The sequence below is a fragment of the Ursus arctos genome, unplaced genomic scaffold (assembly GCF_023065955.2).
Source record: "Ursus arctos isolate Adak ecotype North America unplaced genomic scaffold, UrsArc2.0 scaffold_1, whole genome shotgun sequence".
In the NCBI taxonomy this organism is placed as follows: domain Eukaryota; kingdom Metazoa; phylum Chordata; class Mammalia; order Carnivora; family Ursidae; genus Ursus; species Ursus arctos.
In genome coordinates this window covers 36,977,703-37,049,791 of record NW_026622763.1, presented here as the reverse complement: position 1 = coordinate 37,049,791, position 72,089 = coordinate 36,977,703, and the positions used below count along the sequence as shown (strand labels likewise).

Below are 72,089 nucleotides of genomic sequence, written 5' to 3'. Positions count from 1 at the left end.
CGAAGGCAGATGCTTAACGACTGAGCCACCCAGGCGCCCCTAGTATTTTGAGCTCTTTACCTCTCAAGCCCACTCAAGCACAAACAATTCCCCTTTTATCTGTCTTCTTTATTGATCTTTGTTTTAAGATTTTGTTGCTAGAAAAGTTTCTCAAGGTCAAAAATATTTGAAAACCTTTTACTGCTGTAGAACGTTATTTTCTTTCCATTAATGTGTTCCGTGGGAAGGTATGCAGTGCACATGATTATTGAGCATGATTTTTTATTAAATCACCTTCTTAGTTAGAGGAGACCAATAATTTAAAGAAGCCTTACTATGGTTCATATATGACATTAAAGCACTTATTAGGTATATTTACTGTATGTGCTGTGATCACATATTTCTTCAAACTCTTAAAAGGAACATATAATTGATATATTACCAAAGTGAAACAACTTATGTTTCTGTTTAAAAAAGAGTGTCATATAAGTGAATCATCTTAATATTTTCAAAATTACAAGTATTTTCAGTAAACAGTATCCTTTTAAATTTGTGTCAAAGTTTTAAAATTACAAATTAAAACCAATTAATCTAAAAGTAAGTAATGTTGTTAATGAGGTTTTAAAAAATAAATGTCCTTCTTTCACTCTCCATAAGAGAAACCTGACCTCAGCTTTATCTTTTGTATATGACTCACTCATAACTCATAATATTTTTATAACATAATATTTTTAATGTTCAATCCATATGGAAGTTTTTTTACATGTGGCCTGAGATAAAAATCTATGGTTATGTTAATAGTTTGCTAATTGTCCTATACACCGAACAATCCATTTTCCACACATTTAAATTACCATTTTTATTGTATACAAACTCTAATGATTTAAAAAGTGCTACCAAGTATGAAGAATTGTGTTCCGTAAACTTAGATGTTGACTTTAATGGTGAATTTCCACCCTGTAATAAGTGCCAGATGGAGTCATAAGCATTGAACTAATCAGAAAACCTGGTCTAGATGAAGCCAACCATGGTGAGCATGTAAAGAGAGAGAAGTGCTATCATGAAATACCGATGAACAAGGATAAGAGACTAGATAGCAAGTTAAAAAAAAAAAAAGTAGGAGAAAATCTAGGGTATCTGTTCCCCATAAGCTAAAACTCATACACTCAGGAAAGCAGACCTACCACAATGTCTGAAAAAGTTCAAGTATGGGAAAAATATAATGTGTCCTTTGTCCTTAGGAACAAAGAGGTTCTATGTAACTTTGGTTAGAGTAGTTCCAGAGAAACTATGGACCAAAACTGAGATTTGGAAAGCCGTTTCAGAAATATTGAAAAACTTTGGGATCTAGAAAGTGGGCATGTGATATGTTTTTTCCACAAAATTCATATGCAAAATAAGTATTAGAACGGCGCTGAAGTTAACTGCCCACAAGTAAATGAGATAGAAGGAAGTAAACCCACAGAAACAAGGAAATAGCTGTTTGTTTTCATTTTAGAGAATTTTAAGTGGTTGACAAGGAGAAATTGTGCATATTTCATGTTCAACACATTTCTGGTGTTGTAGCTACTCATGTGAAAAATATTCAAAGTGTACTTACTTCAAATGGTAACATTTAATTGTTTCTCTGGGGGTAAAATGAGTTTATTCTCCAATTTCGGAGCAAAAATTCTGCTTTAAAATCTGTTTGAACAGGGGAATCTAATTCTGTTTAAGAAAAAGGAGCCTACAGTCTCAGGTAAATTGAGCTCTATTGATGAAGATACATTACTATGATTGCGCTAATAAAACTCCATTGTTGTAGCATGTTTCCAATTAGAATTACATGTAATTATGCCAGATGACTGGTATGCAGGACATTCGATAAGTGCTATTTATTATTATTTAAGCTTGACCTCAAAAATGAGTAGAATTTTCGTATTGAAGACAGTGGTGGAGGAAGATGTGATGGTAGCAGTAGTAAAGTCATCCCAGATCAGAACAAAAACTCAAGGAAACAAATGAAGCCTGCATTGCAAGGTATTTGTGGAAAATACTTAGGGCTGTCTAACTAGCTCTATGTCTATATCGGATCTAGCATCTATTCAGTAATTTGTATTACATTATTTAACATGTAACTGGATTAGTTAGACCCCATGGATTCAAAGCCAAGCTGTATCTCATGCTCTCTGGGCGTTTGCAGTGTAGTGGGGTTTAGGAAAATAATGAAACTGAAAGGGTTGAGAGGTTGTTTTAGGCGATGAGGAGAGTTTGGGAGGAGGAGAGTGACCGGCTGCCAGTGTGATTAGCTCAGCACATCCCTCGATTAGATCGGAGCACATGAGCCCAGGTGTCTGGAGAGGAGTCAGGAGGGCTGCCACGTTGACATTTCCCCCTCCTTGTCCACACTCTGCAGTCCCACAACAGCATTTCAAATCTTGGTAAAACATCACTGATGAGCCCTTAAATGTAATTGTGTTCATTTGTTGTTATTATTAGTTTCTACAAAAATAAATAAGTAAGTAGCTCTGAACGGGAAAAGTAAGAAACGTCTATTAATCTTTGCTCTATTTAAGGGCTCCTGATTCCCTCCCTTTCTTGATTCTTACATTTCTTTCCGAGCGCTTTGGTTTTGCCGAAACACTGCAATGACACTCACCTCTAAGGGAAGTGTAGAACTTCTGAATCGCATTCTAAAATCACGTCCCCTGTATGATGAGGACTCAGAACTACTTGAGCACAGTGGTGGGGGTTCTCACCCAATTTCCAGGAGTGAGTTACAGTTATCGCTGTGTCTATGTATGTTTCTCACTTCTCTGTGCTGTAGCAACTCTTTGAAGAGTCGAAGCACAAACTTTTTCAGCGTTCCTCGTCTCCCTGAGGAATCTATCGCAGACAAGATTTCTTCTTACTGTTGTGTGTGCAGGGTTGAGAAGGAAAGTCCCAGTGGTATAGAACTTGCAGTCACCAGGACTGCTGGGCTTTAATGTGCCCTCTTTTCCTCGTTTCTCCAGGCTGAGTCAGGAAATACACTGGTGTGCCTATTTTGGTAATGCAAATTCCCTTTGTGGTTTTTTGTTTTGTTTTGTTTTGTTTTTAGTATTTTATCTTTCATCTTAGGTATAAGCTATTCCTTACAACATACCATGCCTATACTCTAATGCTTCAATACCATTGGGATTTCTCCTTTTGTTTCAAATTTCAGATTGAGGCTAACTCGTTCATCACGTAAGACTGCATCATTTCATTCAGCTGGCTCTCCTAAATTTGACACAAGGCAATTTTTTCATTATCAGTGTCGCCATCATTTATAAGGACGTTCTTTCTATTGAAAATAGGGGCAAATGATTTGCAGTGAGTCTCATTTAATTATTCAGTGATTGCTCTTAATCATATGCGTATTCCATGTTATTTCCAATTTTCAACAACAGAAAACTGTATTGGTTTACTTAAATATTGTACTTGCTTTATTTTTCCTACCAGTATTTGGGCAAAATAAATTTGCCCTTATTGAAAAGCAAATGCAAATACGTTAATTTTGAAGAAAATGAGAGCATTTTCAAATTTTATATTAAAGTGTTCCTTTTACAAACCATTGCTTTAAAATTATATACATTTATCTATTTTCTAGTTATATCCTGAGCTGGGTATTAATTTCTCAGCCACACTCAAAGGTATGTTTTTATTTTTCTGTGAATATTTTATAAGTGAATAAACACTGACTCATGAAAGCTTTCTTGTATTTAATTCTGTAAATCATACTTTTTTTGGTTTTATACTAGCTGATCAAATTATGCCAAAACACATTGGAGTGAAGTTTTAGCTATGTAAGAGTCTACTGCTTTCCTGGGTAAGATAGTGAGTTTAAAAATATTGACTCCATTTGATATTATTTCTTCTCTAGTACTTGTAAAACATTCTAGTTTTATTTGCAACCTTATATGTAGAATTCATTTTCTTAAAATGTAGATTTTCAGATATTACACTAAGATTCACATTTGATGGTCCATTAAAATAAACAAAAAAGCCAGGGCATTTAATCTGGTTCCTAAAGGAACAAATATTATGGAAGTATCACCAAGTTCTGTCTTGTGTTATCAGAAAAAGGAAGACCATCAAGGGTCACAAATTCTTTGATATGTACATTTGTGAGAGTTTAACACCACTATAAAGAATCTAATCTCTCCCTTTATCTCTTGCCTTTACAGAGTTGGTAAGTAATGTTTCTCAGTCACAGATCAGATCATAGCATCCCCTTTCTAGGCAGTATTAAATAAATAGCTCGGAGCTTAGTAACATGTTGAATCATACTAATACCAGAGAGTTCTTCAGATTGAACCAATGTTAGTGTTATATAAATTTGAACTGCTAGCTCTGAAGACAGCCCCAATTAAAAATATATAGATGTATGTTTCTATGTCCATAGCCTGTGCAGCCTTGGTGGTATGATTCTATTTATTCCACAAAGAATTACTGATTATCTGTTGTGTGTCAAGAATATGTGAAGTATGGCAGATTAATATGCAAATAAGATCCAGCTTTTCATCAAAGGTTCTTTCAGCCTGATGAAGAGGACGGCCCAATGAACAGTTACCAGATGATGTGACAAGTTCTATGGTAGACTATTGCCTAGGAAGTTATAAAAGGAAAAAAAAAAATGGAGCCAAGGAGCACGCTGACTCCGCCTTCTATAAAGGGAACTTCAGAAAAAAAGATCTTAAGACTGAGAGTAGGTGGGGTAGTTGGGACTGAAAGATCATTGCATCTGTCAAATCTGTGGAGGCGCACGAGGGACCAGGTAGCTACCTGCTGTGTACTGTCTGCTTCCCCAGTGACGGTGGAGATGAAGCAGAACAGGGAAATTAGACTGGAATGTTGGAGACGCTCCCACACCACGCTAAGGTTAATGAGGCCTTTTTTTCCCTCAAATTTTCAAAAGTACATTAACATTCATAATTTTATTTCTAGTGTTGAATCATTTATTGTAAGTAAGATGCCCAGCCTTCCTCATTCTTGTCAAGGTGGTAATCCTTGAGGCATACCTGAAGTAATCCAATATGTTTGGCAGTTTTTGTTTGTTTGTTTATCATCTTACAAACATCACAGCTGCTTTCCATAGGATAAAATCCTAGGAGTATCACATATTCCTCACATCTTCCTCTTCTCCGAGGATCTGACTGTATCTCTGACATTGATACTGAATGTTGCTCTCAGTTTCCAGATGCCCAAGAAGAAGCCCTTCGTATGACCCACATGCAGCATCTGGAACTGTTAAGATTTTTTTCCCTTCAGTTTCAACATATTAGAGACTTCAGAGTCCCTCATAAAACCAAAATTAGGACAATAAGGAACAAATATCTAAGAAATATAATGACTGAATCAAATAGGATTGACAGGGCATCTACTCTCTGTCATAAGCAGGATATAAAATAAAATCTTCCTAACTTAGAAAGTCAAGTAGTCAATAATTTGTATTAAATATAAGAGATTTAATGATGCCTTGTAAGGAGTTAGAGAAGATCATGGCATAATAATTTCTTTTCTATTACCGTGTGAAGGATTGATAGTCAAGGAACTTATATAGCATGAAATGAAAAAGAACGTGCATGGATAAAGTTTTGAGCATATTTCAAATATGACACCGAGGGAGCTTGCAGACAGTTGCACCTGGTAAGCAGTAGTTGGAAAGAAGGTGCTTTGTTTTGAGTAAAGATTTCTGGCTGGTTCTCAAACCAAGAAAGTCAAAAATACCTGCACTTATGTATTGTTACAGCAGCCACATATTAGAGGATCATTTTTAGTTATTCATGGCTTTGTGATGAGAGTGGGAGGTAAGCCTGCATGGCCAGTGATAACCTATACTCTATGGAGGGTTTTAGAAGGATGCTCTTTGTTATAGTTTTGTGATTTCAAGTGTACCAATTATAATTACAGGGAGATACTACCATTTTAAGGCATGGAGATCTTCGTATGACAGGGAAGAGCCAAAATTAAAATTAAATTATACCTGTTAAAAAAAAAAAGGATGGAACCATGTTCTTTTACATTCTACATCTATAATTTAGTATGCCAGTTCAGATACGCCCGGCAATGGGTTTCCTATTCTCAGTTACCTTGTGGGTGTAATAGCATGGTTAAGACCTACTCAAAAGTTATTACTGTAATGTCTGTCTTGCAACACTTGGATTTTAATTCTGCTAAGATAATTAGTGATCATGATAGTTGGAATTTTTAATTGAGAAATGTGGGAAGATTCCCTGGGACAAGGAAAAATGGGAAAAAGTTCTGGACTTCTCCAGAAAAAAACATTAACTCCAGTGACCAAAAGACTATCTTAATATTTTTATTAGTGTAATGTAGTACCTGGAGAAATGGAAATAATGTTTGAAACTAGTGGGTACAGATTCATATAATTTTCTAAGCCTGCATGGTAGAAATATTCCAACAGAGTTTTACCACTAATTTTCTAAGAGTTTCCAAAGCTGAATGGACTTAGTAGAGTTAATCACTAAAAATATGTCCTGGGTTGATTACTTATAGGTTAATGTCTGTAAGGTTGAGTATTATAAGTCCTAAACATGTGACTTGTTTACATTAACAAAAGCAAACCCCATTTCCACTGCTGCCCTGAATCACTGACAACAAAATTAGAACATATATAATTTTTATATCCACATTATTCAATTATAAGCCTGCAAAGCCTACCAGCCAGATATTAATCTCCTGCAAAAAGAGTCATCTTTTGAGTTGTATTTCTGGGGTGTTCTTAAGGTGCAGTGCTCTGAATAGATTCCTTTACTCTGGCTCTCTCTGCTGTTTGTACCAACGCGGACCCTCACAGCAGGACCCCTCTCTTGGACAGATGCGTCCTCAGCTGCTCAACACAACCTGTGCTCCCACTTTTGCCTCAGGACTCCCGGTTGATCCCTGAGCTGCTGCAGTCCTTTGCCACTGCTGCTCTGTGAAAAGTGGGAGTTGCTGTTGAGGCTCTCTGTACTGTGTCTATCTCCACATCAATACAATAATAATAGCTTACTATTTCTTCTATCACACCCCACGGCAGATGTGTTCCAGGTGTTCATGTCTCAGAGCCCAGGGTAGTACGTCAAGAGTCCAGAGACAGAACTGCCTTCCTCTATCGTATCAGTCAGCTATTAGTTGCTCTACCCAGAATTCACTAGTTCACAGAATGTTCAATGATGGAATCATCAATCCCCTTAACAAGGGAAAGAGAATATCTGCTTCATAATAGCCAGTCTCATCCTCCAGCCCAGAGGAGATCCTCAAAATATAAAGAGATTAACAAACAAACAAAGTAGCTGCTATGAACATTAGCATGGAGATCTTTATTTTGGTGTGTGTGGACATATGTTTTCATTTCTCATGGGTAAATACCAGGTGGGTGACCCAGTAATTTTATTCCTAGGTATTTACCCAAGACAGATGAAAACATATGTTTGCAGAGAAACTTTCATATAAATGTTCACGGGAGTTTTATTCATCATAACTAAAAAATAACTAGAAATGACACAAATATCCCTCAACCAAATGAATTAAAGTTGATTTTAAATTTAAATGAAATGGATTTTATAATGTGGTACATTTGTACAGTGGAAATCAGCTAAGAAATAAAAATGGACAAACTTTTGATATTGCAAAACATGGGTGAATCTCTCCAGCATTATGTTGAATAAAAGAAGCTAGACACAAAAGAATGTGCACTGTATGATTCTATTTATGTGAAATTCTTGAACAGGCAAAATGAACTTATGGTGACATAAACCTGAACAATGATAGCTTGAGGTTGAAGAGTGGAGGAAAGGGCATAACTGCAAAGATAGAAATGTTCTGTATTTTATTGGGCTGGGGTCACTTAAACCTGTAAATTTTATCATTGATCAATTACTCCTCAATAAATGTGTTTCTTTTTTAGGACCTAGGGAGCATTGCTTCCCAAGGTCTGAGTCATTCAGTTCCTATCCTGCTACTCCTATCTTTTATAGTACTTTACTGAAAGTATTTTCATCTGATATTCTCAATTGATTTTATAACTACTCTTCTACATCCAGCTTCTATAAATTAAATAAGGCAGATATTAGTACCTGATTTTGCAAGCTTTTGCATATTTTGAAACATGATTGACTTTCCTGGAATTGGCTTCCCTTCTCAGCTCAAAGCCATTGTATCTACCAATGCAATGTACAATTCACCTATATTTACTAATAGAGAACAAAGCTCAAAAAAGTTTCTTTGTGGGGCGCCTGGGTGGCTCATTGGGCGCCCGACTCTTGATTTTGGCTCAGGTCATGAACTCAGGGTCATGGGATCCAGCCCCAGGTCGGGATCCGAGCTCAACATGGAGTCTGCTTGAGATTCTCTCTCTCCTTCTCCTTCTCCCCCAACTTGTGCGTGCACTCTCTTTCTCTCTCTCTCAAATAAATAAATAAATCTCTTTTAAAAAAGACTTCTTCGGGGCGCCTGGGTGACGCAGTCGTTAAGCATCTGCCTTCGGCTCAGGGTGTGATCCCGGCGTTATGGGATCGAGCCCCACATCGGGCTCCTCCGCTGGGAGCCTGCTTCTTCCTCTCCCACTCCCCCTGCTTATGTTCCCTCTCTCACTGGCTGTCTCTATCTCTTCAAAAAAAAAAAAAAAAAAAAAGACTTCTTTATGACAGCTAATAGAAAAAGAAAAAAACACTTTGTTTTCTTTACTCTTTTCAATGCATTTGTAATGATCAAGTTTTAACTTGTGATAAGTTATAATTTTGAAGTTTGGCTTGAGTTAGAAGGTGATATATCCTTGATTTATGCAAAGAGCATCCAACCTCTGTATGACATAGTAATTCATGACATTCGTTAATCATATCCCTTCATCTTCTTACCATATGGTCATTTCCCCACAGAGTAAACTTTTATAAAGCTATTTCCAAAAATACATTTTTCATGTTTTTAAATGCTTCACAAAGTCATCTTTATTCTTTTCACTTGATATTTTTAGCCTTATCTCAAGGTTGCCACAGTTGCATTGCAAAAAGTTTTTCCATTAGAAATGGTACTGACTGTAAAATAATGTTCTTAAAATAACACTCCAGAAGTATTATTTATTTTCTCTTTGGCACAGAAAATACACTGCAACAACTTTATAAACTTGTTCAGCAAAGTCAGCCAAGAGCCATTTACAACATATGCTGTGTACACAAGGGCAGTGTGTTGGCTTGAATTCTTAACTAATTGTCTATAACAGCAAAGAAACCCTTAAGAGTATTTTGAAAAGTAAGTACTCGATAAAACTTGCATCTACCTCATAAAATCTGTGATAAGCGAATATCCCAATATCACTGAGGTGGTTGTTTCCATTACCACTACGTGTAGTCTCTTCAACAAATACATAGAGTTACAACCATCAAACAAAATGAGATTGATTAGTATTTCAGGTAATATCTTAGTACATATAAATCTATGTGCACCATTTCACACACAATTTCTTCTATTTAGTTTAGGTAACTTTTTTTTTTTTTTTTTTGGTTTGTGTAGCCTTATATAAATCTAAACTATTGCACCAAATTAGCATTTAATGTGTGTAAGCACGGGGTGTATCTTCCAGTCTTTGGAAGAATTATCCTAATAAAGGGGCACCTGGGGGGCTCAGTTAAGTGTCTGCCTTCAGCTCAGGTCATGATCCCAGGATCCCAGCATCCTAAGATCACACCCCACATCGGGCTCCCTGCTCAGTGGGGAGCTTGCTTCTCCCTCTCCCCCTACTTGTGCTCTCTCTCTCTGTCAAGTAAATAAATTAAAAAAAAAAAAAAGAATTATTCCAATAACTTGCATTTATGTTTTTACGCTACTTCCTACTTGTTAATGAACCTATGGTCAAATTTCACTTATTTCTGATTTCTTCTTGGTTCTGGAAATTGTGTACCATCTTTACTTCTTTACTGAATAAATGCATAGTCCAACATTTGTATGGCCTTGAGTAATCCAGAATACTTAAATTTGTTTCTATGTTGCTGAAATTACAAAGAACCTGAGCCTGAAGAACATAATACATAATATAATCTAATATTAATCGTTCTTTATTTTGATGAACTATATAGTTAAGGGAAAAGGTATCTAGGTATTATGATAAAAGCATGTAACTATTGGATGCCTTGATGCAACAGTTGGTTAAACACCCAGCTCTTAATTTGGACTCAGGTTGTGATTTCGGGGGTCCTGGGATCAAACCCTGTGTCAGGCTCTGCACTAAGTGTGGAGTCTGATAATGTTTCTCTCTGGGGACACCTGAGTGGCTCAGTCGGTTAAGTGTCTGCCTTTGGCTTAGGCCATGATCCCAGGGTCCTGGGATGGAACCCCACATCGGGCTTTCTGCTCAGCAGGGAGTCTGCTTCTCCCTCTGCCCTTCACCCCACTTGTGCTCTCTCTCAAATAAATAAAATCTTTTAAAAAAATAAAGTTTCTCTCTCTTTCTCCTTCTGCCCCTCCCCTGAGTGCTCTCTCTCTCTCTCTAAAATAAAAATAAAATAAATAAAAAAGGCATGTAACTATGAGTGAGAAGACGGACTCTTTCTACATAGTATAAAATGAAACTGGGTTCAAGTTTTACTTTTATCATTTACTAACAAATTAAATTTGAATAAGTCAGTCCTACCTCATTTTCCTCATCTCAGAAAGGTGCAGAGGAGGGGCAAGAAACTCAACTTAAAAAGGAAGAAGTAGAAACTTAAAAGTATTTCTTTCCTTTCCAGATCTACCTTGATAACTTAATTTGGGCTGAAATTGCTTTTTTAATCAGGCAAAGATGTTAGCAAATTTTGAAATGGTATTGATGCAGAAGTTTTAACTTAAAAAATCATGAGAGTCTGGCCCCTTGCTACATGATTTAGAGAAGATATATGTAATTTGATTTTTACTAAATTAATGAAAGATAAATAAAAAGCCAAGCTAAACTCTAAAACTTTATAGTTAATTCTAAATTGCTTGTATTTTGCAAAATAAAAGAAAATTGGCATAGATTGTATTCTTTCTGAGACCAAACTTACAGAGAACAAATTAAGAAATATGTAACAGATGATGTCTTTGATTTTTAGTCTTTTTTGAGGTTTGAATAGATACACAAAAGTGTGGCTATACTAACTGTACAGTTTGGTGAATTTTCATAAACAGAATACACCTGTATAACTAACACCCTGATTAAGAAACACCTTACTAGAAGCCCAGCTTCCCCCTTCATGAACTTCTTGTAGTCACTAACCACCACACACAATACAAGTGTGACCACTCTCTTGACTTCTAAAAACATACTTCAGTTTCCCATATTTTCTACTTTACGGAAATGAAATTATACACTAGTTTTATTGTGTGATTCTGCCCACATTTACTTTTCATTCACCTAGTGATTGACATTTGTATTGGTTCCAGTGTTTGGTGGATCCAAATAATGCTAAAGTGGCCATTTTGAAATCTGTCTTTTGGGGACTATAAATACATGTCCTCTTGGGTATATACTTAGAAGTAGAATTGTTGGCACAGAGAGGATGTGTGTACTCAACTCTCCTAGATACCGCTACGTGATCTTTTTTCAAACTAATTTTATCACACTTGGCTCCCATCAGAAGCACATGAGAATTCTTGTTCCTTCACATCCTTGCCAACACTTAGTATTACCAGATTTTTAAAAATTTTAGCATTTCTAATGTGTGTAGTAGTACTACTACCTCATGTTCTTAATTTGAATTTTTCTGACAACTAATGTTGTCAGGTATCTTCCTTTATGTCTTACTTATTCCTTTCTCTGATGACTTTATTCAAATCTTTTTCCCATTTTCCCTTCAGTTGTGTCACATTCAATTATGCAATTCCCAAGATCTTTGTGAAATACAGGGTTTTTTTTTTTTTTTTTTTTTTTTTTTTTTTTTTTTTTTGGTGCAGAAATACATATATAAAGAATAGGAGAATCAGAATTTGGAGGATGCTGGAGGGTCTCCAGTCAGTGCTGCTTCTCTAGTCTTCCCTGGAACAAAAGAAATGTCACTAAGTATCCAAGCACAGTTTCATGAGGATATCACAAAAGCCACACCTGGAATTTTTCACTAGCAAGCATGCCATTGATTATAATTTTTGTCATGTTGCTATGAACATTATCCAACAATAAATCAGATTTGAGGATATGTTCTGTGTTTTTACATAATATTTTTATCTCTGTGCAGCCGCTTACCTTTTTGTATCATGGCTCTGTGTTGGCTTTTCTACCACAGGTAGACTTTCCTAAGTTTCACCATTGCAGACGGGGTGTGTGTGTGTGTGTGTGTGTGTGTGTGTTTTATAATGAATTGTAGTAGTTCCTGGTATATTTTGGATATGAGGTTTTTTTGGATATCTGAATGTAAATATCTTCTCCAATTCTCTGAGAGGCTTTTTCATTTTCTTAAATTTTTTTTAACAAAAATTTAAAATTCTTAGCATAATTTAATTATCAACTCTCCCCTGGATGATTAGCTCTCTTCTCCTTAGTCTATTCCAAATTAACATAGTTGGTTTTCTTTATTGTCTTCTATAAGGTCTATTGTTTTATAAGGTAATTGCCATTGAGCTCAGCAATCTCTCAGAAATTAAATTTTGTGTATAGTGTGAAGTAAGAGTCAAGATACGTTTTGTTTCTGGTATGCTTATACAAATGCCCCAATACATTTTAGTAAAAAGGTTGTCTTTGCCCTAACACACTGTACTGTCACTTTCTCATAAGTCAAGTGACCATTTATGTGAGGCTTTTTCTAGACTCATTCTTTTGTTGTTTTGGTCATTTTATCTACAGTAGAGCAAATGCCATATTGTTTTAATTATCTGGTAGACTTTGTTTTGTTTTTCCCTTTTTCAAGATTGCCTTGTCTATTCTTGGTTCTGTCCATTTCTATATAAATTTTAAAATCATCTAGTCAATTTCAGCAAAAAAAAAGAAAACACAGACTTTTATTTGGGTGGCATTATACATACACAAATATAAATACATTGTGTCCTGTTTATAATGAAAAACGAAAGCCATGTATGGAATCCCATTGTTATTTTAAATTCAATTCTCCTAAAAGTAAATAACTCCCGCAGAGTAGGCATAAAAGAGAACAAAGCAATGAGCTGAACATTTAACAAAATCAGATTTGGTAAAGATGGCTGAGAGTTGTCACTTAAAAAGCACAAAAATATAGGTAGAATTTAAGTGTGGAGGGTTAGTGGAAAAAGATTGTTGCTTATAATTCAAATTTTACCTCTGATTTTCCATTCAAATAAAATTGGAAGTTTTTCAACATCAGAAAATACACAATATAAACAAGGATCAAAGCACTTAAGGTGAATTCCAAATGTTGGAGAGACTTATGAAGTAATGTTAATAAATATTTTCAATTGAGATCAAAAATGTGTATGACTCTTACCTGAGTCCTCAACTGACTAAGAAATAAACCCAAAATGTCTGGAAGTTGACAAATTGGAATGAAATAATAAGAATCTAGTTTAAAAAAGATATTATGACCTGTTCACATTTTTTAAACCTACAAATTGTGTGTTCATTTAAATAGTACATTTCAGCAATTGAAATGATTGGTGTCACATATTATCTATAAAATTTTCTGGAAATGCCAACTTAATACAAAGAAGCCTGGAAATCTAAGAGAAATTTTAGTAAGATCCTAAAAAAATGATAAAGTATCACTCTTAGGTATTTCAATATTATATTAGCTTAAAATTGTCTCACATTATATTGTATTATTGACTAACATTTGAAGAGGTATTGTAATTTACCAATTGTCTATGACGGATCTACTTCAATATATAGATTAAATGTATTTTTTTCCTTTACAAATGCTCAAAAAAATCGCTCAATAATGACACATTAGGCTAAAAGCTGGCAATCAGATGTAGAATTAACTGGAGTAGCTTTGTTCCCCAGGAATATTTAATAAATTATATTTTCTTTAATTTCTGTTCATACCCAGTGATCATATTGCACTGATCTTGGGTGAAAAGTCATTAGAAAAATGGGGAAATATCTAATATATTAACTTTCCCAGGTTATGATTATATATCATTGAGAAGAGCTAGTACAAGCTTCCAGCGAAATTATCCTTCATGTAACTTTGACAGTGGTTCCTTCAGAAATGGGAAAATGTGAAATAAATTGGGAGCAGGTTTCAGGAATTCACAGAAAAGGATAAAGGAATTTGACTTTGGGAAGGAAGCAACAGTAACTATATTGTTTTGAATCATGTGAGCTCCCCTCTTCTTCTTGGTCCTTAATCTTAGACGTCTTTTCCCCCCATACAATATCCTATTGTATTCAAAGTACAAAGAGAACTGTTGTAAGCATTCACTTTTATTCCTCCATCTCACTCCTCAGCCACGTGTGCTTAATATTCTCCAGTTGGTAGGCAGATCAGAAGTGATTCTGGACAGAAAGAGAAGAGGAAAACCTCCACTTTCAGAAAGTCTTTGAATCGTATTCGGTTGTTCCTAGTGCCCTATGCCTGGGTCCTGATCTCAAATAGCCTGCACTGAGCCTGGGGTCCTCTCTCCCCCCACCCATCTTTACACTGCCCATTTGATTGCTTCCTTTATCTCAAAGAATTCTGCCCACCTTTATGTTGCTGAATTCATATTTTGCTCCCTCCCTTCCTCTGCACCTCAAATCTCCATCGGCCCTGTCCTGATGTCTGCCAAAACCCAGAACGACAAAACCTGTACATTGTTTCAGTAAGGCGTATGATTTGAAATTTTGGGCTGGCTTGCGATGAAAAAGTAATTTAGGGAGTTTGGATCTGTCTAAACAGAGTGATTCAGTTAAGACTGGATTGACTAGAGACCCCTGGGTGGCTCAGTAGGTTGAGCAGCTGATTCTTGGTTTTGAATTGGTTTTGGCTCAGGTCTTGATCTCAGGAGTAGTGGAATCAAGACACACAATGGCCCCTGCGCTCAGCAGGGGGTCTTCTTGAGGATTCTCTCCCTCTGCCCCTCCCCTGCTCATGTTCTCTCACTCTCAAATAAATAAATAAATCTTTAAAAAAAAAATAAGACTGAATTGACTGTATATTAAGTGTTTTTTTCCTAAATTAAACCCAGACAAACTTCCTAATTCTGTTGTACAGTTTTTGTTTTATATTGTTCTTTCAGTTTATATAGTGCTAAATAATGACAATACAGTCATCTTATAACTATAGTTTTAGTGTACCTGTTCTTCTAGAGTCCCTATTTGTATGTAACATTATATCACAGAATCATCTAAGAGGTATCTTAAAAAAAATGAATATTGAGAGATGGCCAATTCAAACAAAAAGAGATTATTTGGCCAAAACTATTTGGAGTTATAAATCATACCAGAGACTCTTTTGGCGGTGTTTACAATGCACATTATTACATTAAGTTCCTGCAGTTTAAAAAATATATATTAACTTATTATTACATATTAATAAGCCACTATCTCTTATTCTTATTTGAAAGACTTTGGAAAGGAATTACACTATTGTCCTCTTTTTGTAGGGATGCATAATAGTTAATATATAGTTAATATACCAGTCTACATAATACACTTCAGAACAATCATCACTATATCTATATTTATTTTTATCACTCATTCCAAAAGTAGGTAGAAATGGGCTCTGAGAACTAGGTTTCAAGAACTTCGCCTGCTTCTATTATTTATATTGCCTCATCCTCAAATTCCAACTGAGTGACTAATGGATTTTGTTGAAATCCATTGTTCGATAATCGTAGAAAGAGCCTGTGTTTTGGGCCTAAATAAAGACAGATCTATTTCTTGATTTGTCTACCTACTATCTTTGTAGCCTTGGGCAACTTCATTAAACTTTCTGGGTCTCAGATTTCTCATCTGGAAAACAACATTAATAAAGTTACCTTTTTGTCCTGCAGAGAATTAAATGAGATAAGATACATTAAGCAGACAGCACAGTTCCTGGATATAGTATCCCATAAATGTTAGCAGTTGCTGAGAACTGTTTCTGAATATTTTCTGAAAGTCATTGCTCTGTATTCATTTCAAATTATTTCTTAGCACATCCTAGAGTTTAAAGTCATGGATCCAGTCTTGCTTTATATGAGAGAAAATGAACATTTTTAAAATTACTTTGTGTGAAGCAGATTTTACCTAAATGCCTAGTAAAAATTCAGTTGTTTAATGATTAAAAAAACCCTCCTATTTTAGATAATGTTAGTGAATATAATTTTTGTAGATAAAAGCATATCAACATACCTTTTTATCTAGATATGAGTCAAAAGACCAAGAAACACTTGGGAGAAACATCACTTAAACTTGCAGTTTAGTTACTTATACGATGTAGTTATTTTGGGTTATATGTGAAAAATTATTGTTTTAAATTGCGATTTTTCTTTTATTAATTTTGAATATATTTGATTTTGCATTTGGTACAGTACTCTGTTTTCCTTCACATTCATCTAGCCCTATTTGATTAAAACTATGTAACATATTAAAAACAAGAGAAGCTGTCCCTCTCAGTTTTCTCTGCACTGGGAGCAGCTCTCCTGCTACAGTCCCTCATCCCCTAAAAATGTACGGCTGTGCACAGTTCATCTCCTCCCCCTTCTTGGGCAGGAGCACCCCTCAGGTGAGCTGATCGTTGTCTGCCGTGGTGCTAAAAACACTGGAGACACCGACAGATGAGAGCCTCAGCAGCTTGGCAGCCCCATGTACCCTGACCTCGCTTATTTTAGCCACAACTTCCAAACCAGCGCCATTTCAAGGGACATCCACACAGCGGCCAAGTTCACTGTGGCTGGGGCTGTCACAGTAGGGGTGGCTGGCTCTGGGGCTAGAACTGGGGAGTTTGGGAGCCTCATCATTGGCTATGTCAGGAACCAGTCTCTGAGGCAACAGCTCTTCTACCCCATTCTGGGCTTTGCTCTCTGGGAGGCCATGAGGCTCTTTTACCTCTTGGTGGCCTCCACATCCTCTTCTCCCTGCGAAGGAGCCTTCTCTGCCTCCCACAGGTCTTTCTCCAGTGTCTCATGTACCCTGTATGTTCCTTTTCTTATACCTCCCCAGGCAGCCTGGGGAAAGCAGTTGGCTCAGGGTTTGTCAGAGGAAAGACAAATAAAAACTGTATTAGTAAGGAAAAAGAAAAGAAAAGAAACAAAACAAGAGAATCCTTTTCAGGTATTTTGAGATAAACAGTGAATACCAAAACTTAGAGAAAACCGAGAGAAGTTTGAGTTTCAAAAAATGGAAATCCCTATTCAGAACATAAAATATACAAATAGACAGATGTGGGTATATTGATTCCGAACAGGCCCTTTCAAGACTGTCGGATACTGGAGTGCGTTGCTCAGGTCCTCCCTCCGAACCCAGGCATCATCTGACAGCTCACAGCCCAGTCCCTCAGCAGAATTTCCTTGCATCCGAAGGAAGATACTTCATCCACAGTGACATGCGCTCTCCAGGGCAGCCAGCATCTCAGGACTGTTCATAGGGGTGTTTCAAAAGGCCTGTTCCCCCCGGTGTCAAAAAAACAACTCTGAGAGGCACCGCAGCTCTGGGGTCTCTGAATGAGTGATTGAAGCTTTGTTACTGCTGTCTATGCCTACTCCCCGGCCTCACATGGGCATTTTCTCCTCCAAAGATCCCCCGTTAAACCTCCTGGTTGCACAGTTGATTGTCAGTCTGTTTCCCTCGGGAAATCAAGAGAAATCCTGAAGAAGTTGTGACAAATGAGTTAGTTACAACTCAAAAAAAATGTACTATCTTCCTCCAAGCCCCTTGTATTCCAAAATCTCTGTTAAAAAAAAAAGAAAAAACACGTGAATTATGAGGTAGAAAAAGCTATACCAATCAGGATTGAGGATCTAGGGTGGAAATAATAGAGAATAACCATATAATCAATTTCTTATGGGAAAATGTATCTGAAAGCTCTAATATCCCTCACAAATTTTAAATGTCAGTAAGAGCAGTCAATTAAATCCTTTGATATTTATTCAGGTGAAAATGATATACCAAGGTATCCCATTCCGTGGTATCTGTCCAATCCCAGGAAATCACTCCCGAAATCATTCTTTGCAATATGCTCTTCAGCACAGCGAACAATGTAGTCCAAATGTTTTCATTAGTTTATTGGCAGGAGGTGGTATGGATTAACAATCTATCTAAAAATCAATACCAATGATTCCTAAGTACTGATTAAATTGAAAGCCCTTGTTAAGTATCGATTAGATTGAAAGCAATACTCTTGATAATGAAAAGTACGGGTAGGCTTCAATAGGGGAGAGAGAATTGCATTTGGTTCCTAGGCAGCCAACTAGAAGAAGAAAACACAGAGAATGACAAGGGTAATAAAGGGATGTTCCACTGCCTATCAGTCAGATAGATTCTATTCCTCGAAGAGGTTTAAGCCTGCATGTTTACCTGAAGAAAAAATAAATAAATAAACCCCGTAATTTAAACAAAGAGAAAAGCAGGTCCAGTGGAGTATGGACTTAGCGCCAAGCCTTTAACATGGAAACAAGATCTTGGAGATCAACATTCGGATTCAGCTCTTAACTCATGGCTAAACTCAGAAAAACTAGCACAAAATTTTCCTCTGAGGATGTGATCTAATAATTGCAGCCTTTTAGGCTCAGCCTCTTCTATGATCTGAAAACAACTTCAGATTCTATATTTGGAAACATATTACTATTGTCTACAAACTGATAAGAATTCTAAAAAAAGCAAGGTGAAAATTATAGGAAACTTCATGCTTGTATTCTAAGAAGAATAAAGAGTATTCTTATTCTTATAAAAAAACTTACTTGAGTTGTTAGATCCTGTAGTCCCAGGAAAGCTAAAACTGTGTTAAATTCCCAACTGTTCCATCTATTTACTCTATGATCTTGTGAGAATCTCTAAGCAGATCAGAAAATCAACCTTCTTCAACGAGATTCATAAAGTATCCATCTCATATGAACTTACAGGAATGAAGTAAAATTTCATATGAAAGTACGGAGTACAGAGTTTGCATGGTAGAGTAACAGCTCACCAACTGTTGTTTATTTATTTGAGCCACTTTCAGTAATTGAAATTTATTATTAATCTTATGTTAATAGTTAAGTCTAACACTTTTCCAATAATTCTAACTTATTTTAACCAAAATCAATCATTGGAAGTTAAGACTATGTTTTAAATATATTCATATAAAGCATAAATGAAATTTTCAATAAATAATTATACATACGGAAAAATTACACATAAGTAGTATTTTTAAAATCATATTTTTTTTCTTTTCAAGCCTCTGTAAATCTTATTGAGATAATGAATTTTATAAGTTTGCAATATAATATAAGTTTCTCATATAATCTGAGTGTTGTGTAACACCAGGTAGATTTAACTACTCTGATAGTCTACTGATTTTCAAGTGCCATATTATTATTTTGGCCTTTCAAATCTTTTTAGAACCTCTTATATAAAAGACAAATGGGTTTTGATTTAAGAGCAAATATTCAAGGTCTCATCTTAAAAAAAAAAAAAGCCTGTTTGTTTTCTATTCTAAAGCATAAGAAATAGATATCACTATCTCAATTTGAAAGAAAAATAAGATAGAACTAAATTAATATTTTTAAAAAGCTAAGAAAACTAATTGATATACTAAAGTATTTCAAGAAACCAGAAACAAAAGGAAGAAAATCAAAGATCATGAACGTGGAAGTTAGAAACTATTAAAAAGGAGGAGTAAAAAATCAAAGTAGAAAACAAATATAAAATTGGGAAATCCAGAAATTATAAAGTTGAGTCTTTGTAAAGCTTAATAAAATTATATTTTATAAGACTGATCAAAAAGGAAACAAAAACTGAAGAGATCAGAAATACCAGCAGCAAATTGAAAATAAAATTTAAAATAATAATTAAACTAAAATTAAAATACTACCAATAAAAAGATATGAAAACATCACATAAATAAAATTAAACCTATGTAAGATCTTTAAAAACAGAACAAAAAACTCTACAAAACATGTTTGGGAGAAATTAAAGACTAATCAATTAAGATTATGCTATATTCATGGATTTAGACAGAACATTGTAAAGAAATCAATTTTTGGCACACTGGTCTATAGATTTAATGTAATTCAAAACAAATTCCCAGTAGATTGTTTTGTGAAAATTAACACACTATTTATAAAATATACACAAAAATGCAAATGATCATTAATAACCAAGACAACTGGAGGTACTGGAGGGCTTCTAATACCAGATATTTAACTTTCATAAAATTCTAGTGTGAGGGAACAGTGGGTTATCGGCACATGTATAAATTGACCTGTGGAACAGAATACAAAGTACAGAGGCACACCCACACATTTACAGACAGCTGATTATGTCTCGAATAAAATTAACTAAGGCAAAGGAAAACTAACAAATCGGACTTTAATAAAATTAATAAATTCTGTTTCTCAAAACACACTAGAAGGAGTTTGAAAAGGCAAGCCATAGGGAGAAGATTATATGTAAACATGTGTGTAGTGTACATGTATGAATGAATGACAAATATTGAGAATACAAAAAGAAATATTTCACATCAACAATATCAAGATAGGCAACCCAATAAAAAAATAGGCTAATGATTCAGTTAGGTATTTCAGGTAAAGGCCATCCAGTGATCCACAAACACGAAAAGATACCCCACCTTAGTCATCATTGGGAAAATGAAAATCAAAACAACAATGAATTACTACTCTACATTTGCTAGAATGGCTTAAATATAACAAGATACTTCCCTTTCCAAGCATTGGTCCAAGGATATAGAACTCTCATATATTGATGGTGGGAGTGTTACTTTGGACACTCACTGTAGAAAATTGTTTGACAATATTGCTGAAGCTAAGCGTACATATATATTTTGTAAAGCAACAATTTTATATCTATGTATATGCCTAACAAGATGAATACATATGCTCATCAAAATACATGAAAAAACAATCTTTATATCAACATTACTTATAATAGATAAAATGTCCATCACTATTAGCTATATATAGACAGACATATTCATACTATAGAGAGCTTTATGTCAATGAAAATAAATGAACTAGCATTATGTATAACAAGATTGATAAATTTCACTAACATAATGTTAAGCAAAAAAGCTAGATCAAAATGTACATATGGTATAATTTCATTTATATGCATTTCAGATGTAGTCAGTGGTGATAGACATTCAAAGAGGGTAATCTTTCATGGTGGAAGCAGTAACTGTGAAACACAGTTAATCATGTTAAGTTATTCATGAGTAATGGAATGTACAACTGTCAGGAATGGAACATATTACATTTCTTCTCTTAGTTCCTAATATACTTTTTAAATAGAGTTTCTAAACTACAAGATTGCCTTTGCCTTTAGTAGCAAATGATGAAGAACACTTAACAAGTAGATTCTAAAAGAAATATGAACCAATATGCTAGCCCCATTGATCCAAAGCTAACCCGTTTTAAAGATCTATTGCATCTCTTGAATCAGAATCGAAACGTAGGTGTTCAGAATAATGCGAGTCAGACTCACTGAAATTCTCTTTGCTTTATTCCCCTATAAATCAAATATCAATACCTTGAAAAGGCGATGGTAGCATCCAAATTAAATGATGACCTCTGGATTGTCAGACTGTGGACCCGCTTATAGTCTTCCCAGTCTCAATTAGCAGAATAAGGAGGAAAGATATTTTTAATCATTTTATTGATCTATTCGTTACCTGAACAATGTTGAAACATACAGTGATTTGTTTTTCTAAATCTGACCTCAGGACAAAATTGTCAAGCTTCCAGCTTTGCTCATTCTCTGCCACAATCTAAATCGTGCACTCATGCAAGTTACCCCCCCCTTATTGTGTGTTTCACAGTGTGTAATTTTGCTAAAACAAGCCCTTTAATTATCCATTGCCAAAAGTGTCACCTACTGTTAAATGATTCCTGTGCTGCAGACAGAGAAACTGTAGGTTCCTATAAGGTTCTGAAGTTTCCATTAAGTGCACAGACCCCAGGAGCAGCTGTTAACAAATCTGTTGGTGGTTTTGTAAGAAAAAGAGCCAGGCTGTGCTCCTGCTGTACTTTTGGTCAGAGAGCGCAATTTGCATTTTGACAGGTTTAGTGGGCAAGAGAAAAGACAGCACATGTAAATAACAGCTCAACGTGAAACATTTGGACCAACAGATGACTAATATTGAAAGTTTCGTTAAATAATAAGCAGTGATCAGAGAGAAATTTTTCTTGGGTGAAAGGTAATATGAAAGCTATTTATTTTGATTTTGCATTATTTTTAAGTATTTTTAAAAGAAATGTATAGTTTAATATTATATTAAATTTTTTATTTTATTTTATTATTTATTTGAGAGAGAAAGATAGTGAGAACACAAGCAGGGGGAGAGGGAAAAGCAGGCTCCCCGCTGAGCAGGGACTCCATCCCAGGATCCTGGGATCATGACCTGAGCCGAAGGCATATGCTCAACCAACTGCCCCTCTATTAGGCTGTTCAACATCATTCGAAATTGATCAAAATCAAGTAGAATAGGACAAATTTGGGTAGTGATGTTAATCAATTTTGTCTTTAAGACTTTTTAAAAAAATATTTGAATTTGCTGTTCTTTTATTATACTTTAAAATCTTTATCTAGGGGTGCTTGGGTGGCGCAGTCAGTTAAGCGTCTGACTCTTGGTTTCCCCTCAGGTCATGATCTCGGGGTCGTGAGATCGAGCCCTGCATTAGGCTCCACACTTGCTGGAGTCCGCTTGAGATTCTCTCTCCCTCTGCCCTTCCTGCTGGTACTCTCTATCTCTCCCTCTCTAAAATAAATAAATAAATCTTAAAAACAAACAAACAAAAAAAAAACCCTTTATCTATGTTGGACCTATTTATGCCAAATTATGATAAATTATATATCATTACAGATTATATAACTTCTCCTGGTGACCAAAATATCTATACTTGCATTGTAGTCTCCACTCCATTTTTTTTTAAAACAGGCCTTTAACGTAGTTATTTAGAGTAGAGCATGAGCATTGCAGGATTTAAATGTTAAATCTAAATTAACTATTATGTTGCCAAATTATTTTCCTATAAGGCATTCCTGAGTGGTAGAGATAACTTCAAAATTTTTACATCAACCATAGATCTCAACATAAAATAATTCATGTTTATAAAATGTTAATAAAAAAGAAAGATTTATTAACTGTGGTAGAGTTTGATTGTATTTATCAATGTTTATTTCTTCTCTGGTGGCTGATATTTAATCACGGTATGCATGCTTCCCTAAAAAAAAAAGACCTATATTAACTTCCTTAACTTAACAAAGTTTTCTTTTGTTGCTGTTGTTGTTTGTTGTTTTTTACAATTAAGCTAGACAATTTAAAGGCTATTATAGTAGAGACTCTAGAGAAGACACTTAAAATACAAGGACTGAAATATAGGACATTAGCAACCAACAAAAAGTGCATAATTAAGACTCTGAACTGTTGTCTTTTCTATTTATTATGTAACATAAAATACGCAGATGATTTTAATAAATAATTCTATTCTTTTCACAAGTTTGTAGAGCACCTATGCCATGCTTTAATTGTTAGCTACATAGAAACACAGAAATCTTTCCTTTAAAAAATGGCTTATAAATAGCTATACTAAAACATGCATGTAGCTATCAATTAATAGTATAACTCTGTTATTCTTAGGTATATAGTATTTTTCAGACTAAAACTCAATCCTAATTCCTCAGTTATATTATATTATAATCAATTTTATGGACTCCAATATTAATACAGCTTAACATTTATTTAACAAAAAGGATTAAAAATAAAGTAACATTGTATATATATATAATGCTTTATATCTATATCTATATATCTATATATAATGCTTTATATATCTATATCTATATCTATATCTATATCTATATCTATATCTCATCGTATGATATAATGATTCCTTGGAAAACAAACTACCAATCATTTGCAAAACTAGAAAAAAAGTAGTTTTCTGAGATAAAACTTTTAAAAAACAATACTTCTTAGACAAGCATACTATAATGTTTTCTCAAACATAGATCTACAATGAATAGAGAATACATCCTGAAAACAAATGGACCATGATTTATTTTAGTCACTCACTCTATGACTGACACATTTCTCATTTTTACATTTTCCCTTGAAGGAGCAGCATGCCATAGGCCCTGAAATGTCCAATACACCTGCCTTGTCACATAGTCCATTTCCCCATGCTCTCCACCTAACTTCTTTGTTGTCTTTCCCCACTCTGTCCCACTAACTTTCTAATATCCCAATGCTCAACACATTTTTTGTGCCTCCAGTTTGGTCCTTTTGCCTACCAATCACTATTCCATTCAAGGCAGTAGAACGACTGAGTACTAGAGTGAGTGGAGTTTTTTGGAAATGATATTTCCAGATTTATTGGTGAACTTGAAGCTTAGAATGCCTTATCGACAAGGCAGCTTTGAGCAGTATAAAGACAGTCCCCAAATTATGATGGTTCAATTGACTATTTTTCAACATTATGATTGTGCTAAAGTGATATGCATTCAGTAGACACTGTACTTTGAGTTTTGTTGCATCTTCTCCCGTACTGGAGGCATGCAGGCGATCCTCTCTGGTGACACTGGGCAGTTGGGGGGGAGGTGCAGTTCCCAGTCAGCTATGTGATCACAGGGGTGAACGACCGATACGCTTGCAACCACTCTGTGTCTCACTTTCAGTACAGTATTCATACATCACATGAGATATTCAACACTTTATTATAAAATTGTCTTTGTGTTAGATGATTTTCCTAACTGTAGGCTAATGTAAGTGTTCTGAGTACGTTTAAGTTAGGTGGTCTAAGCTATGATGTTTGGTAGGCTGTTAAATATATTTTTTACCTACAATATTTTCGGTTTACAATGCATTTACACTGACATAACTCCATCATAGGTTAGAAGGATTTGTACAAAAGATCTTAATAAACTTTGCCTCTGGATAAGGTTGAGTTATAATGTTGTTTGGGAAGTGCCCAATCAATTCAGAGATTTCTGAACAACTGTTGAAAATACAACTAGTTAGTTAGGCCACTGGTATCAAGCAGTCCAAGTATCAGGACAGAGAACAAATGCATTTAGATAGGGTTTAGTCCAGAGAGTTGAAGATCAACATGGAATAAACCCATGTGAAGGGGATGTATTTCTGATGGGAAGTTCATTTTTATTCACCAAGCAAATTTTTGATCAACCAGGTAGATTGAACAAAGAGGAAAAATACCAAACAGCCAAGCCTTTGAAATTATCCTTATATATACCAATACAGAAATATCTCTTAAAAACTTTACTCGATATGAAGAATCACGTTTTACCTTTCTTTCCTTTTATTGCCAGACTTCTTGAAAGTTCTATAGAATGTCCTGCTTCCATATCTTCAACTGTAATTCACTACTTTCTCAACTCTTTACATCTGGTTCCTTTCTTCACCACTTTAGTAAGATTCCAGTCCTAAGGATCATGGAGAGACTGCAAGTTTGCTACATCCATGAATTGTTCTGAGCCCTCACCTCTGGCATGATTTATTCACATTTGTATTAATGAAATTCTCTCCTTTCTTAGATTCAGTGATATCATATTTTTTTCTGGTTTTGCTTTTTCGTGATACATTTGTGCCTCCCTTAGTTTTTAAAGCATATTTTCATTTGCTGAACCAGATTATATTTCAATTTACTTCTAAGACTCTTCATGTTCTTACTGCTATGGACTTATCTCCAGAATACTTGTTCTCATGTGATGATGCTTCAGACTTACTGAGCTTCTTTTACTTGCTTGCCTGTGACATCTGTGTGAGCCATCCTCTCTATGGAGACTTTTGTACTTTCCTTTTAAAATATGCTCAGCAAGATGGCCTTAAAATTTCCCTCAGCTTGACCACACTTTAAACAGACTAATTCCTGCCTCTAAGCCCTGACCTCTCTATCACAGAGATCTTTACAAAACCTTATAAACCTAACCACAGAGGTCTATTGCTTCCTTTTTCTTAGAGCACTTACTTAAAAAAAAAAAAAAAATTGTAACTGCGAATTCTTTCTTTGTCCCTTTGAGGTGTACAGCTTTTATAAAACTTCTTACCTGTTTTACATCCCAGGACTCTTTCTCAAGGACCTGAGAGCCATCCCTTCAAAATGTAATCATTAAGGAAGATAGCATCTCTATCTCCAATCTCTGTGTGCGGGTAAGAGCCTAACTTCAGTGAGTGCCTTGCTCCAAGTTGTAATATTACCTGCTTTTATAAAGATATAAGAAAGTTTACGTTTCCTTCGGGTAAGGCCAATTAGCAATACAAATGGACTACAATCTCCCACCCAGCTATATGGAAATGACCACCTGACTGATGGTCACCTTCAAATCATAGCAACCCTGACAGAAGAAAACTACAGTGGGAGGAGGTTAGTAGAATAAACACCCTGATCATATTTGCCTCTCTCCCGCTATAGGCCTACCAACCTATCTGAAAGTCAAAATGTTGACATATGGGCCACAGAGCAAAGTAAGATAGTTGATTCATCAATCTGTCCACTAACCCTTCAATAATTTTTATGTGACAGACATTATATTATGTCTAGAGATAAAAAGATGGAATACAGCATTACATTTTTTTTAAATTTATTTGTCAGAGAGAGAAAGAGAGAACACAAGCTGGGGGAGCAGCAGACAGAGGGAGAAGTAGGCTCCCCGCTGAGCAAAGAGCCTGATGTGGGACTCGATCCCAAGACCCTGGAATCATGGCCTGAGTCAAAGGCAGGTGCTTAGCTGACTGAGCCACGCAGGCGGCCCCCCACCTTTTTTTTTTTTTTATAGCATTACATTAACAATTGCATTGTAATTGCTATTATAGCAATGCATTTCCAAACCCTGTGGAATTCTGGGAAATAAAGCTAGGAAAGCAGTGAAGTCTTGACTACCACTTAAGCTAGGGCTTATAGATAAATACATTGTCAGAAAAGAAGTGGAAGCTAAGCTTGCTAGACATGAGGGCCTCCATAGATCTGGACTACATTAATTCATGAATGAGATAAAAAAAATGTTCAAAGATGTTGGTAAAATGATAGATGAATGATACATAGATGATAGATAGACGAGAGATAGAGAGATAGGTGATGAACCTCACCATAGAGACCAAGAAAGAACAGTTTCCAGTAGCACACATCAGCAGTGTCCTCAGTGTGGAACACTCAAAGGAATCAAAACTAAAAATTGACCTTCGAGTTTTGATTTTGAAAGAATTGTTGATCTTCACTAGATTTGCATAACAAATTACAAAAGATTGATCTTTATTCAAAGTTGAAGAAATCTAAAAAAATCTTAATAATTATTACATGAAAATTTTTCCAATTGATTATGATAAAAGGAAGGGTTAGTTTGATTTGAAGTACAACTGTTATCTCATTTTTTTCCTTTTCTTTTTTTTCTAAAGGAGGAGATTTTAATGGTGGATTTTATCCTTATTGCCTTCCAAACCCTGCCTTTGTCATCAGAGAAAAAATAAGAAAAGAAGAAACTATTGTTCTACAACCAGCACACTGAACTTTCTAAATTGCTATCACCATGTATACATAAATGTTGAGCCATGTAACGTAAACCCTAAATATGTGAGAAGTAAATTCTGCATTTTTAATCTATCAGATCATTCAAGAGAATATTTTTCTTTTGTTTTCTATTTTTAACTTATACATCACCAATGAAATTGTCAACTGCAATCTATTAAAAATGGACTGCTGCTATTTTTTATCGAAAATCATTTTACTGGTACTTCTAGATAGTGTATGCAAGTTATTAATTATAGGTTTGGTTATAAGTAGTAGGAGAAAATATTTATACCTTAGTATTTTAAAATTTTATTTTGAAAATGATACCTGATTCTATTTATCCTAGAGAAAATAAATCAGAAGTAAATACAAGGATGGGGCAACTGGTGGGCTTGGTTGGTGGAGTGTGTGACTCTTGATCTCAGGGTTGTAGGTTTGAGCCCCACGTTGGGTGTCGAGATTACTCAAAAAAAAAAATCTTAAAAAAAAAAAGAGTGAATATGAGGGAAGTACATATCAGTCTATGAGAGGAGGATGAGACAATGCCATAAATCCAGGCAGAAAGACAGTTTCAATATAAGGAGCAACAAAACAACTCAAAGTCTAGATAGATCATACTGAGAATACAACCTGTAGTGACAAAGATAATAAAATGATATATCAATCTAACTAATTATGCTGATACACCCTTATTTTCCCATAACTTGGAATGCCATTGTTCATTAGGATTTTCGGCAACTTTGGTAGCCAGAGATATTGATTGAATTCTTATCATGTGTCAGTAAATTTGTGTGGAGTTTAATATGTTTAAAGTTCTTCAGCTAGTAACCTGCAATAGAGCATTTTTTCCTAGGTAGACCATAAGTGCTACAGTGCAACATTTCACGTTGTAATATTATTGCATGTATCTTTTGTTCACTCTAGACTCTAAGCTCCTTAAAGCATAAATTAAATTTTTTCACTTCTGCAATTTTTTTCTTTACTACCCTAGTGACAATGTATGAATAAATTGAAATAAAGGTATACATATCATAGTACAATAAACAAAGCACCATAATATACATGGTTACAGCTGACATTAAATCATATCAGCAGGGGCGCCTGGGTGGCATAGCGGTTAAGCGTCTGCCTTCGGCTCAGGGCGTGATCCCAGCGTTGTGGGATCGAGCCCCATATCAGGCTCCTCCGCTGTGAGCCTGCTTCTTCCTCTCCCACTCCCCCTGCTTGTGTTCCCTCTCTTGCTGGCTGTCTCTATCTCTGTCGAATAAATAAATAAAATCTTTAAAAAAAAAAAATAAAATAAATCATATCAGCAATGTCTAGAAATCAACCAGCAGCTTCAGGAAAATTCTGACATGCTGAGCAAATACTAAAGGAATGGCCAAATGTATGCATGAGCCAGAGAATATTCTACCTTGAGACTGGCAGATTTTGTTTCAAGCTGCTCTAAGTAATTAATAAGAAACTGAAAACCAAGATTTAGGAAAAAATTCCTAGAGATAGATAGATGATAGATAGATGACAGATAGATAGATGATATATAGATGATGGTGGTAGACAGATACATACATAGATAGATAGATACATAGATAGATGACAGATGATAGATAGAAGATGATAGATAGATGATAGATAGATAGATAGATAGATAGATAGATAAATGAAGAGTAAATGAAGAGATATATAGAGAGACAGAGAGCTATCAGTGGTAAAAAAACAAATTCCAAGAACCCAGAGTCTGCTGACATAAGACAAAGACAGGCAAACTGGTGATGAATCCAGAAGGTTATGTAAGTCATTATGCAATGCCGTTAAGCACAGGGTCTCAGAGAGCCTTGACAGAAATCCTTGTTTCTGTAATCTGTTTTACAGTTAAAGCCACATGTGGCCTGTCCTGCCTGTGACTAGAAAGTAAATTTAACAAGAGGCAGAATCAAGAGTAAGAGCTTTCACTGTCTCCTTCAGGGGAATAGACAGATCCAAGATCATAGGAAAACATCTCCCATATGGAAAATAAGAGCAAAATGTTTTATTCCAAATTACATAACAAGCAGTTCATACTCTTAGGAAATTAGATTTGTGAAACTTGTCTGCCATCAAGAGTAAGAACCAAGGGTGAAATAACTATGTTTTCTTAAATGAATACCCATCCATTTGTGGTCTTGTTCAACCAGACCTTGAGTAGTTATAAATATACACTATCTCATGACCAAGTGAAACTTACCTTCCTTATTTCCCCCACATTACAAGAATTTTGGCATGCTTAGGGGATAATATAAGGGTTAATAACAAGTTTTTCAATATTCGGTTTTGGTCTAAAGGTCTAAGGTTATGAACCTTGAAAAATACTTGAAATCATTAAGATTTTGTGGATTGACCTTTCATTGATTAGTAAATAAAGCATCTGGAGTTTGAGTTTTTTGGTAATTTTTTTTCTTTCCTTCAAAGTTGAAGTAATAAACATTTTGATAACAGGTTTTGGAGTGAAACGTGCTACCACATGAAGAAATTAGCAACCACACTGAAATTCCCAAGCAATTACATTATATTTCCCTCCTGAATTTATCCCACATGTAGGCCTATGGAAAAGTTTTGTGTTAGATGACAATGTTTTACAAGCATAATCATGTACAGATGTAGATGTCCAGTTGTATCCGAAATGCCCTGTGGACAGTGTGATATTTGGTTTTGGGAGAATGTCTTTGAAGGAAGGTAACTACATCCTCAGGGGGGAAAATGAGCATAATGAGTAATCAGAAAAGGAAGTGAAAAAACAAATGGAGGGATGGTGTGTGGCTTTTTCTGAGTAAATAAGCATGTAGAGACTTGTTCGATAAACAAAACAGCTTATGAATCAACTGCATAATTTAATTTTATATTTTATATTTTTTGTTCTTCCTACAAATTGCAACTAATCATTATTTGAAACTACTGAATAAAAATGCTTGAAGGAATGTCAGAACAACTATTTAAATAGTAGATATAAAATTTAAAAAGTCATGTGTGGAAACCCAATTAGATATCACATGCAATTAAGCAGAAAACATGTCACAATGCTCTTTCTAAAAAAACACATCTGACCATATTTCCAAACCGAAAAATGATTAATTAACCAAGATACTTCTAGGCATAATCCCAGAGTATACTCTGTGTTATGAATTTCTTTAGAAATTTATAAACTCTTCTATTGGCTCTTTGAAGAAAATATAGACTATATATTAATAATTTGTTAAAATAAGTATTTATTTTCTGAAATTCTTTAGGATTCAGAACACTAAGAACTTATTTCACTTTTACTGCCTTCATCATTATTCTGTTAGAACCAAAATATTTTTAATTCTGGAAGCTCATCCTGAGAAAAGAATGGGTGTAGGAGATTTTTAGACATATATAAGCATGTTAAAGAACTCTCTGTTGGGCTAGTTAGAGAAGCAGACAAGAGTCTAGCTGCTTGTAGGAGGAGGTGTTGAGGGCTCTTCTGAAAGAAAATGAATTCTAAGGTGAGAAAGACCTGAACTCTACAGATGTAACCCTATAATAATAACACCAATAAAATTATAGACAGGAACAATAATTCTGAACAAACTTTAATGCTTACTAATTCGATTTTTCTTCTTACCCAGCCTATCTATGTGAGGAACCATAAGTAAAAACAAATTTATAAAACATCGGACTACAAACAATATTGTTTTAAGACATTAAATGCATCACTAACATAGAGTAGTGTAAGGTTCACAAATATATCCTCCTAATTCCCACAGATATCACCCTGCTTTCCTAACAAGCATCAGTGTTAGTATCAAGTAGAACAGCCAAAATAAAATGTTGCAGTCTGGGGCGCCTGGGTGTCTCAGTTGGTTAACTCTCTGACTCTTGGTATCAGCTCAGGTCATGATTTCAGGGTCAAGGAATCCACACCCTGTAATGGACTTCACACTCAATGAGGAGTCTGCTTTCCCTCTCCCTCTCCCTCTGCTCCTGTTCACATGCACTCTCTCTCTCTCACTCTCTGTCTCTCAAATAAATACAGTTTTTTAAAATTTAAAAAAAATATATTTTATTCAAATTCAATTAATTAGCATAGAGTGTATTATTAGTTTCAGAGGTAGAATTCAGTAATTCATCAGTTGCATATAACAGCCAGTGCTCATGATGTCATATGCTCTTCTTAATGCCCATCACCCAGCTACCCCATCCCCTTCTCCCCCTTTCCAGCAACCCTCAGTTTGTTTCCTACAGTTAAGGGTTTCTGATGGTTTGTTTCCCTCAAATAAATAAACAGAGCTTTAAAATGCTGCAGGGTATTAAGGGTCCTGCAAGAGCAACGATTGGGTTCTGGAAGGAACCCATGAGTAAGTCATGAAGCACCATCAACATTGGCGTTGGCAGCGCTGCTTGTCCTTCTTTGGAGCAGAAAACATACCTCTCCCAGTGTTTCTGCATATATCCTTTCATCTGACTCGAGTTGCGGTCTGTATCTCTAGAATGCACATTCCACTTATATATTCAAGTGTCTCATGTCATTTATGTTTTATTTCCTAACTTATGTCCTTTCACACCCATTTTGTTCCTAGCCCTGAAGTACTTTATTCAGGAAGCTTTCTAAATAACTAACGTGCTTCCCCCTAAGTACTCACTATGGTATCTGTTGCCTTCCTATTGCTGGCAACCCCGTTTTCTATTTCTCTTGTATTATCAGCATGTTTTAATAATTTATTTTGTATCACAAAAGCCTGCTTTTATATAATTTAGGAAAAAAAAATCCTTAATCTGTTTTCATAGAGATTTTTTTCCAGTTAAGTCCATTTGCTCTAAGTGTTCCCATGATACCCCGTATTTTAAGCCACACCAGCCCCCATTCCCTGTACTTATTGGTGATTAAGTTTTAGTCAGTATTGGTAGTTAACTTGGGTCCTCAAAGTAATTGTGTAAGTCACTGTTAACTTTTTTCAAACACAGAAACATGGAAAATTCAGATTTTGTTTCCCTTTGGAATGCATCAACCCACTAGATCACTACATTGGTCCTGAAAGTCCTAGATGATGGATAGATGGATATACGTGTGTATATATATATATATGTATATGTATATGTGTATTTATTGCGATATAATTCACATGACATAGCATTTTGGAATATTTACGGTGTTGTGCCTCCATCACTGTAATCAATTTTAGATCATATTTGTTACCTTGAAATGAGAGCCCATAACCTTTAGTTATCATTTGCATGACCTCAAATACTAGAAAACGTTTAATATAATTTCTGTCTTTATAGATTTGCCTATCAGGACTTTTGTATAGATGGAATTATGTGTGATCTTTTGTGACAGTTCTTTCTCTTGACACCGTATTTTCAAAGTTCATCATGTTATATCATGTGTTAGTACTTCACTTGTTTTTGTGATTGAGCAAGGTTTCACTGGAAGGTTATGTGATCTTATTTGCATGAAGTCGTGCATAGCATTCATATGCATATATATATAGCATATGTATATATATGTGTGTGTGTATTTTAATTTTTGCAATACAATGCCTCTATTTCCTTTCTAATGCTAGCAACTTTCATTTTTCCCCCTCTCTTTTTTTCCTCAATATAACTAAACATTTATATATTCTATTGATTTTTTCAAAGCACTAACTTTTGGCTTCATTGATTTTTCTCTATTGTTTTCTATTCTCTATTTTATTAGTTTTTCAATCTAATATTTTTTTTCCTTTTTCTTGTTTTAGGTTTAATTCATTCTTATGCTTTCACTCTCTTAAAATAGAAGTTTAGGCTACTGATTAGAGATCCTTCTTCTTTTTTATTATAGATATTTACTGCTTTAAATTTTCCTCCAAACATTGTTTTACTTGTATTTCATAAGTTTTGCTATATTGTGTCTTCATTTTTATTAATGTCAAAGTGTTTTCTAATTTTTCCTGATTCTGACTGTGAGAAAGTTTAAACCTAAGGACATTCTCGAGATCCCTGGAGGCTTTGGTGGAAAGCAATAAAGAGGAGATTGAGATATTTGAGATACGCTAAACATATCTCAGCATTGGAAATATGTTAAATCATAGGCCAATTTGTTTGTCAGAGAGAATGAACAAAATAGAAAAGTAAAAAGAGCCTCCTTGAGGTCAGAGTAAACCTAAAATATGGAACCCAAATAACCTTGGCTATTAGAGAACAGAAGGAAAGTCAGGTGGCAGTACTATGGTGGATGAGGAGCAAAATGACTATAATTTTTAGTCTTTTGGTCATCATATCTCCTAATCAAATTAGCATATGTAATCAGCTAAGATCTAGAGCTAAGTATTATACAAAAATGTAATTCTCACTCTATACCCCAAATTTTACAAATCCTATGAAACATGGTTATTATTACTGAAATGATCTCCTGTGCCTCTCATATCTGATCATTGTTAAAATATAGATATTTTATGAAGAGAACTATTCTAAAGTTAGATTTGATTCTCTTGTTATCCGTCTATATCCAATATTGCTCTAAAATGCTTGACATGTAATCCCTAATATAGTAATTCATTTACTTCTGCTCATTGGACCTCTGGTTTATTTACTCTTCCTCTCTAAGTGTCTTATAACTTTATTCAGGCAGATTGTTAATTAACTTGTAATTGCTCCAATCTAGAGCAAGTTCAGCATTGTCAATCATACAAAGTATTATAGACCCATCGTGTAGGAACTCTGGAAAATATGTTGTCCGTGTAAAGAGCAGAGCAAAGTGTATGATTCATAATAGGAAGAAACAGCAATAAGTTTTGTTGTTGTCCTTGATTCTTTCCTTCCTCTCTTCATCATTTTTCCTTGCATGAGAAGAACATGAAGCAGGTGTTGGGATTTTTTGTACATCCTGATGGCAGGCACTGCAGTGGTTCAGAAGGAAATTGCAGCAAAGAGGGAAACCACAGATTTTGTTACCAAAATCCTTGAACTTGTGTTTTAGTACTAATTTTTCTTAGTCATGCGGCCTTCAAAAATTTACTTAAATTTCTGAGTATTAGTTAATTCCTTAGATTACTACTGGTGATAAGATCCCACAGAAAAGTGTTACAAGCACTTGAATAAAGTGAATAGATAAAATATAGAGAAGCACTACTTGTGAACTGTTACTGTCATATTAGCTACCATTATTTTGCCTAGTTTAACCAAAGAAGTTAAAATAATTTGTAGCTATAGGAATTTTCGAATTACACAATTAAAGGTTCATTTACACATTTGATGATCACATTTCTGGCACCTTATTCTAGTTTATGAAGATACAGTGTTCTATTACATAGCATATATTCCAATGGAGACTTTGTAACTTTTAGTGTCATTTGAAAAAAAAATTAGTAAGTACCATAAAAAGGCATGAATGAAGATTATACCTTTTTTGAAGGTTTTTTTTTAAAGAACTTCTTCATCCCAAACCAATGCAAGTTAATTTCAGATATTACTTTAGGGTCTTTTCCATCGTTCTTTAAATCATTCTCAAGACAGAGAGCATGAAGGCACTTGAACTAAAGTCTCATCTGGCATTGTCAAGGGCGGGTAATTGTGCAGAGAGTCAGGAGGACTGGGCTGTGAGAAAGACAGGCATCAGGTGCTGTTTTCTGTTTAACAGTTAATAATTACATAGAGGAATTTTGCTCACACTTCTGTTGTATTCTAATTATTTATAGTTCAGGTCCCCAGCTCTCTCATCCTACTTTCTACACAAGTCTCTTGAGATACCTGAAAGCAGCTGCAAGAAGGCAATGACTTCAGGTCATGGACAAAGTTGGATTTAAACTCTTCATGTTGCAGCGTATGTGATGTTGCTCTTTCCTTCCTATAGTGACAACAAAACTTCTTTTGCTTTATTGATCATTTATAAGCTATATCAAAGAGTGACAATCAATAGATAAATTGGAAGAAAAAAAACGGCAGAGAGGAGGTGTTACATTCATCCAAGCCTGCTGCTTATGTAGCTTAACGTGATATATTCAAATGCAGTTGTAAGTGTTGGGTAAGGAAAAATATTCCAGAGAAAGTTGAGTTCTTGAAAGATGGAAATCTGATTAAAACACAGAATCATACTCAGAGAGTCTACTGTACCTTTCCTGTTTTAAAAATTGACATATTACATTAAGCAAGACATACACAAATTTAAACATGCAGAAGATTAAAAGATTGAGAAAAATATTTAAAATACTAAAATGAAGTAGGAGGAGTTGAAGAAAAAAATAAAATAATGACAGGCATTGAAGAAAATAGCTCGTTTGGCTAAAAGCTTCCGTATGGAATAGCAGATTGAGTTGCTTCTCAAAGAGTGGCAAAACTATATTTTGTACCAGATTGATTGAATGTATCTGCCCGTGGCTGGACACATGTGTGGAGAATGCAGAAAAATGAAGGTCACATTAAGTGTTATGTGTAGTTTCTAGCTTCATTTCTTAAAAACCAGGCAATAATTACCCTTTAAGTGGGATTTAAATTTTTATTTTAAAAACTATGAAATAACATCATATTTAAATATTTTTTCAAGCTATAGATTTTGTTAGACTCCATTTTTCTAGTCTGAAGTACTTGTCAGTATAAATCCCTTGAATGAATACAAGATATTAGTCACAAAAATGGCTCCAAGTTCTCCCCATCTTATAAATTCTTTAAATATAAAGATCAATAGCTTGGGTCACAGTGAATTAAGAAAAATTCAAATTCTAACGTGATTATGTTTACAAATATGTAAATATACTGATTTATATTTGTATATGTAAGCTAAATTAACAAATTAACCTCACTTTTAGCCTCTTTTATATATCATTTTATACATCCTTATATTTCAAAGAAAAGTAACAGGCTTCTTGATACTATAGCAGGGTAATCCTGATAATGAGAATATGCTAAAGGTCAACTGAAAAAAAAAAGGATAACCAAAAAAGCACCCTATAGAGATGGCATCAAAAATTTTCAAGTCTGTATGCATTTCTGTAAAGTTGCTTTCAATGGAAACGTTTCTATCAAAAATTAATTTTTAGTTAATTGTAGAACGAATTCAATTGAAATTATTCAAGAGTATTTCACATAAACAATCATATGTAGAAATAAGTGGGGAAAATCAACTATACTTTGAAAAAGACTCTTCAATCAGACAGCAAATTGCTCACAGAGCTTTTCTAAATTCAGGGTAAATGAGGAGAGATATAAAAGCATAAGTAATGAAATTATCAGGTATTTTCCAAAACTAAATTTTTACAATTGCATGGCAACATGTAACTACACTAATTTACAATAAAAATAGTTGAGGACAATTGAATCAAACAATGATACAAAGTTCTAAATGTAATGACTCCTTAATCTGTTTATTTTGGATATAAAACAGAGGTTTCAGAGTAATTTTTCTTTTGCTTTTATATTTGTCTTTCATTGCTACTAAATTGCTAAACCCACACTTTTCACACCATTGCCTGGCATGCTGAAGAGAAAAAAAAATACTATAAACTTAATCAGATATCAACAAATTATTGAAAATGTGGCACCATTTGAAAATCTTACAATCACAAATATGGTGCTACTGTTGGCTGAGTATAGTCTTAGAGCTGAAATAGAAACTAGGATTTGTCTGATTCAATGGCTCTCAATGAAAGGTCGGAGGGATGAAGACTCAAAGCTCATAAGATCATTCAGAGAATTAATGGCAAGAACCTGAAATAGAAAACTTTCTGAATTAATGTGCATTTTTCTTTTGACTGGATATTTAGTCTCTCAATTTTATTTTGGCCTATATTCAGTTTTATCCATTATTCTAGATTCCATTCATAGATGATGTTTGGTGGAGTAAAGAACCAGAAGGAATTTTAATACCTAATAAAATGTTTTAAAATTTTGAACATCTAATATTATTATTTTAAAGTGTGTGTGATTTTCAAGCATTGAATTAACAGTGCTCATTTAAAGCAATTGTCTTCAATATATGTGGCTTCAGCCAATTCTGTGAATTGATCATTCATACGCACATTAAATGCATCCTATATTTTTAGCTGAAAAAGTTACTCAAGCATCATTTCTTGTCAAAATGATTATAATGCCATAATAATGTGTTTAAAGGGCTATAATTAGGAATGTTAGCAATGCCGTTTGAAACTCAAAGCTGAAAGAGGATTATAGTTTAACCCAATTACTCCATTGCACATGATCTCAGCCTTTTAAGAACTTCTAACTAAAGTTTCATTGTATCTTTAGAGAATACGTGCCACCTAAAAGAATTCTGATGATCAAGCTCCTGATAAAAATCATGTGTTTATTTGAGAGAAATCGATCTGATGATCTCATTTATTAATATACATATTTAAAATTTCAAGTTTGATAGTGTTCAAAAATGAGAGAAGCAAAGCTGAACATATTGAAATAATATCCAATTTTCTATGAATTGGCAACCCTTTCCATTTGTTTTGTGAATTCACAGGAATGGAGACTGGAAAAATATATCTATATTTTGTCAGGCAAAATTATCTTCTGTTTGCAAAATATTTGTGAACCATACTGGAAGAATTTGAACCTTCTCATACTTGGGGTAAAATGCCAAGCAGAAAAAAGGGAGAAGATAATTTTGTCTGCTTATGCTCCATAACTGCTTTTTTCCAAGTTGGTTCTAATGACCACATATTATAGGCAGGCATCCTGGTTCTCAGAAGGAATCAAACAGAGAGTCAATAAGCCACTTGGTCTGAATGGCAGAGGATTTTAGAATGTATTCATTCTGTTGTTCTGCACCTGATGCAGATGTTACCAGGCTCTTCCCATCCTTCTGATAATCTCCCACGTTACATTTGAACAGAGAAAATATGCCTTACCCTCTTGACTTTTGCGTCCCTGGGTGCCTAGGATTGTTTGATTCCTTTTAGATGGGCACTCCTCAAGCTGTCTGTGGTGGGGAAAAAAAATTCTTTTTATTAGTAATTTCTAATGTATTGGTTTTGTGCATTGAGACTTTTATAAAATAAAATAACTAGAAAATTTAAAAATGCACACAAACACAAGCAAGTTTCTTCCATTCTTGGACTCCAGAGATAATATTATTATTATGCTGTAAAATTTCCAAACACCCACGATGATATTAATCTCTTTACTGCTCCTGGTTTCCCGGCAGGCACTGCAGTCTTTGCTTTGAGCAGCACTCCTCGTTGAATGGGGTCACAGGAGGGAGAATTCATTTCTCCCTGGCTTATTCTTGCCAGTTCTATTTCCCAAAAATGGAATCTTTCTCATTGCCTATTGTCTTTTGTCAAGTAGAATTCTTAGATTGGCTTCGGTTCTGCCTGATTTATTTCTCTTAAGTTCTGTAACTCTTTTCCTGAATCTTACTACTTTTCAGACCTCTGTGTCTTGCTCAAAAATGAAGAGAATCTGTAATCCTTACTTCCATCAGCATTAAATGACCCCAGGGCATTGCCTTGCCAACCAAACAGCTTCTGACCTACCTGTACCCCAGCTTTCTTTTCAGTCTGAAGTATACTAAGACGTTATGTTGCTTACCCTAACTCGAAGGTTCTCAACTGAGCTTTCTAGACTCCTAGAGCATCTGTGGATTTACTTTAGGAGGTTCATGACCCTACCAAATTACTGGCAACATTTTGTGCATGGGTGCACATGTTCACGTTCAAGTCTTTTTGTTAAAAAAAGTTTTACTGTCACAATTTTTATGGAAATGTTATTACGCTATAAGGCAATAAACTGTAATAGATTTAAATCCCGATCTTCTTGATACACCTATCAAGACTTGGACTCAGGGCAATCATAGCATTATTATCTGTATCATGACTATTCACATCACAAAACATTATTTTTCAGGAGTTATTAAAAAAATTATACAGGCCTTGCCTTCTGGGTTATGCTGATGCTCTACATGGGCCAAATAGAGCATTAACAAAAGATTCAAGCATATTTCTATCAACATTCAAATCAACATACCAGCGCGTGATCACGAGCAACGGTTACAGTAAAGGTTTGAACTGTATTACTGCAGATGCAGCGTGATACAATGTGAGAAAGATGCACGCGGCCATGGCTGGTTTGAAGATGAAAGGGGATCACAAAGAAATGAGGCCTCTATAAGCTGGAAAAAGTGAGAACACTTGCTTACCTAGAAACCTGCAAAAAGGCAGATAGCCCTGCCAACCCCTTAATTTTAGCCCAGTGGGACCCATTTCAGACTTCTGACCTTCAGAATTTTAAGATAATAAGTTTGTGGGGCGCCTGGGTGGTGCAGTCGTTAAGCGTCTGCCTTCGGCTCAGGGTGCGATCCCGGTGTTCTGGGATTGAGCCCCACATCAGGCTCCTCTGCTGGGAGCCTGCTTCTTCCTCTCCCACTCCCCCTGCTTGTCTCTCTCTCACTGGCTGTCTCTGTGTCAAATAAATAAATAAAATCTTTAAAAAAAAGATAATAAGTTTGTATTATCTTAAAAAGCAGAAAGAGACCCATTAATGCAGAGAACAAACTGATGATTGCCAGAGGGGAGGAGGCGGGTGATGGACAAAATAGGGGAGCAAGGGGTGGGAGGTACAGGCTTCCAGGTATGGAATGATTAAGCCGTGGGGATAAAAGGTACCGCATAAGGAATATAGTCAATAGGGTGTGATCACAGACGGTTGCTACACTTGTGGTGAGCACAGCATAGACTTGTTTGTTGAATCACCATGTTGTACACCTGAAACTAATGTAACATTGTGTGTCAACTATACTTTAATTTAAAAAAATGTGCTGTTTTAAGCTACAAATATGCTCTGTGATGTCATATGTCACATTTTGTAACACAAATGTTACACAAATGTTATAACACAACGTCTTTAAATCCAAATTTGTAATGAATACACCAGAAGTACTTTCTTGCTAAAATTTATCCTAAAAGTCTTCTTTTGCTTCCATTTTTTCTCCCCCCCCCCCCCAAAATCAGTCTCTGGTCCTGTAATTACATAGTAAAGAGACATTTTTAAAGACTATATTTGGTTTTAACATTTTTAATTTCTCAAAAGCTTTTTAGTAAATCAGTATGTCTATGGTTAGTAATTTGAAGAAGCCATTTAATAATCAGACTGTAGACGGATATACGCTTCCATAGAAAAATGAATTATGAGACAAATTGAAGATGAAGGAAGCTATATTTAGGTTTAACTTATTCATTTTCAATGCAGGCCTATGGAGCAGCAAAGACAAATTACAATTTCTAATAAATGATTGTACTGTATAACATTTTCAAGAAACCATGACTAAATAATTCTGTGCACTGCAGAATACATATTGAAATGGCAGGTGTTGTGTGGGCAGTAAGTTTAAAGAGCTACCATAAGTGTCTGTGTATGTGAGGGAGAGAGAGAAAGAGAGAGAGAGGAATTAATATCTATGTCTATCCCATATTGAAATATTGAATATGAGTTCTTTTATTTAAAAATATATTTGTATCTAAAAATGAATTTTATCTTTTCATCCATACCAGAACAGAATCAGCTTTACAGGTTACTAAAATAACACCTATTTTAAGAAATAGAAAAACATTCAATAATCATGCCCAATTCATTGCTGTGATCGCATCAATGTTTTATGAGATGAAAATGTTCTGTAAAATAAATTGGAAAGATCATACCAAGTGAAAATAAATTATTTCCTGCTAATTAGAATATATTTATCAAATGCTTCATGAGTAAAAATCATAGATTTGACATTATTAAAAATATAATGGGGGCGCCTGGGTGGCTCAGTCGTTAAAGCATCTGCCTTCGGCTGGGGTCATGATCCCGGCGTTTTGGGATTGAACCCCTCGTCGGGCTCCCTGCTTGGCGGGAAGCCTGCTTCACCGTCTCCCACTCCCCCTGCTTGTGTTCCCTCTCTCGCTGCCTCTCTCTCTGTCAAATAAATAAATAAAAGAAAAGAAAAATAAATAAAAATAAAAAATAAAAATATAATGATGTAAACCATATCTCCCAAGCCCTTCAAATTTATGATCGAAGGAAAAACATTTCACTTTTAAAACATTTTCACATTAAAGACAAAATAAAAGGAAATATGTCACAAACGAGTCCACATTTATTCATCAAATGAATAGCAATGGCATTGAAATAAGGTTATTGAAGTAATAACCCTATCTAAATCTAGCTAAAATGGCGAACAAAATGCCAATTGAATAAAATTAATTCAATTGTTATAGGAAAGTTCATACTTGTCTGATGGTGCAAGATTTATATAACCAGGTATAAGATTCCTTAACTCACAGTATGATCTCAATTTATTTAAAAATATTGCTATATATCTTAAAGTACAGAAGAAAGAAGGAATGAGAGAGAGAAAGAAGTGTTGATTATATTTTATATCTTGATCAATATGTTTTATTCACATGCAGAAAAGAAATGCATACAAAAATTTCCAGGTTAGATACTTACATGATAGCATTAGTATCAATTGTTATATTTGACTAGCATGAAATCGCCAAAGTTTCAATATTTCACATATACTGCTGCCATATTCAAAGAAAAAATAATTATCACAAAACAATAATTAAACACACAAAGATGAGGCCCAAAAGAAAATGATTTAACTTCAAAAGATATTTATGTATATGCCATAATAAGGGTCTGCATTTTCCCAAGCACACTGTTCTCTCTCTCTCTCTCTCTTTCCCTTTCCCTCTCTCTCTCTCTCTCTCTCAACTCTATTTCTCTTTCAAGTCAGGGAAGAGTCAAATACAGATTTAAACTTCAGGTAGTTAATATAACTGTAGCTTGGAGAATGGACTAAATAGAGACCCAGAAGCCATTGTAAAAAGTTGTAACAAGTTTCCAATGCTTGTGGCCTAAAAGTGTCAGGAGAGATGGAGGGAAGTACCATACATGGTTTTAAGAGTTATTTAGAAGAAAATATAGACAGAAAATGTGATTGCTCAATTTCATAGTATTAGGAAGAAAAAACAAATAAGGTGTTATGGTTTCTAACTTAGAAACAAAGAGATAATGCTGCAATTCATTGAGATAGGAAACCAGTAGTGAAAGTTGGAAAATAGAGTCATATTTGGAATATTTTGCAATGTCTATATTAAAAATAGGCCAGTTATCTAGTAAGCTCCCCAACATGCAGGTTTGATTTGAAGGCCATCGATATATAACGTGATTGAATCATCCTAGGTAGTGGGTAGGATAAACTTTAGGGAATGTGTAGTGATAAGAAGAGAGAGTTGGGAGCAGACCATGTGAAATCCAAACATATAATAAAAAGAAAGAAGAAAAGGATATCAAAGTGGTTGATATCACAAAACCCAGGAAGAGTGGAATTCATTTACTTACACCAACTTTTTAAAACATTTTCATTTCAAATAACACAACAAGTTGGCATGATAAAAGAATGGAGATGTGATTTATTTTCAATATTAACAAGTAAATTGATAATGAAATTGTTAAAACTAGGATGCGAGTTTCACCTCCTTTTGAGGTGAAGTTTTCCTACTTTGTACTTGATGCCCTTCAATGTCTCCCTGCCCTCAGTGCAGATGATAAACATATTTGTCTCCGTACACCTCTCTTCATCTTCTCACTCCTGCATCAGAAACTCCTGAGATCTGAAACACACAAAATTTTATGGTTTATTTGTGTGTGGTACAAGTCAATTGCTAACCATGTAATTTATTGTAGGTATTTTTATTCAACATTAGTGAGGGATAAATTACATACAATAAAATAAATCCATTTAAAGTGTACAGTTCAATGAATTTGATAAATGTATGTACCTGTGAAGCCATCACAACAACCGAGATATACAAAACATCTCTACCCTCCTTTGAAGTTCATTCTTCAAAGAAATACAACAGAATTCTGATGCTTACATTATAAATCGTCATGGACAGTATGCAAGGAAAAATTATGAGCCATGTGAAAAAACAGGAAAATGTGATTCATAACTCATGCTAATCAAATAAACAGAGAGCTAGTCATGACAGAGATGATGAAATTACCAGGCAAGGATTTGGAAACAAATAGCTATTATAGAACTGTCAAAAATTAATGGAAATATAAGTATAAAGAAGAGAGAAAGAAACTATTAAAAAATGAATGAAATGAAAATTTGTGAAATAGGCTCAAAAGAAGGCAAGGCGCAACAAGAATGGATACCTGAATTTAGAGTCAGGAAAAGAGAATCTATCAAAACTGAAGTACAGTGAAAACAAGAGTAAATAAAATTTAAGAATGACCAGAGTTTCAATGACCTGACCAACAACGTCAAGGAATCTAAAATATATGTAATTATACTCTCAGAAACAGAGAGGGAAGCAGAAATACAAGAAATAATGGCTGTAAACTTCCCAAAGTTGAATGGAAGATTGAACCCACAGACCCAATGTTCTCAACAAGCATAAATAAACCAACAGCAACATACCATAATCAGATTTCCAAAAACCAATGATAAACAGAAAACCCGAAAAAGAGCTGGAAGAAAATATATGTACAGAGAAATTCTATGCATGTTCATTAGATTCTAATCAAAACAATGTGAATCAAAATAAAATGGAATGACATCTTTGTCATGATTATTAAAAAACCTTAATCTAAAATCTGTATTTAGGGGCACCTGGGTGGCTCAGTCAGTTAAGTGATTGACTCTTGATTTCGGTTCAGGTCATGATCTCAGCATCCTGAGATGGAGCCCCCTGTCAGGCCCCTTGCTGGGTGTGAAGCATGCTTAAGATTCTCTCTCTCCCTCCTTCTCTCTCTGCCCACCCCCTCCAGCTCTCTCTCTCTCTAAAAAAATAAATAACAATAATAATTAATAATAAAAAAAAAATAAAATCTATGTTCAACAAAAACATATTTCAAAAATAAATACCAAATTAGGACACAGAAAGGAGAGTAAATGATGTTTATAGGTTTGATGTTATTTATGTCAGAACATTTTAATAAAGGTAAACATACCTGACCTTACCATGAGGGGGTTTATTAACCAAAGTAAAGCAGCCTTCCCCAAAGAAACAAAAATAAACTGTGAATCCAAAGAAGTGACTTCGGGCCCATATAAGTCAGAGGCCATTATAATTTCTCTGTATCTGAGTTTCATGTTCATATTTAACAAACAGAAAATTGAGTCTAAATAAAGTTTCCCAAACTATATTTTAAGAAACACCGATCCCATAATATGATTAGTAAAATAGAATTTCATGCCGAAATAAAGATTAAAATGTGACTTATAAATATTAATACATCAAAGGCTATGAGAACTCTTAAAATGAAGACATTTGTTAACAATTGTTTAACTGAAAAATATTTGGGTAGTAATGTATTTTTCCTAGATCAACACTCAGCGCTATTGTATTTTATTCCTTTAAGGAAATGTCCTTCCATTTCAAATTCCAAATTTAATACCTCGAGCTGAATATACTACTCTATTCCAAATGGCATAATATTGATTTGCAAAGATAAAATTATTATAATGCTCAAAGGCCTTGCCAATTTATTGTCTTTAAAGCAATGGACCATATCAATAACACACAGGTAGTATAATTTTTATGCAAAAACGATGTTTTTATATGACAAGTCAGATATATGGCAAGATTTAAATTAATGTTTAATTAAGATTAAATATTAATTTAACTGTACTGGTTTCCTACTATTACTGTAACAAATTACCAAAATTTGGTGGCTTAAAACAAACAAACGTATTATCTTTTCTTTTCTGATGGTAGAAATCTGATACAGTTTTCACTGGGCTAAAATTAAGGTGTTGTGAAGGCCACATTCCATTCTGGAGGCTCCAAGGAAGAACCGATTTTCTTATCTTTTCTAGCTTCATGGTTACAACCCCTTTCTCCATCTTCAAAGTCAGATGCATATTATATTCAAATCTTTCTGTCTATGATAGTCATGTATTTCTCTTTTGCTCTATTAGGACCTATCTGGTTACATTGGCCACCTGGATAACCTAGGATAATCTCTGCATCCCAAACTCTTTAATTTGTTTATATCCTGCAAATTCCTTTTTGCCACGTAAGGTAACATATTCTCAAAATTCTAGGGATTAAGTCATGGACATCTTTGGTAGGTCACTTTTCTTACAGCTGCATTAACAAATAGTAATTTAGCATCTTCTGGTGCTGGTCACTGTGCAGGCATCTTCCTTACTACAAAATGATCATCAGTGACATATCTATAGCAAAATAGATACATATTTTTGCCCTTACAGAGTTTACAGTGTAGCAAAAGGAGACAGACAATAAGCAATAAATGTAACAAGTGTATATTTTAGAAGGAGATGAGTACTAGAGGGGGGATAAAGCAGAGTAAGATGGAACAGGATTGGGGGTGGTTGGAAGTGATCATTTATATTGAGTGGTCAGGATAGAGAACATTGAAAGATAACATTTGGTGAATTCCATGCAAATATCTGGAGGAAGAACATCTCAGCCAGAGGGAGTAGCTGTTGCAAAGGCTCCATGGTGTACTAAGAAAGTAAGGAGAATAAGGTAGTTGGACTGCAGTGAATCGTGGCTGGTGGAGAGCAGTAGCCTGAGAGGTCGGGAAAGTAATATGAAAAACAAACAAATTATGTAGGAACTTGTAGGCAAATGTAAGGACCTTGACTTCTCTGTGCATGAAATAGAAAGCATCATAGGGTTTCCAGCCATAGGCATAACTCTTTCATTCGTGTTGCGAAGGATCCCTACCCCTGACATGTCAGAGAAGGGAGTTAGTGATGTGGCTATTCTGTCCCCTCAGGCAAACTAGGGCAGTGGTTTACAGCGTGATGCTGTGTTCATCATAAGTGTCTGGATGAGGTATTTGGAAGGAGGACCAATAAAATTTTCTGAAAGAATGGATGTGCAATGAAAGAAGAAAAAAAAAAAAGGAACTGGTTGACTCCAAGGGATTGCAATTGCCAACAACTGAATTCAGAAGGCTACCTGTGGAAGTGGGTGTGGGGAAAGCTGGAGTTGAGTTTGGTATGGTTTAGCTGGAGAGATCTCCTGGAACAACAAGTGACAATGTCATGTAGGAAGGTAGGTAATAGATCTCAAGTGTAGGGGAGCTTTTCGTGGTCAAAGCGTATGTTGTTGATTATATTCTAGAGGTTGAGAACTCCTGTGGCGAATTTGTAGATTTAGATCTCCTTTTATTATGAATTTATTTATTTATTTATTTTAAAATTTTATTTATTTATTTGAGAGAGAGAGTACGAGTGGAGGGGCACAGGAAGAGGGAGGCGAAGCAGACTCCCTACCGAGCAGGAAGCCCAGTGCAGGGCTCCATCTCAGGACCCTGAGATCATGACCTGAGCCGAAGGTTGAACCAAAGTCTCCACTGACTGAGCCACCCAGACTCTCCAATTTATGTCTCTTTTTAGAAGAAGAGATACATAACCAATAACAGACAGGAGTGATGAAATGAGCACTGAAAAAAATGAAAGTTGCCCTGAAAGTGTTTAAATAACCGACAGAACACTCTAGAAATCCTTCATGATTCCAGATTTCCAGCAGATAAAAAATATGATTGGCTATGCCTGGCACAGAGCAACTACCACCTCAGAGTAGGATGATGGAGTGAGGAACTCTCACTTTGGCAAGAGATACATCCACTCCTTTCTTTTCTAGAATATAAGTGAAATAGAAAAACGAAAGAAAAAACAATCTAGAACATATGTGCTTTTTTTTTTAAGTTTTATTTATTCATTTGACAGAGAGAGAGACAGCCAGCAAGAGAGAAAACACAAGCAGGGGGAGTGGGAGAGGAAGAAGCAGGCTCCCAGCGGAGGAGCCCGACGTGGGGCTCGATCCCAGAACGCCAGGATCATGCCCTGAGCTGAAGGCAGACACCGAACGACTGAGTCACCCAGGCACCCCAAGAGCACATGTGCTTGAAAGATGAATGCAGAGCTAGACAGCGCTCTAGGCCAATTTTGGAGTACATAAAAAATATTGATCAGCAAAATGAATATGTGTCACACAATCTGAATTATGTAGATGTGGGCTCTTTAAGTGAAATAATTTTTGCTCTAAGAAAATTCAGTCTCATGTGAGTTAAATAAAGTTCCAAGAATATTTACTTAACAAATGGCAGTTGAGATTGTACATATATTTTTATATCTCTCTCTGTGTGCATGTGTGTGAAAGAGAGAGAGAGAGAGAGATGGAGAGAGACACACAGAGAGAGATGAAAAGGAAAAGGGGGAAAGGGAATAAAAGGAACCATAAAAATACAAATGGAAATCCGAAAACACATGTTTTTCTATGTAAATAAGTGATAGTTGACTCCTCAACAGCAAAGGTTTAAACTACATGGGTCCACTTATATGTGGACTTTTTTCAACAAATATAGTACAATCCTGTAAACATATTTTCTCTTCCTCATGATTTTCTTAATAACATTTTCTTATCTCTAGCTTTATTTATCATAAGAATACAGTATATAATACATACACAGAATAGGTGTTTTTTGACTGTTTTTATTATACGTAAGGCTTCCAGTCAAGTAGTTATTTTTTTTTTTTTTAAGATTTTATTTATTTATTTGACAGAGATAGAGACAGCCAGCGAGAGAGGGAACACAAGCAGGGGGAGCGGGAGAGGAAGAAGCAGGCTCACAGCGGAGGAGCCTGATGTGGGGCTCGATCCCATAACGCCGGGATCACGCCCTGAGCTGAAGGCAGACGCTTAACCGCTGTGCCACCCAGGCGCCCCAAGTAGTTATGTTTTGGAGAAGTTACCAGTTATACTCAGATTTTCCCCCACGTAGGAGTTGGTGCCCCTAACCGTCACATTGTTCAAGGGTCAACTGTAATTCTAATACTATAGAGGAATTTTCTATCTGGTGTTTTGCCAATGTTTCTCAACTTAATAAATCACATTGCAATAATGCATGCTGAAAAGAAACTCATTCAAATACTGTGGAAGCCGTATTTAGAGGAAATGTAATTAGAATGTTACCACTTGCTTAGACATGTCATGGTTTTTCTAAAAATTGAACTGCAATGCTAGATCAGCGAGCCAGTGTGAAGGACGGTGTTGAGATTGCTCCCGGCTTACTTTCGAAATGCAACTTCATTTTTCTTTGCTTGTTAAAGTATTTCTACACAACTGCTCCCAAATTTATCTGTTTATGATTACATGTGGCATTTAAATTTACAAAATAAAATGTAATTTAAAGCACACAGTTCAATGTTTTCAGGAATTTCTCTTTTTGAGACCATGGAGGTACATTACAGATGTCTGATTCTTTGTGGCCTGAGTTTTCCATGATGAAATCTGTGATTTCCTCAGCATTTAACTTAGGGCTATCTAGGTCAGACTGACAAATAAGTTTATAATAAAATAAAATACATGCTCTCAAACAACGTAGAGAATTAGGAGCCAAATTTATTGTGGGTATTTTCCTAAAACCATGTTTACATGAACTGTCAGTGATTGTAATTCAGAGACAAATTGTCTGCTCATTGTAGCATAATTTCCTGGAACGATAAGGGTAAATGAGACTTGGGGAAAAGGTGGTTGAGACATGAGTATGGTAGAGTGCTTTTCTTAATAGAGCCTCGTCTTTCTTCTTGAAAGTTAATTGTCTGTTTGATAATTAAAGCTTAGTGCATTGTTTTAATCCCATCCCAAAATTCTGTATATAAAGTATATTGTAATGAATCAATATGAGACAACATTGAAGCATATTTAAAGCATAAAGTTTTAACTAAAACACTTCCAAACTATAATGTGCATTATTCATCTGTGGACTTCATAAAAAATGCATGCCTCTTCCTTGCTGACTCAGAATCTTTATTAATGGAACTAACTGGGAAAAAAAAATTAACCTGTTTCTCCTGTGAGTCAAAAACACACATTAAGCATACCAAATTTTAAGAGCAACTGAACTAAAATATTCTTGCTTGATAACAAGTTTGAAAAGTGTTGTAAATTGCTATAAAATGAAACTTGACTTCTAAAAATCGCTACATTGTCACTGAGTAGTATTAAACACTGAAATTGTGAGTTTATTGATACCTGTTATGTAAAACGGTAAAAACAGACTTTCTGCATATGGGGGTGGGGTGGAGGGGATAAGCAGTTTCTTTAATAAGACTTTAGCTGTAACTGATGTTTTGTAATATTACCCAAGTAAATGAACAATCTCCATCAAAGGGATAATGGTATATTTATCTCTCTGCTGTGTATCTACTGAGATTATGATGTAACAGCAAGGGAAGAAATTGTCAAGAATACATTTATTTTATTTTTTTAATTCATATGCAACAATATTAACTTTTACAGCATGCAGTTCTGTAAATTTTGACAAGTACGTAGTGTCATGTAGCCACCACTACAGTAAGGATACAGAACAATTTCTTCACCCCCCAAAAATTACCCATTGCTGTCTCTTTGTAATCAAATCTCCCTCCCACCCCCAGTTCCCACCACCACCACTACCACCAACCCCTGGCAAACACTGATCTATTTCTCAGTGCCTACAGAGTTTCATTTTCCAAAATGTCATATAATTTTCTCTCTGGAAGCCGTAGGTGGGTGAGTAGATCTGACTTCCTTTGTTAGCATAATGCATTTTAAATTCAGCCATATTTTTGACATCCGGTTATTCATTCAATTTTATTTCTGAAAGGTATTATAGGGGTGCTGGGTGGCTCAGTTCATTAAGTGTGGGACTCTTGATTTCGACTCAAGACATGATCTTAGCATTGTGAGATCAAGCTCCGCCTTGGGCTCTGGGCTCAGCAGGGAGTTTCCTTGAGATTCTCTCACTCCCTCTCCTGCCCCTCCCTGCGGCACATGCACACTCTCAAATAAATAAATCTTTTAAAAAAGAAATAAACAAAATAAAGTACTATGTTAAAAAAAAAAAGAAGAAATGAAACACATTATATTTTACTGGTGCACTAGTATGCTTATCCATTCACCTGTTAAGGATATTGGTTATTTTCAATATGTGATGATTATGAATAATGCTGATATATACAATTGTGCTTTTGAATAAATAAAAGTTGTATTTTCTCTAATGCAAATACTAAGATCAGAACTATTGAGTCATATAGTAAGTGTATATATGTATAGCTTTATAAAAATATACCAAACTACTTTCGAAAGCATCTGTATTCCCACTGTGATTTATAAAATTTCCAACTGTCCTGTATCCATGCCAGCAGTTAGTACTCCGATCTTTCATTTATCACTCATTTATTCATTTTTTCCATTCATATTAGCTAGTCTAAAAGGTATGTGTGGGAATCTCCTGTTGTTCTAATTTGTGTATCTCCTTAATGACTAAAGATGTTTTCGTGTGAATTTCTGGCATCTCTATATCTTCTTTAGTAAAGTATTTGTTCAAATCTTTTGCTTATTCTTAAAATTTGGTTGTTTGCTACTTGTTGAATTTTTATACTTCTTAATATTTCATTTTTTGAGCTTTATGGAGGTATAATTGACAAATAAAAATTGCATAAAATTAAGGTGTACAATGTGATGTTTTGGTATATGTGTGCTTTGTGAAAGGATTGGCACAATGTAGCTAATTAACATAGAGGTCATTCTCACATAGGTATCACGTTTTGTGTGGGAAGGAAAAAAAACAATGCTTAAAATCTACTCTCTTAAAAAAAAAAAAAAAAAGATCTACTGTCTTAGCACATTCAAGCATACAAGACAGTAGCATTAACTGCAGTCACCAGGAGGCACGTTAGCTCTCCAGAAGGTATTCATGTGCTATAACCGACCTCTGATCAATATCTCCCCATTTCCTCTATGCCCAGCCCCTGGTAACTATCATTCTACTCTCTGCCTTTAGGAGTTCAAGGTCTTCTAGATTCCTCATGTAAATGATAACTTCCTTAAAGGTTTGACAGGTGGAAAATAAAAGTAGCCCTCCTTGGGGTTGCACAAGTGAGTGTAGGGGTCGTGCCCTGCACATTTCCAGAATCATGACCGCCTCCGCTGAATGCAGTGACCCACAAACCAAGACCATACAGGTCTTCCCCACCTGCTGGCAACCCATGTGCAGTCTTCTCCCCCTGGTTCACTAAGAGCCCCGCTCTGCACTACCGAAGAGCACCCTTGCCTAAACCTCTGAATAGCACAGAACTCCCTACACTGTCACGTTCCCTCTGGGACAAAGTGGCAAGAGAAAAGAAAGAAAAAATAAATGGCAGGTTTTTTTTTTCTCCCACATTTAAGACAACAGTAGTCCCTCTTCCCAGTACCTCTGAACAGAGAAGCATATTTTCTCTGGGTGTTTCAGGTGTGTGAGTGACAGTCTTTGTCTGCCCTGCCGCCCGAGGTCGCAGAAGCGCAGCTTTGGACAGAGGCTGTTTGCAACTGGGCCAGGAAAGTAAAAAGAAAAAGAAAAAAAAAAAAAAAAATCAAGGATTTCCCCCACACAGTCTCCTTCCCCAAGTGGCTTCCCCTTTCAGTGTTCTGGCCAGAAAATGGTTCTTGGAACTTCCTATGTCCACACAGTGTTGGAATTTAGGCTTCCATAAAGTCTAAGCCAGGATTTGGGAAGGACAAAAGAAAATGAGAAAACATAGCTGCATTTGTCATTCCTTGTGTTGATTTTCCTCCCTCATCCACCTACTCTTATTTTCCGTTCAGGGCCCTCTGCGTATCTGCTTCCTGGGTGTGCCCTGGGTTTCAAGTGGCAGTCTGGGACAGGTGGGGTGGAGTGTCCTTACCCCATCTCAACCAGAGCCCCAAGTCCCCAAACATGCCAGTTATCAATGTACAATAAAATTAATTATATTAAGAAACATACACAGGGATCCCCTCAGTGGTAAACAGTTAAAGTTTTGCTGCCTAAGATCAATTCTTTAAACACCTGACTTTTCCTGGGGGGTGTGGGGAGCATTGCATTACACTCTGCCCAGAGAGGTTGGTTCCCGGACAAGAGTCTGAATCAAAGGCAATCAAAGGTGATCTAGGGATTCTGTGGAGCAACCAGTAGAGATGTTTTTGTTTTTGTTTTTTTAAAGATTTAATTTATCTGACAGAGACACAGCAAGGGAGGGAACACAAGCAGGGGGAGTAGGAGAGGGAGAAGCAGGCTGAGCTCCCCCGGGGAGCCTGATGCAGGGCTCCATCCTAGGACCCTAGAATCATGACCTTAGCCGAAGGCGGACTCTTAATGACTGAGCCACAGTATGGAAACATGCCTGGAGATTCAGGAGACTGCAGCTAGGGCCCTCATGTACCACTTTCATTTGAGAGTAAATAAAGCACAGAGGAAAGTAGAATCATAAATGAAACACCAATATACACAGAGAGAAAGAAAGATAAATCATACTCTGATGACATCATCTGAGCTTGGATTTTCTAGAGACTGAAGAATATTTTACTCTGGGCTTTTCAGTTAAATGATCCAATAAATGTCTCTCTCTCTCTCTTTAGGATGCTTAAACTAAGTTCAATTTTCTGTCATTTGCAGTAAAAATTTTTCTAACATAACATATAATTCCTTCTGGTGCCCAATGTCGTAATTCAGTGTCTTCAAATTTGCATGATCATAAAAATCAGTTGGTATTTATTTCCCTGGGGATTTCGTTTTTTAAGAAGGGTTCTGTTTTTAAGAATGGTCTGGAGAGGAATCTTATGGTCAGAAAGCATGAAAGTCATCAGAATAGCATAATACCTGCAAAATTAGAAAAAATATTAATATGTTATCACACCTCACTTGCTAGATATTATATAATTCTCTGATTTTCCTAGCAAATCAGCATAAAGAGAGCCACAGAATTATAAAAACTTAGAGATGGAAGGAATGGTAGTTATAATCTGGTCCAACAGACTATTTTTTACAATGAAAAAATTGTAGCTTAGAGAAGTAAAGTCACACATATAAATCCCATAGGGAGTTAGCAACAGAATAGATACTATAACATGAATATCCTGCTAGATTCAATTTTTTTATTATAGAAATCATATTTCTAAATTAGAAAATCATTAAAAAAGTACATAAATAGCAGGATGCTGAAAATTTACCTCTGTTCTTCAAAGCCATAGCAAATTACCTAAAAGAGCTTATACCGTGTTCTAAATTCTTAGTATCTTTATTATGAATGAGCACTCATTAGTTGACCATTATAACAAAAATGAATCTTTACTATTTAAACAGACTCTTAAACACTTCCCATAATCCATGCTGTGATTTTGTAACCATATCCTCAAATGCTTTTATAACAAGTATTTTATTTGTAATAAAATATTGAGCGCTATTAAGGATGAAAAGACTTTAAGAGTAAATAAGTCATTTTTTAAAATCTAAGAATCAACACAAGAAATTGCCCAAAGAATCAAGTGGTCTAAATGCAATGGTCTCAAAAGCAAATTTATAGAGTTTTGGATACCGAATAAGGGTTTTCCAATTTTATTTCCCCAGTATTTGGTAAAGAACTCTATGCAATAAAGCCACCAGAGGTGTCTGCATACAGGGTTTATATAAAATTATTTGATGGATATACAGGAAAAAAGCTTCTTCACATTATAAAATAAAGCATTTTAAACTAAACACCTTCATCATTTTTCCACCCCTTGAGGAGCAAAAATCAAACTGAATACGAGCTATTGCTGTAACTGTTAAAGAAAGCCTTCCATTAATGTCACAAAAGCTGCTATTCTAAACTATTTATTGCCTTCTCAAAACTCCAAGGTCTTTAAAAATATGTAAGCCATTGTATAGATAAAATACGATATTGGCTTTGCTCATCTAAGGAATTTTCTCAAAGGATCCTATTTACTATTACAAGCTGAAAAAATACGTGCATTTACATAAATATTATAGTCACATAAATTCATTATATATAAATTCTATTCTTTATAATATTTTTTTCATAAGAAATGTTCCTGAGTGTATTTCAATGAAAAGGTCAACCTTGTTATCTATTTGTAATGAAAATAAGTAAATATCCATAGTTTGGTAATGGATTTGGGAGAAAAGTTAATAAAAGTGTTATGCCATTGTATAATACTTATTAACATTATATTGAAATAAAAATTATATTTTTTTCAAGTAAGCTCTATGCCCAATGTGGGGTTGAGCTCACGATCCTGAGATCAAGAGTCACATGTTCTACCAACTGAGCCAGCCAGGTGCCCCAAAATAAAAAATTTAAAAAATATTTTGTCCCCAAATAGTCTAAACCATTGTTTTCCAAATTTGGCTGTATATCAGAATGAGCATGGATGCATTTCAGAAAACAGACTCCTCATTTTAAGCTTATTAGAATCTTAGGAAGTGGTGTCATGGACATATTTTTTATAGAAAATTTCCACCTGGATTTGTAGAGGATCATCAATATCATCACTGAACTCTCTTTTCTTGCGGATTCTTGCAGCCTCTCTAGAGGAGACTGTGGGCAGCAGCCTCTTTTCCAACAGCTCGGGCAACTGCGCATGTCTGCCAAGCCTTTTTGTAGCCATCGATGGCTTGATGTCCAAAAGATCACCAAACTTAAATGTGTCTATACATCTTTTTTTCTTCTGCAAGTAACAACAGCAAAAAATAAGGTTGATAAGATCGCGTGATGAAAGTATTAGAAGCTGTGGTTCGTGGTGGTTGTTGAAAAGCACTTTAAAGATTCCTGATTTTCAATTTAGTTGAGAGGGTGAAAATGAAGTTATTTTATATAATCTCTAATGCCTATGCATGCGCGATCCAGTTAAGGGAGTAGCTCTATACATTTATAACTAAGAGAATCAAATTGATTCTCTCTCTCAGGAGAGGCACTGAGAGAGCTCTTCAGTACGGTTTGTTGCAGTGCCTTTTAATAATGTGTTATTTCCATCCTGTGCTTTTCCCCAAACCAGTGGCAGTTTGGATCTTGAGGGATTAAAGAGAGAAACACTGAATACATTTTTATGTGGTGCTTCCACGTCTTTGGGGTTTAAACTACCCATCCTCTCTACCGTCTGAATTTCAAATCATCTTAAAAGTTGATAGCCTCATTTGAAGTGTTATGCTCTTGGTTTGTTTTGATATGTAAATCACTTGGAGACATCCGTATAAGCTGCCTTATTATACAAATGACAGAGACTGGATTTTCATCTTTTAAGTGGTTTTTCAACTCACTTCTTTGAATGAAAGAAGTTCAATAGCTCACTGAAGCACATGTGCGTATGATTTTATTTGTTTTGAAGAATATCCATTTCTCACTTTAACTATAGTTTGTTATTATGAGGAATTCAAAGAAAATACTACTAGGATGTTTTAACACGTGAATTATCATACAACACATTTCTTTTCTCCCATCAAGAAGTACCTCATGCACTGTGAAAAACATACCACATACGCTTTTTTCTGTTACCCAAGATTACTAGCAGTTACTAGCTTCCTTTATTTTCATTTCTTTCTATCTTTATATGGTTTGGCTGCGTTCCGTTGGATCATTTCTTTTTCCTGCTCATGTTGCTATTTAATCTATTGAGAAACATTTCTGGTACTATTTAAGCCAAAAAAAAAAAAAAAGGTGTGGGGGGGAAGCCTAAGACAAATGATGAGAATAAGGTCAAATAATCATTTTTATAACATTTCACAACCATTTTTTAAAAAGATTTATTTATTTATTTGTTTCTTTGTTTGTTTATTTAAGTAATCTCTACACTCAACATGGGGTTTGAACTCACGACCCTGAAAACAAAAGTTGCCTGTTCAGTCCAATGAGCCAGCCAGGCACCCCCCATAACTTCTTTATTGAATGAGAACACACTAACAATATGAGAAAAATTATTCAAAAGAATTATAAAAACAGATTGAGAAACATGGTTCAAATGACTTTAGAATTCAGGGTTTAACTATTTTTTATTTTCAATGTTAAAAGTAGTGAGTATACCATGTCAGGAACATTCTTACCTTTTTTTTCCCCAAAAAATTCCTTCCATTCTATGAATATTTGCTTTCTTTCATTACAAGCAGTCATTCGAATCCACAATAATCACACAAATCTATTGCCCACCTAAAAACCTTATATAATTTTATCAAACACTTTGCCTCTACTATAATTACTTTATGTAGAAAGTTACAATAAGATCTTTTGTGTAAGGAATAGTGTTGAGTGTATTCCAAGGATTGCTCTGCAAGCACTTTGCTGAGCTTTTGTTATCCCACAACCTAGTTCATCCTCATGGCCTGCTTGAACCATGCCCAAATCTAGTGCAGTTTCCAAGAGGAGAAACAGGAAAACATCCATGGGACCCCATGAAAACAGAAGCTCCGAGGCTAGTAAAGTGGCCTTGTCAGGAAGGGAAGATACTGGAGCTCATGGACTGGTATAAGTCTTCTCCTTAATGAGTTAACTGAGACCTTTTGAGCAAGCTCTTTGTTTAACTTTTCAAAATGGTGAGTGAATGAGACTACCAGTCCATCCAGATTTGTCTTCTAAATGTTGAGAGAACAAAGTCGTCAGACCCTCCTGTGTTCCTAAATTAAAACCTTGGAGAGACTCTTTCTTGTCCTAGAATTGTTTTCTAAGTAACAGAAACAGAGTCTCTTCACCCCATTTTCAATTATTTGAGATGCTATAACCAAGTGCTTTCAGAGAATTAATCAAAATGGGATTGTGAAATAAAACATATTCTAATTTATAAAACAAACCAATTTTCAAGATTTAAAAACAGCACAGCAATATTTTAGATTTCTTGAATGGCATATCTATTTAATTCAAATTCTGCTAGAAGTATGTATTTTACTGTCTTAGCAAATAAATTCAAAAGACGAAACATCCCAAGAATAAGACTGATAGTGTAAGGAAAATGAGTTAATAACTATTAGATTTCATACAATTCTCATTGAATTAATTCTTCTTAATTAATTCTTACCATATGTATTAATTCTTCTTAATTAATTCTTACCATATGTACATGGAAAAGCAAAAAGAGTATCTCAGGTGGTTTTGCAATTTAGCATTCTCTTTTCACTTTGTTGAATGTTTCCTTTGTGTAGCTTTGGAATTAGTATTGGCAGATATATACTAAGGTATACATAAATATTTTTAATTGTTTGTTTAGATGCTGACTTTTATATTTCAGTTAAATAATCCCCTCCTGTTCTGAAATTGAAAAATCTGATAATGAATATCTCCATTTCTTAAGACTAATATTTTAAGACAACTAATTTCTATTATTATTTTTGAAAGCCTTAAGTGAATCTTGGACTCTATTTAGGAAAATAATCAACAACCTAAATTATAAAGATGGCATTATAACATGGATTGAGTTAGAGAGTATAATGCTAAGTGAAATACGTCAGTTAGAGAAAGACAAATACCATGTGATTTCACTCTTATCTGGAATTTAAGAAACAAAACAAAGAAGCAAAGGCAAAAAATAAGAGAGAGAAAGGCACAAATCAAGATATAGACTCTTAATGACAGAAAACAAACTGATGGTTACTAGAGGGGAGGTAGTGGGTGGATGGACTGATATGAGATGGGGATTAAGAGTTCACTTGTCCTGATGAGCACAGGATGATGTATGGAATTGTTGAATCACCATATTGTACACCTGAAACTAATATAATACTGTATGTTAACTAACTGGAATTAAAATAAAAACTTTAAATTAAAAAATGGCATTATAAAAAATGGCATTGCAAATACTGTTGTTACTGTAAGGCTAATTATTAACATGGGGGAACTATTCCATTCAGAGAAGTAGAACAGGAAAAATGGACTCTTCCTGGCTTATCAATATGGCAGGAAAATATCTGCAAATACAAAAATGTGATAAAGAGAAATAAACTAAAAGTGATATATAATAAAAATATATCAATGTGTATTAGAATATATAACAATCTTAAGATTTGCTTTCTTCTGCCTTTATGATTAAATATTTAAGTATGAACATCAGAAGCCATTCCATACAAGAAGAATAGGAAAATGTACAGTGAGAGATATGAGTGAATAGACTCTATAGTTAAAACAAATATTAGATAAGGCCAATATTTGAAAAAACAATTCTATTTCTATACATTAGTTATGAACATTTGAAAGTCAAAATTTAAAAACAACAGATATATTTAGATATGATTCAAATAATACATAAGCAAAAATGTATGCTAAACATTAGAAAACATTAATAAAGAAAATAAAAAAATGCTTAAATAAATTCAAAGATATACTACATACATGGATTGGACAACCAAATATAGTTAAGATGCCAAGACTCTTCAAAGTGATTTACACAGTCAACAATTCAAATCAAAATGTCATCAGGCTATTTAGTAGATACTGCAAAGCTGAATCAAAAATTATATAAAAGGCCATAGGTACTAGCATAGCCAAAAAATTTCAAAGAATAAAAACAATGTTGAAGACTCTCCCTAATTGATTTCAAAACTTACTTTATTTTTAATTTTTTTTTTTTTTTGTTAGCCCTACATCCAACATGGGGCTTGAACTCATGACACCAAGATCAAAAGTCACATGCTCTACCAACTGAGCCAGGCAGGCGCCCCTCAGGACTTACTTTAAAACTAAAATAATTGAGACAGTATGTATTGACAAAAAGATAGACACATCTATCAGTGGAGTAGATTTTAGAAATAAATCCACATATATGATCATTTGATTTTCAAGAAAAGTGCAAAGACAAATTATTGGAGAATGGATAGTCTTTTCAAAAACTAGTGTTGAAACAATTGGACATTTATACACAAACAAATTAATCTCAACCCATACCCTCACACCACATACAAATATTAATTTAGAATGGAACAGGGATTGAAAATAAGTCCTAAAATTTAAAAAGTTCTGTGACAAAACCTAGTAGAAAAATTTTTGTGACTTTGAATTAGGAAAAAATTTTAGGTACAATACCAAAGGCAAAAATAAATGGATAAATTAGAGCTCAACAAAACAATATTTTTTTCCTCCATGAAAGACACTCTTAAGAATGAAAAGACAAGCCACAGACTAGGAAAAATTTTGGCAATTGCATATATGACAAAAGCTAATATCCAGAATGTTAAAGAACTTTCAATTCTCAATAGTAAGAAAACAAATGACAAGAAGATACTGAGCAAGTAGAATTCCCATACATTGCTGTTGGGAACACAAAATGGTATACTGACTTTGGAAATTAATTTGGCAGTGTCTCCTGAGGTTTAAACATATACTTATTATATGACCCATCAATACCATACTATCAATACTTACTCAAGAAGAGTAAAAACTCATGATCACAAAGAACCTATGAGAATACTTACAGTAGTTTATTTCATAACCACCAAAAACTTCAAATAGCCCAACTGTCCTCCAACTGGGTGAATGGAGAGACAAACTGTGGTACAGCCATACTGTGGAGTATGACTCAGCAATAAACAGTAATGAGCAATTGATACACATAACAATCAACATAGGTGACTCTCAAACATGTTATGTTAAGTGAAAGAGCCAGACTCCAATGTCTAACCAACTATATGAGTCCACTTTCGACTTGTATGATATCCAGGAGGTAGTAAAAGTAGAGGAATAGAAAATAGGCCAGTGGCTTACGGGGGTTGTTGGCAGCAACAGGGAATTTATGGGGTGGAGGGACCTGTTCTGTATATTGATTGATGGTGATCTTTATACAACTGCTTGCATTTCTTAAATGCAATGGTTGATACTGACATCATGTTGATGTAAAACTGTTCAACTCAGGGAGTGAGTTTTACTATATGTAAACTTTAAGAAAATGAATTAAAATTTTAAAAACAATAGATATAAAATAACAGACTAAATTCGTGCTCAGTAAGACAGAGTGAACTAACATTCAAATCAGAGAAACATTCCAAAACATGTGACAGACCATTGCCACGAAGTGACACGTAATGAAGTATGATGTGTTCAAAGGCAAGCTTCCCTTATTTATATTGTGACATAGGATAAAATAGTGACAGATTGTCTCCTGACCTATATTTCCTATCATGAAATATCACCATCTGATATAAATATACTCTGTCTCTTTGTATCTAAAAACACCTCAGAGATCATATCTTTAGACTGATGGCAGGGAAAAGAAGACGTAATGGGGAATGGGAGAGTGGGGTAGGGTGGACAAAGTGGTCATTTAAGAAATCATGGGGAAACTGGTTTAATTTTAATCTTTTTTCTAATAGTGTGTGGCTCAGCATAGTCCAAGGCCATTTGTGCTATTCCTGAAGAAACAATAGTGTCTCTTCTTTTTTTTTTCTTTAATATTAAGGTTCTTTTTTTTTTTTAACATGAAAATGACAGTTACAGAGTTTTTTAAAGTTTTCTCTAAATCTTGAATGTATTTCCATTTGCCAACTTTATCAGCATGTTTCATTGCAATATAATATATTCAACTTAATATTTAATTACTTCATTAGAATAAAAATAGTCAGCAGATTAAGTACATTGATAACTATTTTTCATGGCAAGCATTTAAAACCCAATTTGAAATACACAACCAAAAAGGTTGTTATATATTATCTGTAGTTAATATGTTGGAATAAGTAGTAAATCCATAAGAAATAAATATTTTCTTTTTCTTAAGAAGTAATATTTTCAAATATTAATATAAAGTCATGTGAAGACAGAGACTAGCATGAGTGAAATGCACAGGCAACTAAAACCCCTCAAATAGTTTTGCCATTAGTGATACAGTCTCTAATGTATTCAATTACACTGGGTAAATCTGAAACTAGCTAGAGCATAATCACTCCTTAATTTATTTATTATATTTATTTGTAAAAAGTTAAGTGTCATTAAAGCCAGGAAAAAGTATTTTTTTGTGGATTTACATTTTAAAAGATAGATTTTACAGATTTGTAATGTACATCGTTATCCATCAAAGCATTTGAAAGTTGTGTGGGATGTGAAACCATCATTTCATGTTTAAAGTTGCCCAAACCATGGCAAAATATCTTATATCGATGGCGTTTAACTACTAATTGCCAGCATCATCATCAAATCATTGAAACAAAATTCAATTAATTATCCCCTAGGATTGCACTGCATACACCAAATCTCACTACCAAAAACCACAAGCCTCAATTTTTCCTATGAGCTTCCAAAGCACCATATTGATCATGTCACTACTCTGCTTAAAATTTACAAAAGCTAGCCTCCAGTTTCCTGAGTGCAGCAGCTAGTATCCTCCATCTTCTGGCCCTAAAACCCAGCTCTAGCTCCGCCAAGGTATCTTATCTTAATGTTTCAGTTAGTAAAGAATTTTACTCATTTTGAACTGTTTTTCTTTCTTTTACATGGTATTTATGCTGTGCTACTCTACCCCTTGTATCTGTGTCTCTACTTTGGTGTGCACATTATGTGGGCTTGGTATAGATGAATTATTCATCCTAATTGGGTTTGTCCAGAACTTTTAGCCACTGGAAATCAATTCTTAACATACACAAAATTATTATTCTATGCCACAAATATTATTCACACACCTATATCCACAAATAGAGTAATATTAAGGTGTTAAGAAAACATTATTCCATTAAAATCTTTTGGGAATATGGCTTGTCGCAAAGCTCAAATAACAAGATGCAAAAAATCTAAAAATCCTTTTCAGATATTCAACTGCATCTCAACTATGGCAACTATAGATTTGCTTGGTTCTCAAACCATTTGTCATTAGAGAATCATATTCTCTCTAGACTCCTAGAATTTCCACTGTGTTTCTCCTGGTGTAAATGTGACAAGAAGAGATTTAAGCCCAATTAAAAAATAAAGCTTTCAGATTCAGGCTGAGCCTATACGTATGTAGTTGAATCAAAATGATCTATATGTTTTAGTGGGGTCAATTTGCTACAAAGAGTCCGCATGATTCTCCCAGTAACAAAGAAGCTAGATGTGACAGTCTTAGCTGTATAAGACACAATGTGCATAAGTCACAGTAAATTGGGTCTATAAAACCACTCAGTTACAGAGTGTTCTCCCACGGAAATGTAGACTCAGCTAAAGATATTGGTTAAATTCTCGTAAGCTCACAGAATCCAATATTAAAGAAAAATTTGTTCTCTATGTTATATATGAGTCCTTGAACTAACTATACCTAAAATATGCATAGCCTTATATCTATAATTGAAAGATATAAATGAAGGAGAAAATAGAGAACAGAAGGAAATGTTAATAAAGGAAAAAAAAGAAAAGAAAAAGAAAAGGTACTCAGCAAGTTAAAAGCAAAGTAAGAGGGACGCCCGGGTGGCTCAGTCAGTTAAGTGCCTGCCTTTGGCTCAGGTCCTGATCCCAGGGTCCTGGGATTGAGTCCTGCATTGGGCTCCCTGCTCAGCAGGGAGTCAGCTTCTCCCTCTGCCTGCTGCTCCCTCTGCTTGTGCTCTCTCTCTTTCTCTCCCTGTCAAATAGATAAAATCTTTTTAAAAAGTAAGAAAAAACAAATTTTTGTATTAATTAAGAAGTCAGCAAATTAATAGAACAGGTTATTCCCTTCTTAATCACAAATAGGGAAAATCTGGACTAGAATAGAATGGCCTGGTGTTATATATAAACATACTAGACTCTCCACTCAACTCTACCACTTATTAGCATAGTGGCAGTGCTCAAATTATTTAATTTTTGTGAGACTTAGTTTCACCTGATTTCTTTGGACCTTGGTTTCCTTATTTGAAGAAGAGTTGCTGGTCTTTATAACATCTTTCAATTATTAGAAATTCAAAGCTTGTTCATGGCCTAGATTAACACAAAGCTTCCTACTCAGATTGTTTTCAGAACTAATCTTTTAATGAGTCCTTTTCCTGAAAAAGATCTTTGTATATCACATGCTTTGGTTCACCGCTTAACCACATGTAGATCTGACACACTATTTTAAAGAATGATACTTTTGTTTGTTTGTTTGTTTGCAAATATATGTGATATTTTAGCTGTGTTAATTCCTGAACATTCCTGACTGGTCCTATTGACGTACTTGAAGTTTTACCAGAGTTGGTACAATGGAATTTCCCCTTCCCTCCTTGGGCACTTGGTTCATATGGGAATCAAACCACAACCCTAGACTAGATTCGAAGTCACCTTAGTGTCTCTCTCAACTCTACATAAAGTTGTGAGAATCAGGAACATTCTGCCGTACTACTGCTATAAAGAGCACACATGTGACTACATTAAATAAATTTGCACTGCAAAATATTTTATATTTTATCTATCCTATCTCTTATAAAGTAGCATAAATGCTTATTACCTACGTAAGTGTAGCAAACCAATTTTTTTTTCTGTTGATCATAAGCAAAATCAAATTTGACATATATATAATATATAAATTTTTATTTTTTTTGCATATACATACACACATATTTTAGTATTTCTGGAATGACCTAGATATTAAGATATGTCTGTGGTGAAAAAACTGTATATATACAATTTTTTTTGGAAGAACTTTGACTTCAGCAATAATTTTTTACTGGAACAAACTTCCTGTCATAAACGACTATCAAATTGGGTAAAATATATACGACAATTTTTTTTAGACCTTCACAATTATTGTCAGCTCAAGACGGAAAGTCCTGAGAAAAAGAAAAACTCATGATTTCCCTCCTAATTTCCCTAGGTCTCTGCCTGAGGATAGTTTCCCAACTGTGGTTCAGGGAGCTGGAGTCCAACAGACAATGGCATCTCCTCCGAGGTGAGGAGCCGGAGAAGAGAAAGCCGAAGAAACAACGGAGAGGAGGAAGGCACAGAAAGGAGTTCCACTGGGACGGCCGCGAGCGTACTGTCTGGGAGTCCACGTACAAGGGCTGGGCTGAGTGGTTTTAAAAACCACTGCACAACCTGCATATAGTTAAAATTACCACGTTCGCCATGTGACATCAAAGGAGGCTGAGACTTAAAATACATGGCAGGAACTTGCCCAAGCTCCCAGAGCTGGGTATGTGTTGGTGTTCATAGGCCCAGATGTCACTGTGAGGTCTGATTGCTCCGCACTGCACCTCCTGACTCTGCCAATTTGTCAAAGTTGGGTCCAGGGGCACCTGGGTGGTTCAGTCGTGAAGTGTCTGCCTTTGGCCACACCCCGCGTCAGGCTCCTCTGCTGGGAGTCTGCTTCACCCTCTCCCGCTCCCCCTGCTTGTGTTCCCTCTCTCGCTGGCTGTCTCTCTCTCTGTCAAATAAATAAATAAAATCTTCAAAAAAAAAAAAAAAAAAAAAAAAAAAACAAAAAACAAAAAACCTGGGTCCAGGCAGTGACAGTGCATGACTGACCACTGTAGACGGCAAATATAAAATGTTCGGATTTCACTTACGGATGTAATTTAATTACCCTTTCTTACTACTTGTTTCCAGGGTTAAATAAAATGACTGCAACTTTCTTCATTACTTTAGGTGTCTTGATAGATAAAAAACCTACTCTATTTGAAGTAGTCCCACTAAATAAGTTTTATATAAAAACAAAAAAACAAAAAACAAAACAAAATAAAAACAAGAGCAAGGAAAACTGTGGAAGAGCATTTTGAGAAGAATAGTGAAAGACAGGAAGATCACCCTAAATGTAAATTTCTTAGACTTCAAGCCTAATATATCTGCCCTTCTTACATGAAAAGAGTTTCTCATTGGGGTATTCACTTATCTAGAAAGTCTTTGGGGGAAATATTATATATACTTTTTTCTGCCTCCCCCCCCCCCCCCGCCAGGTTCTGTGATGTGCTTGCCTGAGGCTATTTGCACATATCCACCTATTTTCCAATAAACCCAAACTACATCTAACAGAGTTAAATCCGAATATTCTCTCCCAATAAATGTTAAACCTACGTGGAATCCCTAAGCTTAATTTTATTATAGTTGTGAGTCTCAGGAATCTTGTACTTCTGTTTCCTTGGTTACTAAGGATATGCAGTCATGTGATATTAACTAACATACTATAGAAAAATTTTGTGCACATAGAACAAAGTTAGTGCCCCAAGTCCTCAGGTTTCTTCTTAGGGAATTAGATTTGCTCTAGTTTTTTTCTGGTTCTGATTTCTTACTGTTGCTAAATTAGCAGTCTCTCTTGTTTTACAAACAAGATAGACCAGGCTATCCTGAGCTCTAAAAATAGGCATAAAGTAAACGTAATGTTATTACGTTTCATCGACATCCCAATTTTTCTTTTCCACTTATTAGCCCGAGTGTGGAACAAACCTATGTTCCCTATAGTTTCCCCAAATACATTTTATACAAGTTAGCTATTTGTAATAGAAATTCATTAAATAAAGTAGGTTATTACTATTTTTATTGCCCAGAATTTCATTTCCCTTTTTTGGGAATAGTATCCAGATGTTTCATCTTCAATATTTAGGCAATATGCTTCAGTAAACCTCACTCACGCCTAGATCCACGGGATAGTCATGTGGCCTCAGCTAAGCCAAACTTAACATTCCCTTCTCTGAGTGCCTGACACACATCAGACCAATCAGGTCAAAGGTAGCAGAAGGCAGAGGTGCATGTTGGAGGTGCTATTTGAGGTCTGAACCCCATGTCTGAAGTGGCCTCCAGTTCTTAGTTTTTCAGTTGACCTGATCCAGTGAATACTTTTTTTTGCAGAAGCCAAGTTGGATAAAAGTCATAGCATCTGGAGCGCCTGGGGGGCACAGTCCTTAAGCGTCTGCCTTCGGGTCAGGGAGCGATCCCTGCGTTCTGGGATCGAGCCCCACATCAGGCTCCTCCTTTAGGAGCCCGCTTCTTCCTCCCCCACTCCCCTTGCTTGTGTTCCTTCTCTCTCTGGCTGTCTTTCTCTGTCAAAAAAAGAAATAAAACCTTTTTTTTTTTTTTTAAAGAAGTCATAGCATCTGTAATTTGAAAAATACCATCTGATCCAATGTTGGCAGAAGGGAAAGGGAATATCAGGAACAAATTAACATACAGTAAATAGATAGCCCTGTTCATAAATATCATCTCATCACCATTATGAATACTCAGAGATCTTTTAACTTCCATTCAATCTCATACCATCTTCCTGGGCCTTTCCTCTTCTATCACCATTCATCCAGTTCTACTTTCTCACAAGGACTCCTCTTCTACTTCTCGTCTGACTGACTATAAAACTACACATTTTGCTTAGTTTATTATGCATATGAGATAGAATTTTCACAAGATTGGTCAGCCAACTTATTCTTATTATCATTTTTCATTTTTTTTAAGATTGTATTTATTTATAAATAAATAGGGAACACAAGAGGGGGAGTGGGAGAGGGAACACAAGCAGGGGGAGTGGGAGAGGAAGAAGCAGGCTCATAGCAGAGGAGCCTGATGTGGGGCTCGATCCCATAACGCTGGGATCACGCCCTGAGCCGAAGGCAGACGCTTAACCGCTGTGCCACCCAGGCGCCCCTATCATTTTTCATTTTAAAAGGTAGGACATGCACCTAGTAAAAAATTAGAAAGGCACCAAGGATACACAATGGAAAGAAAGTTTTCCTACCCTTACTATCTCCCAGATATATATATAATATATATACTTTAAAAGTATATATGTATTTAAAAAAAAGACATTTAAGAAAATCTAAACTTTTCTATGGATTTTTAAAGAGAATTAATAGATTACACTTTCACAGAGCATTTCAAAAAATATTGCTTTAGTTAAATTACAATAAGTCATTTTGCAAAAAATTATAAAATAATTAGAAATATAATTTTATGCTTCTTAAGGAAGTACATAGAAATTGCCTTTTCTGTTTGCCCTTAGATTTATTCCATAAAAAGGATTAATAAATTATGAGATAAATAAAAGAGAAAAAATAATTCTGTATCCCCTAGTTATTATATGTGTTATTTTTAGGTTTACATGAAAGGGATAAAGAAAGAATATTATTATAATTGACACAAAAACATACATATTTTGAAATATGCAGATGAAATAGCCACTTAAAGCTAATTGTCAATTAATCAGTGTCTTGGTTTTCTTTTAACAATTGAATATCCTAAAGTTAAAAATGAATTAGTCTTTATATCTCACTAATCTTTTTAACCATGACTTTAAAAATAGATCAACTCTAAAGGAGCATATTTTTAAAAAGAAAAATTGGGATGTTGATGAAACGTAATAACATTACGTTTACCTTATGCCTATTCTTAGAGCTCAGGATAGCCTGGTCTAATTCTCTTCCTTGGGATGTACACACATTCAGGAGACAAGGACATAAGCACAGATATATATATACATTCATTGAACAATTTAGATGTTTTATACTGATATTTGGGCAGTGCTTTTCACTACTTCTTTTGATTATCTGTGAAATACATAAAAGTAGAATCAAAATCTTCTTTTAGCAGTAAGTTACCAACATGGTTGAGCTAGTTCCGTCAGTTTTGATCTTTCCATTATTTTGCATTACTTACATTATCTTGAATAATTTGTACTTTTGCTTAAGAGAATGGATTATTCTTTTTCAAGCTCCATGTAGTGCTCAATATGAACTCATCTTTTCTACCTATATATCTTGTATTTTGAAATATCAAAACCACTAATAAAGCTTTTAGGCTGTACTTAGCAATTTTCCTTACTTTATACTTGGGAAAATTACACTGTGAAAAAAGCATGTTTTACCAAGTATTAATGTTCTCACCACGACAGGCTATTTTTTTGTCCCCTCATCACTGACACAATGGCTTTAATGTAATAAGCTTGAAAGGGCAGGTCTCTGATGATCATTGAAGATAGAGACATAGAATGTCCATTTTTAATTCCAAGTAGATCTGGTAAGAATAAGGAAGGGGGCGAACAATATAATCCATAATGAAATGGGAATCAGGTTGTATTACTCCTGTTTTGGAAAAATGTACCTTCTCATTCCAGTAGTATAGATATTGATTATAGCTCTTTTTAAAAAATTGTTTATTTATTTGAGAGAGAGAGGAAGAGAGAGCAGAGGGAGGGAATCTTCAGGCAGATTCCCCGCTGAGCATGGAGTCCAATACAGGACTGGATCCCATGACCCATGCGATCATGACCTGAGCCGAAACCAAGAATCAGATGCTTAACTGAGCCACCCAGGCACCCATGATTATAGTTTTAAAAATAGTACAATATCATTTTCCTAAAAGAGGAATTGAAAACTGTAAAAGTGAAAAATTGTCAGAGAATTAAAAATAGAGACAAACCATGGTTGTGTGTCAAGTTTAAACTTCAGTGAATTGAAAAGAAAGATATACTTTCACAGATCCCCAAATCTCTCTTCCATGCGCCCAGCCACAGTGTATTTTTTATTATTATTTATAATGCAACATATTCAGTCTATTTCCAATAGATCAGAAAATCTTTATAATCCTGCATCTGGAAGACACTGAAAGATGAGTGAACTTTGGTAAGATCTTGGAGAAAAGGATGGGTAATTCTGGTTGATTATTAGAAAGGGACTCCTGAAGAGGAGAATCATGAGGGAAGCATTAGAAAGTTCATGTGGTGATTACGAATTCATTATAATAGATAAAAACAATTCAACAAATTCAGTAAGCCTTAAAATGGTGTTTTATTCTTTCTTTCTCATCAAAGAAGTGTTTTTTGATGAAAGATTTGTAGATGGAGTTCAATAGTAATTTCCATTTGTGCAACAATTATACTTTACAGAACACTCTCACATGTATGATTCAATGTGCTTGCCATTTTTCTCCTAAAATTTCTGCTAAATGTTTGGTCTTACAGTTCAATTTAGATTTAAGAGTATTAATATGCTATTAAGTTAAGAATTGTCAAATGTTGCAAGAGTCATCATTCTTTCCCAACTGGCACTCGTTAAAACTAATTTTCAACATCTCATCTTCTCTTACAGATGGCATCATTAAGGTGTTCATCCCCAAATTCACTGTTTGGCTTTGCTAAATAATATACACATAAAAGCAAAGCACATGTTGATACTAAGGAATGACTGGACAGCAGAGCTTTGGAGGAAGATACTGTTGATGAATTGAAGACATGCTACACATGGAATTGTGCACAATATGTCAGAGTGAGAGAAAAATATGAATTGGAAAGAGAGTAACTGAAAAAAATAGATGTGTATGTAATACTTCTTGAAGTATGAAGATAAGGAAGGAATAAAGAATGCCAACCTTTTTAGTTAACTGTTCTGATCAGATTTTGTGATCTGATTTTATGATTATTTGTCTATAGTTATTTTTTTTTCGGGGGGGTCAAAGTTCACACAAAAGATCCAAGTTTGCTTAACCTAAGACAAATTTCTTCTCTAATGTTATAAATATTCAGATTTCCTTTACTGAATTAGATTTTTAAGTTATCAATAATTTATACTTAAGCAAGAATACTTTTACATGGAAATAGAAAAAAATGATTCTAATCCTCAAGGAACTGATCTCAAATTCTAAGATTTCTTAATATGTTCCTTGATTGCACAAATAGATTTAGATTTTTTTACTTCTGGCAAATATTCAAATAAACATTACCAATCAGAAAATGTATTCTAATTATATTTATACAAAATGCCAATGATCTGCTTGAAAATAGCAGATATGTTCATATTTGGAGTAATTTCAAAATTCTGGAACATAATCAAGTACCCAAGTATAAAAGAAATTAACAAGTAGAGCTTCCACAGATAAAATAATCATTGACATCAATCATTGCCCTCATGTTTAATTGGATTCCCAGGCCATAGTAAGTTAGAAACAACAACAACAACAAAAAGAAATGAAGCAGCTCTCAGAGGTGGAGCATAGTGATGGGAAAAGAATTTACCACCAATAACAGAAAGAATGAAACACTCTAAAGTAAACACATAACTTTGTTTATTCAATTAATATTAGTGAATGCAAAGTTCCAGGTAGCACTTCCTTATCAAAAACTTTAAGAATATTCAATATTAAAACAGCTGGTTGGGTTCAATGAGACAGGTGACGTAGAAATTGGATTTCTATTTTTTCCCCAATCTAACCTGTGCTGTGGTCCAAAGCTTCCGTGACTGAACACAAGGCTCCATTCTGAAATTAGAAAATAAGGTACGTCGGGCTAGTGGAGGACACGAATGGGAGCCTGGTGGATACTAACCGGGGCCGTCAGCTTTGGCCATATTCTCCTGCCTGTCTTTCACCATTTTCCTCTTTCTCCTCTTCCTGCAGAACTAAGTACAATGCCCTCCAAAGGTCACTTGCCTCTACCTCCACACAAACCACAGACTGTCACCAACCCCTGCCGAGTGCCTTTGACAGGTAAAGGAGCAGGGCATGCAGCTCTGCTATCATTCGGACACATGCAGATCTAGGTCTGACAGGGGACTGGCAAGATGGCACACCAGTGCCCTAGAGAAAGTTTTACTGAACCTCAGTCTTTATAGTCAAGGGGGTGCCTGCTTTTCACTGGCACACATCAAACTTCCAAAACAATGGCTTGGTACCATGAACTGTGGCAGAGTTTACAGCGTTACAACAAGTTCTGTGCAATGATTTTATTGAATGAAATGCCTTTCTTAGCGCAAGTGGGACCTAGGGGAAAAAGCAGTCTTTTCTTGCTGGAATCCAAGGTATGCTTCCAAGTACACAGTCTACAGCTGCTCGTAAGGCTCTATCAAAAATCCAGAAACAGCAAAATGAAAACCACCAAATTAGTGAAGAGTATTTAGTTAGAGTTGAATGTGCATATAAGAGTAGTTGGGGAACTGGAAGCTTTCGAATTCAAAGACCGATATGAAACACAGGGGCCTGACATTACAGGATGAGAAAGTTGTCTTAACCTTTTCAATGATTAGCTATTAAAATGGGGTTTCCAGATGCAGAGGATTTGTTGAAAAGTGATTATTTTATACCATTTTTAGGAAGCTGACTTAAATCTCTTTTTGATTATCAGAGACATTTAACAAAAAACTGACCAAAATAAATTTTACTTGTTTGGCTGAATAAACTACGCTGTTTCATTTATGTGACTGAAGTAGTTTTGTCCGTTTAGGGAGTTTTTCAAGTCTGGTCTCCATTTTGTATTTAATTTTCACAATTCCCCCATGTGATCATTTCCTCGGTACGCTATAATCATGACCATCTAGTGCAACATCACTCCCAGTCACCACTGTTGGTGTGGTCAGGCCAAAGCCCCTTATATCGCGGTTTCAACACAGATGGTCATGTAGCACCATTACCAATATTTGCATTGTCACTGTAGACATGAGTCAGATCATTGAGTTCTTCCAGTTGTCTAGTCCTGATAGATATCATTTGATGTGTGACTGGTGCTGAACATCATTTAGACCCCTTCAGAGGATATAGCATACTAGACAGGTAAATATAATATATTCTCTAAAGAGAATAAAAGCCAAGGATTTAAAAATTCCCCGAAGCAGAGATCCCTAGGAGCCAAGACTTAATCAATTAAATAAAACAAATGGGTTATAATCAGATTCAGGTTTTATCTTTATAAATCTGTCTACATTTTTGTGAGTAATGTGTAATTGGATTTCTATTTTTTCTGAGTTATTTACATAGGCACCACATGATGCGTCAGCAATCAGATATCTTTGTGATTTCTTAAGATAGATGAACACGAGGATGTTCGATTTCAGGAGATGGTGTTACAGGTGAGCTCCACCTAAAACAGGCCTCTATGTGATGTGAGCAATCAGTTAGTTTAATAAGAAGCATTTCCGTAGAAACGAAAGAAAAGCTAAGGTTAATAGTTCAAGCAAAGTATAAACTCAGTTTCTGA

General features: G+C 35.0%; 1 pseudogene; it reads left to right on the top strand.

The window, feature by feature from the left end:
- The first annotated feature begins 16,529 nt into the window (after positions 1 to 16,529).
- LOC123000462 (ATP synthase F(0) complex subunit C2, mitochondrial-like) lies at positions 16,530 to 55,040 on the top strand (annotated as a pseudogene).
- Positions 55,041 to 72,089: the final 17,049 nt, after the last annotated feature.